The sequence below is a fragment of the Oncorhynchus nerka genome, linkage group LG25, assembly GCF_034236695.1.
Source record: "Oncorhynchus nerka isolate Pitt River linkage group LG25, Oner_Uvic_2.0, whole genome shotgun sequence".
Classification (NCBI taxonomy): Eukaryota; Metazoa; Chordata; class Actinopteri; order Salmoniformes; family Salmonidae; genus Oncorhynchus; species Oncorhynchus nerka.
The window spans coordinates 24,272,264-24,344,352 of NC_088420.1; the positions used below are offsets into that span (position 1 = coordinate 24,272,264).

The 72,089-nt window shown below is 44.1% G+C and overlaps 1 protein-coding gene and 2 long non-coding RNA genes across 3 annotated transcripts in view; 2 read left to right on the forward strand and 1 right to left on the reverse strand.

The window, feature by feature from the left end:
• The first annotated feature begins 6,959 nt into the window (after positions 1-6,959).
• On the forward strand, positions 6,960-12,393 carry LOC135564513 (uncharacterized). Its single transcript, XR_010461096.1, has 3 exons — positions 6,960-8,155; positions 8,322-8,362; positions 11,631-12,393. It is a non-coding gene; the product is annotated as an uncharacterized LOC135564513 (long non-coding RNA).
• Positions 12,394-15,009: 2,616 nt separating this feature from the next.
• On the forward strand, positions 15,010-33,624 carry LOC135564596 (uncharacterized). The gene is made up of 2 exons (XR_010461152.1): positions 15,010-15,244; positions 33,198-33,624. It is a non-coding gene; the product is annotated as an uncharacterized LOC135564596 (long non-coding RNA).
• A 16,496-nt stretch (positions 33,625-50,120) lies between these two features.
• Positions 50,121-72,089, reverse strand: part of LOC115109259 (midnolin) — a 31,862-nt gene continuing 9,893 nt past the window's right edge. Inside the window, 6 exon segments of the mRNA XM_065009684.1 lie at positions 50,121-53,680; positions 62,702-62,755; positions 62,758-63,030; positions 63,243-63,375; positions 64,550-64,746; positions 64,749-65,070. Coding sequence (XP_064865756.1) covers positions 53,418-53,680; positions 62,702-62,755; positions 62,758-63,030; positions 63,243-63,375; positions 64,550-64,746; positions 64,749-65,070 — 1,242 coding nt within the window. The 3' untranslated portion in view covers positions 50,121-53,417.

Here is a 72,089-nt window from a genome sequence, read left to right on the forward strand (position 1 = left end):
CCGCTAATTTGATCTGAAACTTTGAGAAATGGAAGAAAAAAATGTGCGAAAGAGCAAAGGGAGGTGAAGGCAGTTGCTAGCTGAGCACTCATACATTGGAGAAAAACCGCCACCTGACTCCTCTGGAGAAGAAATGGAGGATTCTCCCGAGGACATTCGGTTGATTCTGAAAATCCAGTCAATGGTCCTGCACCCAAAAAGACACAGAAAGAATTGTCTTTGCGCGAACTACAGGTCAACATAATTGATGCTGTCTCTGCAAAGATAAACGAAAGAGCCGATGGTCTGGAGAAAATTATACGCAAAAACACATAAAAAATAGTTGACCTCTCTGAATCATGCATACAAGAGTATCAAAGAGCTTAAACTTGCAAACACTGCTACTTCTGAGAAATGCACTGTACAGGAGAAAACCATCGCAGACATGCAAGAACGCTTATCGGAAGCAGAGCGATACTGGAGAAGGTGGGGGCTACGGCTTTACGATGTCCCCGAGGACCAGGGTGAGAATGTGAAGCGCTTAGTGAGAGACATCTGTAACCATGTGGCACCGGACTTCCCCGATGGATATATGGATATGGCTGTGGATGTCGCTCAGCGTAGGGGAAGAAACAAGATACCATCGTCAGCCGCTCGATCATCATCCAGTTTGCTTTTCGCACAGCGAGAGATGCATTTTGGAAGAAAGCAAAGGAACGCACCTTTCTGAAAGAGAGAAAATGTAGATGCAGTGAGGACTTGACTGCAGCAGATAAGGCAGCAAAGGCAAAATTGTGGCCTCTTGTACAACAGGTCCGAAATCAAGGAAAGGGTGGATACTACATGGGAATCAGAGCCTTTTTCGTGCAAACTGAGCGTTCTAGTTTTGAATTATGGTGTTACTGTTTACAAGTTAAGACTTCTCGTAATACATATATGAAGCAACCTTTTATAGTAAGGGTAGAGTTGAGATTTGCATAGGATTTTTCTTTCTATTCTATAGATATGGACTTGAAGTTTATGTTAATCAATGCCAGGGGGATACGAAACCTGTTGAAGAGAAAAGCTTTTGTTTTGTTTTGTAAGGACTGCAACGCAGATCTTGTATTCGTTCAAGAAACACATACATGCAAAGAGGACTATAATTATTGGAAAAATCAGTGGGGCACTGTTATTCTTTTGGCCCACGGGACTAATCATTCAGCTGGGGTTGCAATTTTGGCACACAATTTCAAAGGAAAATTTTTGTTTACTCAAATGGCTAGTAGCGGTCATCAACCACATGGACAGATTATTTGTGTTGTGTAATGTACAGTATATGGATACTCTTCTAGTCCTCCAAATAACTTACTTCCAGAGGAAATTGAAGAAATTCTTAAAAGTCTTCTGAGAAAATATCCATCCAGTCAGATTATAGTTGGTGGAGATATTAATATGGTTTATTCTAATGAGACTGATAGACTGCCCCATAGGCCTAACATTGGTGTGAACAAGTTGGTGAATTTCTGCCAAAGCCTGGACTTAATTGACGTATGGAGAGTTAAAAACCCTGGAGATAAATAATACACATGGAGTAATAGAGATCGTTCTTTACAATCAAGAATTGATTTGTGGGTGATAACCTCTAGTTTTGAGCCCAACACTGTAGAGGTAAAAATACTGCCTGCAGTCCTGATGGATCATAAAGTCATATGTGCAGTAATAATGGTAAGAAATACTCTGGTGGTTATTGGAAATTAAATAACTCATTGTTATTGCATGATGATTTAAAAAATGTGATTTAGAATCAAATTTCTGTTTACTGGAGTTAAGCTACATCTAATGCAGAATATGGGAAATATTGGGAACTGCTGAAATTTAAAATCTGCTCAGCCTGTATTACTTATGGAAAACGGCTTGCTTTAAGAAGGACATGTGAGGTAGCTGAACTCTCTAAGACAATTGCGGATATCACAGAGATTGAGCATCTTGATCTTAAAACCTCTTAGGGAAGCTGCGAATTTTCGCAGATTTTTGTTAAAAATCGCGCAACATTTCAGCGCCCTGCTATTCATGCCAGGAATATAGTATATGCATATGATTAGTATGTGTGGATAGAAAACACTCAGACGTTTCTAAAACTGGTTAAATCACGGCTGTGACTATAACAGAATGTGCGTTTCATCGAAAAGTGCAGGAAAATCTGATCACTGAAAATGGAAATAAATATCCATGCGCCACTTCCAGGAATTGTTAAAGGTGAACCGGATTAAATGAGGCCAGGGTTGCAGTACCTACAGCTTCCACACGATGTCTAGAGTCTTGTCATTTGCTTCGGCTTTGTTCCTTGGTCAAACCGACACAAGGGAACCGATTCCCTCCGGTCTCCGACCGGATGTTTTGGTTGAGATTTCTCCGGACATTATTTCCAGACGGACACCTATAGAATTTACATCGCCTCCTGATGAATTTTATCGCTTATTAACGTGTACTAATACCTAAAGTTGCATTACAAAAGTATTTCGAAGTGTTTTGTGAAAGTTTATCGTCGACTTTTTTAATTTAAAAAAATGACGTTACGTTAGAAAACGATGTTTTTTTCCGTTGTTCACACAGTATTCATAGATCGATATCTAGGCTATATATGGACCGATTTAATCGAAAAAAGACCCAAAATGATGTTTATGGGACATCTAGGAGTGCCTAGAAAGAAGCTCGTCAAAGGTAATGAATGTTTTATATTTTATTTCTGCGTTTTGAGTAGCCCCCGGCTATCGCAAAATCTGTCGTTAGGTGACGTTGCTGTATTCTGGGGGATACATGCTATCAGATAATAGCTTCTCATGCTTTTGCCGAAAAGCATTTTACAAATCTGACTTGGTGGATAGATTCACAACGAGTGTAGCTTTAATTCAGTACATTGTATGTCCATTTTAACCTCTTAAGTCGACCCTCTACTTTTTTGAACATTCTGTTAAAAATCGCGCAACATTTCAGCGCCCTGCTACTCATGCCAGGAATATAGTATATGCATTTGCTTAGTCTGTGTGGATAGAAAACACTCAGACGTTTAAAAAACTGGTTAAATCACTGCTGTGGCTTTACCAGAACGGCATTTACATCGAAAAGCACAGGAAAAACTGATCACTGAAAATGGGAAAATATATCCATGCGCTACTTGAACCCATTGATAAACGTGAACCACAATTAATTGACTGAGGTTGCAGTACCTACAGCTTCCACACGGTGTCTAGAGTCTTGTCATTTCCCTTCGAGTTTTTTCTTGGTCAAACACATACAGGACACCGTATCTCCTCCGGTCTAGGACCGGATATTTTCGTTGAGTTTCTAGCCGGACATTTTTCCAGACGGACAGCTAATGATCTTTACATCGCCTCCTGATGAATTTTATCGCTTATTAACGTTTACTCATACCTAAAGTTGCATTACAAACGTATTTCGAAGTGTTTTGTGAAAGTTTATCGTCGACTTTTTGAATTTAAAAAAATGACGTTACGTTTTGAAACAATGTTTTTTCGTTTATCACACAGTCTACATATAACGATATCTAGGCTTTATATGGACCGATTTAATCGAAATAAAGACCCAAATAGTGTTTATGGGACATCTAGGAGTGCCAACAAAGAAGATGGTGAAAGGTAATGAATGTTTTCTATTTTATTGTGCGGTTTGTGTAACGCCGAAATGCTAATTATTTTGTTTACGTCCCCTGTGGGTCTTTTGGGGTGTTGCATGCTATCAGATAATAGCTTCTCATGCTTTCGCCGAAAAGCATTTTAAAAATCTGACTTGTTGCCTGGATTCACAACGAGTGTAGCTTTAATTCGATACCCTGCATGTGTATTTTAATGAACTTTTGAGTTTTAACTAATACTATTAGCATTTAGCGTAGCGCATTTGCATTTCCAGAGCTCTAGTTGGGACGCAAGCATCCCGAGTAGAAGCAACAGGTTAATGAAAGTTTGAGTTTTATCAACCACTATAGGTGGCGCTCTTGAACATTTCCGCTGATTGATGTTCCCACCACGGGACCACAGCCCTAACAAGGGCTAAACTGAGAAAGCTAAACTGAATGATTGACAGAATCAACTAGATACATTTTATGAGGAAAAGGCTAGAGGAGCTTTCATAAGATCCAGAAAACAATGGCTTGAAAAAGGCGAAAAGAACAGTAGATACTTTTTTAATTTGGGAAAGAGGAGAGGGGAACTCAACACACTTCGGAAATATAAGATTAATGGGGTTACCACTGAGGATAGAGTTGTTATCAGACTTTACCACTAAGTTTTATGAGAATCTTTACTCATTAGATAACAATTTGAGTGATTATAAGGAGCTCCTTGATTCTATAAAGAATGTTAATTCGGTTAGTGAAGAATTAAATCGGTCTTGTTGTCACGATTTATCCATCATGGGCATCCAGTACGGGGTTGCTCAGTTAAAAAATAACAAATGTCCAGGTTGTGATGGACTCACCTCTGAATTTTACAAAACCTTCTTTGAAGAAATAGCACCATTTTTACTTGAAACCTTTAAGGAGGATATAAAGAAGGAAAAACTACCTGCCTCTCTGAAGCAAGAGGGTTATTACTCTTATATCTAAACCACACAAGGATCTCTTAAATATTGATAATTGGTGTCCAATCACACTCCTAAATAATGACTACAAAATAAAAGCCTCAATCTTTGCAAAAAGGTTAAAGTCTTGCTTGAATGATTTGATTGATGAATGTCAATCAGGGTTTATGAAAGGGCGCCATATATCTAATAATCTGAGGTTAGACTTGGTTGAGTATTGTGATCTATTGGATGACTTCCCTGTTATCCTATTTTTGGATTTTCAGAAAGCATTTGGAAGTCACAATTTTATCTTTGATTATCTTAAGCATTTGAAATTTGGTAGCTTTTTTGGCGATGCTATTAGAACTCTGTATAATGGTGGCAATAGCTGTATCAAACTCTTCATGGAACATCCTCAAGGTTTAACATTTACAAAGGAATACGACAAGGTTGTCCAATTTCACCTTTTTTATTTTTGTTAGTATCTCAAATTTTATGCTCATTATTCATAAAAGTCCATTTGAAGGCATGGCGGATAACTGGCGGATGACACCTCACTTTTTTTTTTAAATGTGTCACAAGCTAGATTAGCATTGGATATCGTGAAGCAGTTCTCCAAAATCTCAGGTTTGGCATTAAATCTTTCCAAATGTGAGATGTTTGTTTTGAAAGGAGCTGTCAATCCAGCAGATTGTAACATCTCTGAAAAAGATACTGTAACGTACGTCGGTGGAAAGATCACCAAAAATCTTAAGGCTGTGAATGATCTTAATTTGAACCCTGTAACTGAATCTGTCAAAAAACAATTCTCCTCATGGTTAGGGAGGGATTTAAGTCTTCAAGGAAGGGTGCTTTTATCCAAAGCTGAGGGGCTATCTCGTGCATCCTATTTTATTCATCTATTGACATTCCCAAATCCACTTGCTGTTCCTTAGATAGGCTTTTGCACAACTTCATATGGAAAAACAAGCCACATAAGATAAAAAGAGATGTTATCACCAATAGGGTTTGTGATGGAGGTCTAAATGTCTTAGACTTCACTCTCTTCAATCAAATATCAAAGGTCAACTGGATTAAAAGGTACATAAAAAAATCATCATAGTTTCTGGAATATTATACCTCATTTTATTTTTCAGTTTGGAGGGCTTAATTTTTACTACAATGTCCATATATTGTGGTTAAACTTCCTGTGAAACTGGCGGCTTTTCACAAGCAGGCTTTAATGTGCTAGGCTTTGTTGTATAAACACAACTTTTCACCTCATAAATGTTTTATATGGAACAATGGGTCGATATTACATAGAAACAAGATGATATTTAACCATAAATGGTTCTCGAAAAACATTGTCCTTGTCAGCCAATTAGTCCATATTAGTGGGAATCTATTTATACGGAGAGAATTTATGGAAAGATACAACTTTGAGGTTTCAAGCATGGAATATGACACTGTTATTAAAGCTATACCTAGTGGGATAAAAACTTTACTTCAGAATAATGCATATTTTGGAATATGTCCGATTGTAAGCGATATCCAGGTGAATGGCATTGGTCGACCTGATACGAAATTCAACAATCGTTTATCAAGGGATATTTTCTACAGGAAGTCTATTCCCTCTGTGATATTTTGTTGGGCTTCATCATTTGATGTAAACTGGCACCGTGCTTGGCTCACTCCACACAAATTTATGGTGACCAATAAAGTAAAGGAGATCTCCTTTAAGATTATCCATAGATTCTATCCGTGTAATAGCTTGATTTCTAAATATATACCTGATGTTACCAGTGAATGCAGTTTTTGTGAACTAGAAACTGAATCTATTGAACACTTATTCTGTCGTTGTTTATATAGTGAAATGTTCTGGACTGATGTAAAACTATATCTTGGCCTCAAATTGCATACAACCATTGAAATTTCTTTGACATATTATTTTACTACACTGATTCCACAATTGAACGTGAGTATGTCATAAATCTCTTTATTTCATTAGGAACATTTGTTATACACAAATCAAAATTTATGAAGAAAAAGCCCATTTTCTTCATTTTTTTATCTGATTTGGAAAACTATTTTAAACGTATACAAAACAAAATGTCAAAAAAATGTGTTCGCTATATGCTATATTTAAAAAATATATATATATAATTTCTTTGTGGAATCCCTCTGGCTGTTATGTTTATGTTCTGCATGTTACTGTTAATAAAAAATAAAAAATATATATTTTAAAAAAGTGAGTCATTGCTGAATCAGGAGAACAACTGTGATCTGATCGACTTCAATATACGTGACTACTATTTGTGCTTGGCAGCCTACGCACCCAGAGACTTTGTGAGGGGTGACTACCAAATACAGGATCGAGAGAGGAGATGAGAGGAGAGGGAGTGGGAGGGAGGTAGGGCACAGGAAATGGACAGAGAGAGAAAGAGAGCTAGAGAGAGCGAAAGAGGGGAAGGAAACAAAGAGATGACTACAACAACAATCACTTCCTCTAATTGTGTGTCTCCCCCTTGGCTGTCCGCTGAGAACTGTGGCATTTCACTTCTGTCTTTATCAGTCAAAAAAAGAGAGGCTAACTAATTTAGGTCTAACGCCCCACTCGTTAGCGATGAGGGGTCAGAGAACATCCTGCTTTCTCAGAACCAGTAGTTACGCCACTATACCCCTCCTTCCTGCCTAACGGGAAGGAAGGATTATTTATGAAAAATGGAGAAGTACTGTATGTCAACACGCATCTTACTCCGCCCACACAAACTGTGACAGGGCTGAAACCCACAGCCGATTCTGCTTGAATGATCCCATCAAACCAACCATGGGCAGGCTCCCTACCAGCAGGCCAGCCTCCCTACCAGCAGGCCTGCCTCCAGCCACTGCCAGCAGGCAGCCAGCCTGGTATGTCAGGTATATGGGGAGGAGAGATGGGGGGGCCATTCTAGAGCTACAAGCAAGTCAAGACGACGCAAAATTGGTTCACATTTCAAGAATCCATGGTGCAATTGCATTGTACACTCTATACAATGACATGGTCACACTGTGATCTACAAATGGTCATACTATCAACAAACTATCTGTTGTTAGGCATCTGCTTGCTAAGATCACGTTTAGGTTTAGAATAAGGTTTAGGGTAAGGGTTAAGGTTAAGGTTCGGATTAGGGCTAGGGCTAGGGCTAGTGTCTACTTCGTTGAAATGTTTTTTGACAGTTATTATATCTACGAAACATCTACCGTACTTGGGACTACCCAATAGAAGTACTACCTGACAGGATATTATTCACTCACAGTCCAAATTAATGTTAGAGTTTTAACTCAGTGAGTCAGTTTGGACAAATGTTAACTTTGGTTCAGTTCTGCAACATTAGGTAAACATTGTTGCAGGGTCACGGAATGACCAAAGTATTTTCAGATTAATTATATAAAATATTAAGCTCTCAGATAGGGTCTGTGAAGTTTCTGTAACGTGCCGTTTGCTCCTCACCCAGTTCCCCTTTGCGAGTCTCAGAAAAGGGAACTTGGCCAACAAGCACTCATGCATTCTCAAACTAAAACAAATGAGCCTGCATAAGAAATTTGAGGAAGCACACAAATGATTGCATCTATGAACTCCAAACAAACCAAATTGCAGGTGTGTTATGAATTTAAGAATGCTATTGAAATGTCATTTGGAGACAAAAGTTTGTTTTGGAAGCTGTCAAACAAATCTCCCAATCAGTATTTCACTTTTTGTAATTTTCCATCCTGGACTTTCCATTCAATTGTGTTTGTTGTTCTCGTTCCTATACTTCCCCCAGAAAACTCTTCCTCACTTTAAGATGCCTGTGGAATTTACAGGGTAAGTTCAATATATGTGTGGTATATTGATTTATTCAAAATCAATAACTTTATATAAATATTATTCAATGACCCCATGCATCATGAATACGTTGTAGAGTATTTTGCACAATGCAGATGAGTCAATACCATGTGAAATCGATCTCGTTTTGAGAACATTTAGTATTGATATCTATTACGCAGGTTCTCCATTTTCAAGTGGGACAGGAGGACAAGGGTTTAAAAAGCCACAGAGGCATGTGCCCAGCAAACTATCACACACTCACTAGAAGCACTCTACTGAGATGGGTGTGCAATCCCTCGCCACTTCACTACCCCTCCACACACACGCACACACACACACATGTTTTCTTCTGGATCAAATGGAGGCGTGACTATGGGTATGGCCAATGGTGCAGTTGACGACTGAACACTTGAGGCCTTCATGTTGACCGCAGTAACAAAAATGAACTGTTTTAAAGCTAGTTTCCTGCTACACATGTTGCCATGTGGTGGAGATAAAGTGTTTAAGTTTAAAAGCTAATTTCCTGCAATTCTACACATTTTGCCATGGCTTATTCCATCTGAGTGACTTAAACATTATAACAATATCAATGGGGGCCACATTCAATGACAGAAATACTCCGGAATGCATCATTTAAAAATATATATATATATATATATATATTCTCCATGACTGTCTAGCTTTTATTTTGGTGATTGTTAGTTCTCAAAGTTTATATTATAAAAAAGTATATAGGTCCATTATCTTTTCTACACACTTTATATCTGGTTTTAATCATTTACAATTACACTGAAAATGTTTTACCATCCCGAAAATATTATTTTTCAAAATCATATATATATTTTTTTACTGTATGGACTTTTCTGTGCAGAAAAAAAACCCTGACACACACACACGCACACACACACTATGGGCGCCAAGTTCATTAGTTAGAAGTGCTCACAATTTACAGAAGCTCCAGCTCCCAGCTTTCAGCATAGGCTTTTTCCATTTGTGGTGGCATGTTTGGGTGAGCTGAGCCCCTTGTTAATGTAAAAAATGTACCCTACCTTTATCCTGATGGAATCTTAATTGTGCTTCTCTGGGCCGCCTGAAAGCCATTCATCAGCGTCACACTCGCCCAGGGACGCAGGCCACTAGGGGAGAGTTAGAATAGTAGAAGTTGGACATTTGGTTGCGTCGGCAAATGTTCTACTGTTATGTCAGTCAGTGACAGTCACTCAATTGGCCATGTCAGCTAACACTTTTTGGATTGGGAAGTTAGCTGGCAAGTCTTTTAGTAATCATTGCCGAATACCGAGTAGTCAAGCAGGGCAAGCGCCCAGTAGCCCTGACCTCCAGGGGGCACCCATTGATTTTGTTAGTCACTCTCACTCAGATATCATGGTACAAGTTATGGAAAATGTATAGAATTACAGAAAATTAGCTTTAAACTGAAATAAATTTCTCTCCACCAAATGGCAACATGTGTAGAATTGCTTGAAATTCTCCCAAATCTCGCTTATTGCCCCTAAAAGGCTGGAGCCGGCCCTGCAGGTGTACACGAACACATTTCTCCCCAAAATAATTGAGTGTTTGTTGTTTCCATTGGATTCTCCTGGTCATCTATTGTCTTTTGATATTGATCTTGATTTCAATGGATCGAACAGAGAACACAACAGTGAACGATATCATTACAAAGGTCCTGGGCTACGTTAGTCAAGGAAGATTTGAAGGTTTACTGGTGAATCCAATTCATTCACTCTAGTGCAGCGTATTCAATGTAGCCTGATATTGATGCAAAGACGAGGGCTGCATGCACATATGGGCTGTGGAGACTTTTAGAGGGTAGTGGCTGTGTGTGTCTGGCAGGGGAGGGACTATGTTTCATGTTTGCCATATCAGCCAACCACTGAGGACAACACCACAGTGGCACTGTAAAGAACCTTGCATCTGAATCATGTGACTCAGTGTAATTGCTAGCCTGCCTTTCAGCTTCGAAATGAAAGTAAGATTTGGCCATTTTTCAACACAGAGGGCTAAAACGAGACTGCAATCCACCACTTCCCTTTGTGAGAAATCTCCCCATACAGCGTACACCCACTTCTGTTTTACCAGAAGTCAATAAGCAAAAGCAGCACTCACTAAGTAAGGTGCTATAAGCCTGTCCTGCTCCTGTACATGTAAATATACTGATCCTTACACAGCCAGGTTCACTACAGTTTCTGTCATGTCAATGTAGAATCACTGACTGATTCTTATTCTGTTGTCTGACTATTTTTGTCATATCGTGTAACCTCCAGCTTCACTTATTCAGATTTCCGAGAAAATATACATTCTGCTTTTGCTTATTGGGAGAAAAATAGACAACCATTGTATTTGTGACAACCATTTGTGACAACCATTTTTCTTTTGGACGTTGTTCACTTTCTGTTCCGACTTCACTTCTGCCAGCCATCTGTAAACTCAGGGGGAAATTACCAATGTTCCCTCTAAACTGCGCTCGTCCCGCGGGTGCGCAGTAGACTGCTGTGCTGAATAAATATCAGCCCACAGAGAGAAACACTACAATGAGTTTCACTCAACTTTCTTGAGCAGTGGTCACCAACTGGTCAATCGCGATCGACTGGTCGATCTCCAAGGCATTGCTTGTCGATCACCCAACTTTTCTGTAAAAAACCCAACAATAAAACCTGTTGGCAGTAGGTGTACCCGATCGATTCAGCTGCCCTGCATGCCGGGTAGGCGAACTGTTGCCATTTTGAACCATTTCATGTGTCTATTGCACTGACACACACGACTCAGCCCATACTCTACACAGACGTATGCGACATAAACAAACAGAGTTGCAGTAGACCTATATGCAAACAGAGCTTTGTGATATATGGATCTGTGCCATTTACTTTGAACTGGTCTGTGCTTGGCACCCCCCTTGGGTTGTGCCGTGGCGGAGATCTTTGTGGGCTATACTCAGCCTTGTCTCAGGATGGTAAGTTGGTGGTTGAAGATATCCCTCTAGTGGTGTAGGGGCTGTGCTTTGGCAAAGTGGGTGGGATTAAATCCTTCCTGTTTGGCCCTGTCCGGGGGTATCATCGGATGGGGCCACAGTGTCTCCTGACCCCTCCTGTCTCAGCCTCCAGTATTTATGCTGCAGTAGTTTATGTGTCGGGGGGCTAGGGTCAGTTTGTTATATCTGGAGTACTTCTCCTGTCTTATCCGGTGTCTTGTGTGAATTTAAGTATGCTCTCTCTAATTCTCTCCTTCTCTCTTTCTTTCTCTCTCGGAGGACCTGAGCCCTAGGACCATGCCTCAGGACTACCTGGCATGATGACTCCTTGCTGTCCACAGTCCACCTGGCCGTGCTGCTGCTCCAGTTTCAACTGTTCCACCTGACGCTATGGAATCCTGACCTGTTCACCGGACGTGCTACCTGTACCAGACCTATTATTTGACCATGCTGGTCATTTATGAACATTTGAACATCTTGACCATGTTCTGTTATAATCTCCACCCGGCACAGCCAGAAGAGGACTGGCCACCCCTCATAACCTGGTTCCTCTCTAGGTTTCTTCCTAGGTTTTGGCCTTTCTACTAAGTTTTTCCTAGCCAACAGGCTTCAACACCTGCATTGCTTGCTGTTTGGGGTTTTAGGCTGGGTTTCTGTACAGTACTTTGAGATATCAGCTGATTTGATTTGTTTACAGCATGAGTAGAGGCACTTGTTTTGAGATCAAAGCAAGAGATGCATGTAGCCAGGTGTACACATTGTGTTCATAACCATTGGTTGTTAGTGAGTTATTAGCCCAGATATAGATCATTAGTAGTCAGCAATAGGGAATTGATTGCTTTCTACAAGAGCACAATACTTGGACATTTCTAGACATCTTTGAAAGCGAATCAGGTAAAGAGCTTTTTTTGTCTTGAAGGGGCAGTGTTGTATTTTGAGACAAGCTTGATTAAGCTAAGTGGCCAATAGGCAGAGGGTAGCATAATTTGTCTGATTCCCTGTAATAATGGTATGGGAATAAAAATGCTTTTTATTTTGTAAAGTGGTTTCTTGCATCAAACAACACAACAACATTTGCAGTCAACTCCTTGTCTGAAGGACAAGTGAATAAATGTCAAGCCCTGCATGTTTTTTTCAAAAGTCTCATGGAATGTAGGTCTACATTGAACACCACACATTGGTTGCTATCGTAGACTGATACAGGAAGTGAAAGGTTGAGGTGAGTGTCTGTGCATGCATGCGTGCCTGTGTGTGGGGAAAACAGGTGACATGGCAGGAGTCCTGATGAGGTCCAGGGGAAAGTCAGCCAGATCAGATTACACACCACATGGGTTCCCATTGATCCAATCAGCCATCCACAACCTCTCTGATATACTGTTGTTTCGCAATTTAACATTTATCTAAACCAGAGCTCTCCAACCCTTTTCCTGGAGAGCTACGTTCCTGTAGGTTTTCACTCAATTTTAATTTAGCACACCTGATTCTAATAATTATCTGGTTGATTAACTAAATCAGGTTAGTTACAACTGGGGTTGGAGTGAAAACCTACAGTACGGTAACTCTCCATGAACAGGGTCGGAGAGCCCTGATCTAACCTCATGCTTAGAGGCCTGCAATCTGTCTGTGTCAGAGTTCCATAATGAGCTGTATGAGAAGGGTTCATCACTACTTGCCAGCAGGCCTGCATGCCTCTCCCCTCCACCTGCTCTGACCTCTACTCAGACTACCTGCAGCCATGTGCGCTGTCACCAAGCCCTCTCTATCTATCTATCTATCTATCTATCTATCTATCTATCTATCTATCTATCTATCTATCTATCTATCTATCTATCTATCTATCTATCTATCTATCTATCTATCTATCTATCTATCTATCTATCTATCTATCTATCTATCTATCTATCCCTCTCCTGATTACCACTCCCTTACCCCTCTCCTCCCCTCTTCATCCACTCCTCCCCGCTGTGCACACCTGCTTTGGGAGCCTCTTGCCCAGGCAGGGTTGAGGAACAGACACTCTCTCTGTTTTCTTCCAGATAATCATCACATTGCTCACATGCTTACTCTTCTCTGGCTGCCTGGCCTGCCTCCAAGCTTACCTCAGCCAAGACCCATTCTGCATCTGCCCCGCCATACACGGGCCCCACTAATAGCCTCTGAGAGCACACAATACAGCCTCTCTTTCTGTCTTCACCTCTACTCCACCTCTCTTTCTCAATGTTTCCACCTCCTCCCCACTCCAACCCCACCCCTGCATCTCCTACCGCAGGTGTCCCCAGGCTAAGGGAATAGCAGGGTTCATTACGCTGTTGAGGTACAGTAAACCCCCCTCCACCACTTATATACTGTAGCTATTTAAAGAAAAGAATGCAAAGAGATTAAGAGATGCAGTCCTTCCCCAACACGCATGGCAGATCATCCACCATGTCTCATACCCACTGTACATTTGGAGGGTATATCATCAATAGTATTGTCACTATCTGACCTTATTCTCAAAAACTAGCCCTATGGGCTCCAAAACAGCCATTGTGACTGTGTAAGCAAACTCCAGTGGAACAGGGGGGCCCAGTGTATATGAAATAGGAGAAATTGATAATTTATTAATTAACGCTATCAGGTTGCCCAGTTCATGTTTTACAAAAAGCCAGGCAGAGGCAGATTAGTTATCAGTGCCAGCTGTCCAGTCTAGACTGGCCACCTTCTCTCTCTCTCTCTCTCTCTCTCTCTCTCTCTCTCTATCTCTCTCTCTCTCTCCCTTCTTTCCTCCCTCACTCCTTCCTTGAGTTTTACTGTGGCCAGAGTCTCTGTGCAGATGGCTAGGGCCCTGATCAATCAAGGAGGATCAATAGCTCCAGACTGGTGTGGGGTGAAAGTTGTGTGCTGACTGACATGTGAATGGTTGTCTGGGTGCAGAGGGGAGGGGACTAGGGAGTGGAAAGGGGAAGGGCCCGTGTCGTGTAGTGTCACAGACTGTATTCTCTCAACAGGGGGCATGAGTGAGATGGATGGAGAAACAGTGGAGCCAGTCGACACTACTACCTACCTACCTGACTGTCACTCCTCTCTGTTCACGATTCATTATGTCAACAGCCAGTTTGGTAAATGTCACCGTGCTGGAGGGGGAAAGCACAGAAAAAAAACTATTTTAACTGTTGTGCTTTCTTAGCGTCTGACACTGTGCACTAAACTTTCTAAACATGTAGGGAGGGAGTATTCTTATGTTTGGCACTTAGCCAAATATTCCTTTTGCTGTTATCCTAGATTACATCATGTGCTGATCTAAATGACCTGATTTATGGTTAAGTGGTATCCGACCCTTATTTGTTATCAAGCACTTCGACACTTGAAGTCAACATTGAATCTGGTATTTCCCTCCCCAAAAACAAAGTTCAAACGAAGCACAACAGAAGACCCTGGCACATTGAAACAAACCAGATATGACTAAACAGCTTAAATCAGCATAGAATCCCATCCATCTAGCTGAGAGGCGTGAGGCCTCTGTGAGGTGATGGTGGTGTACAGGGTCACTGCACTGTACTCTGCTTTACTGTTTCTGCTTGTCTTCCGGACAGTTGCTGGCTCTGGTCTATGTATGATTCAGTCCAGATTCTGCCGTGTGTGGTGTGTGTGCCTCATACTAAGCCCTGTGACACTAGACACAGACAGTCACCAACAAGAAGGAAGGAAGTACAACTCAGAGTCCAATCAGCCAACTGGCCGACCAGCAGCTGGCATCGCACTAGTGAAGAGTTCAAGGGGTTCGTTCTGCTTTCACAGGCCACCTTCTGTAAAAGAGGAAATGGTTCAGAAATGGGGAGTCAACAAAAATAAACTTCAGGTTAAACTGTTAACTTATGAAATAAGGACCTAAAAACTAAGGACAGAAAAATCCAGTAAGTCAAATCTCCAAGCTACATATCAGACACATTTCACATTCACACACCTACTACAGACCTACTTCTGTGTATATTGGGTTTGAGCTGAGGGTTGAGTGTTTGTGCGGCAGTCAGTCAGAAGTCATGGCGGTGTTTCCTGTTGTAGGGCGAGGAGGTGCCTCATGGTTGCATGCAGAGACAGGAAGTGGAGGCTAAATAGAGGGAATCCCATCCCTGCCGTTACCTCACACCAGCGCTAAAATTTCACAATAGCTTCCACTGTGGGATCCCGTCCCCTGGCCTCTCGTAATGACAAAGGAAGTTTGTGTGTCTGTCTATCCAGCCAGCTCAGCCAATGAGACAGAGAGGAGGATTTAAACCTTCTTTTGTATTCAGATGTTGAAATTCAAACAAACCATATGTACATGCTATGTATTTGTTTCCAGACTAAATGTAGACCTAAAGGGGGTAAAGAGCTATGGCGTCAATGTTGCAATGCAAGTTTGATTGAATTAAGCCCCAAGTTTTTCCTGATGCCATCATATGAAACTTTCAATCACAACAAAGAAAACACAGCGAAGAGATACATTTCATTTGAACTCTACAGGTTCAGGGTTATTATTTGTGGGCCCTTTGTTGTGGTTCGTAAAAAATGGACAGTGTGCAGAACGATGACAGATACAAGACTAAGAGAAAGTATGTGAACATATCATTATGATGCAATGGAGTGTAACCATGGAATGTTCTGGGGAATTAGCCTAGTTTGGGAAATGTCATAGTCATTGCTCATCTCTGCACAGAGCACTGGCTTCCCTTAGATGGTGACCTTACTTGTCTTATATTTGCCTTCCATGTGAGACCTTGGGTTCACACATTTATAATTCAAAATGATTTCCTGAGGATAAATATTTCTCTGAACTGCCATCATGTACGACGGTAGCATCATTTGTATTGACAGCGTTGTAAAACCGCAGATCTGCTTAATGGTGAAGTGATATGCTGCTCCTGAATATTTGAAGTCAATTTTATAGGAAAGTCATAAAAGATTTTCAAATCTCAATTTATCCTGTCAAACAAATATTGATTTAACCTGTGAATTTACTGAACCTTTCCTCCAGTTCCTGGAGGGCTAAAGGAAAAATGGTTGGACCATAAATAGCATGTCGAACTCACAATTACATTTTTTTCACTTTTTATATTCCAATAGGTCTTAACTATCTCATTTGAATTTACTTGCGAGTATGATGGAGTGCCTCAGGGAGAAATATTGATTCCACAGATTGAGAACCTGCTGCCTGGATAAATGATAGCCCAATACCAGCAGTTGACGCTATTGAGTCGTTTAATCCTACCATCCAAAGGGAATGCATGCAGCCGGCTATACACTTGTATCTCCCGTGGACCAGTTTATACATTCTCAGGCTGCAAAGGTGACAATTTCCTCCTTCACTGGATTTAATGGTGAGAATGCAGGTAAAAAAAGATGCATTCTTTCTAAATGAAATACTATTTTCCACCACCATGCTAGAGTAGCAAATTCTAGTCCTGGATGTTGCGTATCGCGTTCAGCCAATCAGGTTGCAGAAATCTTTTGTTTTGAAACTATCAGACCAGGGATGAAAAAACAGACTGCTGCAACCTGATTGGCTGAATGCGATACACAACATCCAGGACTAGCATGAGCTACTCTAGCGTGGTAGCGGAAAATTACTCAAGTAAAAGTGAAAGTCACCCAGTAAAATACTACTTGAGTAAAAGTCTAAAAGTATTTGGTTTTATGTATACTTAAGTATCAAAAGTAAATGTCATTTGCAAAAATATACTTACAGTACCAGTCAAAAGTTTGGACACATATTCATTCAAGGGTTTTTCTTTCTTTTTACTATTTTATACATTGTAGAATAAAAGTGAAGATATAAAAACTATGAAATAACACCAAAAAAAGGGTTAAACAAATCTAAATATATTTTATATTTGAAATTCTTCAAAGTAGCCACCCTTTGCCTTGATGACAGCTTTTCACACTCTTGGCATTCCCATAACGAGTTTCATGAGGTAGTCACCTGGAATACATTTAATTTATCAGATGTGCCTGGTTAAAAGTTCATTTGAGTAATTTATTTTCTTCTTAATGCATTTGAGCCAATCAGTTGTGTTGTGAAAAGGTAGGGGTGGTATACAGAATATAGCCCTATTTGGTAAAAGGCCAAGTCCATATTATGGCAAGAACATCTCAAATAAGCAGAGAAATGACAGTTCATAATTTCTTTATGACATGAGGGTCAGTCAATTTGGAAAATGTCAAGAACTTTGAAAGTTTCTTCAAGTGCAGTCGCAAAAACCATCAAGCGCCATGATGAAACTGGCTCTCATGAGGACCACAACAGGAATGGAAGACCCAGAGTTACCTCTGCTGCAGAGGATAGGTTCATTAGAGTTACCAGCCTTAGAAATTGCAGCCCAAATAAATGATTCACAGAGTTCAAGTAACAGACACATCTCAACATCAACTGTTCAGAGGATACTGCATGAATCAGGCCTTCATGGTCGAATTGCTGCAAAGAAACCCCTACTAAAGGACACCAATAATAAGAAGAGACTTGCTTGGGCCTAGAAACACAAGCAATGGACATTAGATCGGTGGAAATCTGTCCTTCGGTCTGTTGAGTCCAAATTTGATTCGATTTTTTGGTTCCAACCGCTGTGTCTTTGTGAGACGCAGAGTAGGTGAATGGATGATCTCCGCATGTGTAGTTCCCAACGTGAAGAATGGAGGAGAAGGTGTGGAGGTGCTTTGATGGTGACAATGTCAATGTTTTATTTAGAATTCAAGGCACATTTAACCAGCATGGCTACCACAGCATTTTTTATTTATTTATTTTTTATTTCACCTTTATTTAACCAGGTAGGCTAGTTGAGAACAAGTTCTCATTTGCAACTGCGACCTGGCCAAGATAAAGCATAGCAGTGTGAACAGACAACACAGAGTTACACATGGAGTAAGCAATTAACAAGTCAATAACACAGTAGAAAAAAAAATGGGCAGTCTATATACAATGTGTGCAAAAGGCATGAGGTAGGCGAATAATACAATTTTGCAGATTAACACTGGGGTGATAAATGATCAGATGGTCATGTACAGGTAGAGATATTGGTGTGCAAAAGAGCAGAAAGGTAAATAAATAAATAAAATAAAAAAACAGTATAAAAACAGTATGGGGATGAGGTAGGTGAAAATGGGTGGGCTATTTACCAATAGACTATGTACAGCTGCAGCGATCGGTTAGCTGCTCGGATAGCTGATGTTTGAATGGACAGAACGGATACTAAACAATACCCAGCTGTCCGTTTGAATGTGGATTAATATTGTTGTTTACTAGTGGAATGCCACTCTATGGCATTCCGCAGTGATACGTCATCCCATCTGGTTTGCGCTTTGTGGGACTATCATTACACCACTGGATATGAGTGTATAACCGGCTGCATACATTCCCTTTGGACGTTAAGATGAAACAACTTAATATCGCCATCTGCCGGCTTTTGGTCTAGCTAAATGGCATACTGGAACATCAAATGGTAATGTCGACAAAAACACACAAATGTGTCTTTCTCACCCAAAGACAAAACACACAAATGAACGGTACAGATTAAAAATAAGGTTGGATACAGAGGGAAAGGTCAGTCGTTTATGCATTAAATCAAATCTAATCTCTTAGTGTATGACCAGTGAATAATCATTAACTGCAACCACTAGTAAATCTGCAAACAGAAGTCACCGGTTGTCATTTCAGACTGACATATTGACAGTAAGGGGACAATTAAAATAGTCTTATTCATCAGCTTCTGACAAGCAGGGCCTGACCCAGGCATAAGCAGTCGCTTAGGGCGCCAGGTCGCTAGGGTGCCCCCGACAACTATTGAGAGTAAAAATAGAGGAATACACCTGGTGCAATTTTCAAATTAGATTTTTAAACTGCAGAAATGTCTTTCCACTCTATGGCAAAATGGGTAGAATTGTAGGATAATAGTTCCATGGCAAAATGTGTAGGAAGTGCAGAAAATGTGCTTTCAAACTGCAGTATTTCTCTATGCCCAATGGAAAAATATGTAGAATTGCAGGAAATTAACTTCTTGCCGTCAAATCTCGCTTAGGGCCCCCAAAAGGCTTGGGTCGGCCCTGCTGACAAGCAAGAGATCCAATCCAGACCACTCATTATATGTTCCAGATCGTGCCTGTTCAAACAACAATATTAATCCACATTCAAACGGACAGCTGGGTATTGTTTAGTATCCGTTCTGTCCATTTACCTGTCATCATCAACAACCGTACCATAATAATGTAGCAGAAGGAACATCACTGAGCCAATCTGATCAAGAGCTAAGATGGAGACTGAGACACTGATGATCAGGCCAGTCACACTGGAAGGTCAAGGATCGTCCTTCCCGTGTGTGGGCCAATGCACACAGATCAATACATAATATCGTACAAATTGAATTTGACCTGGATCAACCCAGACGGCTTGTGCGGCTGGCTGTGATCTGTGGACAGGTGCACAGTAAATCCTAATGATCAGCATGGGGAGGGGGAGTGAGGCGCGGTTGGGGGTGTAGTATCAGTTCATCACTACTGAGAACGTTTCTCCCAAATTCCAAATAAAAATATTGTCATTTAGAGCATTTATTTGCAGAAAATGACAACTGGTAAAAATAACAAAAAAAGATGCAGTGTTGTCAGACCTCGAATAATGCAAAGAAAATAAGTTCATATTCATTTTAACTAACTCCCATCTCCAAGGGGACCAGCAAATGGGGAGGAGTCTACAATAAATCAATTAGAAAGCACAAAAGGAGGGAGATTCAGTGCAAACCATAGAAATTCATGCAAATTAGAAGTAAGCACGTATGATATGGTAAATAAAAGATCGACAAATTCCAAATGATCATTTAACACACAAAAAGGGCTGGTTTCCATTTGGGGGGAAAACAAGGTAGGGCAACATGTGACACGTGTATGTTTGTGTTACTTTTACCCCCATCTCTACAGGAAATAGCTGACAGGTTCAGTTGTAATCTTGTCCCCCAGACCATGGTATGGCATTTTTGTATGTAAATAGAGCAGTAATTCCACATAAATTAATAGAAATGAAAAGGCTGGTTGTTTTTATCCAAGTAAAGACAAAGGAGATGATTGTGGACTCCAGGAAAAGGAGAACTAGCACGCACCCATTCTCATCTACGTGGCTGGAAAGGAGCAGGTTGAGAGCTTCAAGTTCCTTGGCGTCCACATCACCAACAATCTTACATAGTCCAAGCACATCAAGACAGTCGTGAAGAGGGCACGACAGAACCTATTCCCCCTCAGTAGACTGAAAACATTTGGCATGGGTCCTCAGATCTTCAAAAGGTTCTACAGCTGCACCATCGAGAGCATCCTGACGGGTTGCATCACAGGCTGGTATGGCAACTGCTCAGCCTCCTACCGCAAGGCACTACAGAGGGTAGTGCGTATGGCTCAGTACATCACCGGGGCCAAGCTTCCTGCCATCCAGGACCTCTATACAAGGCATTGTCAGAGAAAGGCCCTAAAAATGGTCAAAGACTCCAGCTACCCTAGTCATAGACTGTTCTCCCTGCTACCTCACGGCAAGCAGTACCGGAGCGCCAAGTCTAGGTCCAAGAGGCTTCTAAACAGCTTCTACCCCCAAGCCATAAGTCTCCTGAACTGCTGATCAAATGGCTACCCAGACTATTTGCCCCCCCCCCCCCTCGACACCGGTGCCCCCACACATTGACACATTGACTCTGTACCGGTACCCCTTGTATATAGCCCCACTATTGTTATTTACTGCTGTTCCTTAATTATTTGTTTTTCTTATCTCTTACTTTTTTGGGGGTATTTTCTTAAAACTGCATTGTTGGTTAAGGGCTTGTAAGTAAGCATTTCGCTGTCAGGTCTACACCTGTTGTATTCGGTGCATGTGACAAATACATTTGGATTTGATTTGATTTAAATATGTATCTGAACAAAGCTTTACTTCTGTTTTTTCTTAGCAAGATTTGTTTTGTCTTTGCTGTGTGTAACAATCTCGTTCAGGAGAGATAATATAGATGTGTTTGTCTTTGCTGTGTGTAACAATCTCGTTCAGGAGAGATAATATAGATGTGTTTGTCTTTGCTGTGTGAAACAATCTTGTTCAGTAGAGATAATATAGATTTGTTTGTCTTTGCTGTATGTAACAATCTCGTTCAGGAGAGAAAATATATACAACAGTTTGGGTGCTTTTTATCCCTTCCTAATTTAATTTATATCTGATGTAACATAACATATATGTGTCATAATTTATGCTAGTTCTCTATTCCTCAACAGACCATTTGTAAGACAATGGTCACAAACTGTGTCAGGATGTTAAAATAACTCAGTGAAGGTTAACGTTTATGTCAAGATTTCACCTCATCCATTTCCACTACAGCTATGACAGGGGGCCACGCGGTTATTTAAAGTTCTGCTGAAAGTTGTTTACCAGAAAAGTCAGCAGTAATCATACAGAGAATGAACCGAGTCTCCTTACCAGGAACAAAAACACACAGTTAATTTGGCCAACGACAGATGACTACATCTGCGTCTGTTAAAGCAGTAAGCAAATATATTTGTGTATCTGACAGCCTTCACAGGGTCAAATTGAAAAACAATCTGTGGAAAAAGCTCTCATTCAATTCCACCCGGCAACACAGCTCTTGTGACAAGGCTATTGTGTTGGTGTCGTTTACATGGCCCGTTTCTGCATATACTATGGGAGGCTAAGGGCACATTTATTTGAGTCCATCTAATTGACGTTTGCGGATCGATGAAACAGAAAGCTTCTCTGCAAAGCCAGCCAATACAGACCTATTCCCCTGAGTGTCCTGGGTCCCCCCCAACATGCGTACGAGGCCAGGCACATCATTAGTCACAACTATTGGTCCAGTCACAACATTCTGCACCTGCCCCACCACACAATCCCCATTGATCAGCAGGGGCACCGTATCCCTCCTCCATGAGGCTCCATATTGTTGGAGGGACAGCTCACCGGCGTTAGTGGATGTGTCACTGGTGGCAATGCCTTGTCTATTGTCGACCAATTCCATGGGTATAACTCAGCTACGATAGAATGAAATAACCTTGTCAGGGTTTCCTATGATAAGTCATAAGTCCATTTGGCAGTTCCAGCTCTGAAGCATAAGACCATGCTGAACAGAATACACAGATGTTTTCCATGTTACTTCCGGTGCCGACAGAGATGGCCGCCTCGCTTCACGTTTCTAGGAAACTATGCAGTATATAGTTTTTTTACGTGTTATTTCTTACATTGGTACCCCAGGTAATCTTACGTTTTATTACATACAGTCGGGAGAATCTACTGGATAGAAGAGCAACGTCAACTCACCATCATTACGACCAGGAATAGGACTTTCCCAAAGCGGATCCTCTGTTTTGCCCACCACCCAGGACAATGGATCAGATCCCAGCCGGTGAACCAAAACAACGATGCTGTAAAATGGGCAGACGAAGCGGTCTTCTGATCAGGCTCCGGAGACGGGCACATCGCGCACCGCTCCCGAGCATACTACTCACCAATGTCCAGTCTCTTGACAACAAGGTTGTGGAAATCCGAGCAAGGGTAGCATTCCAGAGAGACATAATAGACTGTAACGTTCTTTGCTTCACGGAAACATGGCTCACTCGAGACACGCTATCGGAGTAGATACAGCCAGCTGGTTTCTTCACGCATCGTGCCGACAGAAACAAGCATCTTTCTGGTAAGAAGAGGGTCGGGGAGGTATGCCTTATGATTACGAGACGTGGTGGGCTCATAACAACGTACAGGAACTCAAGTCCTTCTGTTCACCTGATTTAGAATTCCTCACAATCAAATGTCGTCCGCATTATCTACCAAGAGAATTGTCTTCGATTATAATCACAGCCGCATATATTCCCCCCCAAGCAGACATAATGATGGCCCTGAACAAACTTTATTTGACTCTATGTAAACTGGAAACCACATTTCCTGAGGCTGCATTCATTGTAGCTGGGGATTTTAACAAGGCTAATCTGAAAACAATACTCCCTAATTTCTATCAGCATATCGATTGTGCTACCAGGGCTGGTAAAACCCTGGATCATTGTTATTCTAACTTCCACGACGCATATAAGGCCCTCCCCCGCACTCCTTTCGGAAAATCTGACCACGACTCCATTTTGTTGCTCCCTGCCTATAGACAGAGACTAAAACAGGAAGTTCCCGTGCTCAGGTTTGTTCAACGATGGTCTGACAAATCTGATTCCACGCTTCCAGATTGCTTCGATGAAGTGGATTGGGATATGTTCCGCATTGCGTCAAACAACAACATTGACGAATACGCTGATTCGGTGAGCGAGTTTATTAGCAAGTGCATAGGCAATGTCGTAGCCACAGCAACTATTACAATATTCCCAAACCAGAAACCGTTTATTGATGGCAGTATTCACGCGAAACTGAAAGCGCGAACCACTGCTTTTAACCAGGGCAAGGTGACCGGAAACATGACCGAATATAAAACAGTGTAGCTATTCCCTCGGCAAGGCAATCAAACAAGCTAAGCGTCAGTATAGAGAAGAAGTAGAGTTGCAATTCAACGGCTCAGACACAAGACGTATGTGGCAGGGTCTACAGTCAATCACGGATTACAAAAAGAAAACCAGCCCCGTCGTGGACCAACATGTCTTACTCCCAGACAGACTAAACAACTTCTTTGCTCGCTTTGAGGACAATACAGTGCCACTGACACGGCCCGCTACCAAAACCTGCGGACTCTCCTTCACTGCAGCCGACGTGAGTAAAACATTTCAGCGTGTTAACCCTCGCAGGGCTGCAGGCCCAGACGGCATCCCCAGCCGCATCCTCAGAGCATGCGCAGACCAGCTGGCTGGTGTGTTTACGGACATATTCAATCAATCCTTATCCCAGTCTGCAGTTCCCACATGCTTCAAGTGGGCCACCATTGTTCCTGTACCACCCCGTAGCACTCACTTCCGTCATCATGAAGTGCTTTGAGAGACTAGTCAAGGACCATATCACCTCCACCCTACCTGACACCCAAGACCCACTCTAATTTGCTTACCGCCCCAATAGGTCCACAGACGACGCAATCGCAACCACACTGCACACTGCCCTAACCCATCTGGACAAGAGGAATAGCCTATGTGAGAATGCTGTTCATTGACTACAGCTCAGCATTTAACACCATAGTACCCTCCAAACTCGTCATCAAGCTCGTCATCAAGCCCTGGGTCTCGACCCCGCCCTGTGCAACTGGATACTGGACTTCCTGACGGGCCACCCCCAGGTGGTGAGGGTAGGTAACAACATCTCCACCCCGCTGATCCTCAACACTGGGGCCCCACAAGGGTGCGTTCTGAGCACTCTCCTGTACTCCCTGTTCACCCACGACTGCGTTGCCATGCACGCCTCCAACTCAATCATCAAGTTTGCAGACGACACTACAGTGGTAGGCTTGATTAACAAAAACGACGAGACGGCCTACTACAGGGAGGCTGTGAGGACCCTCAGAGTGTGGTGTCAGGAAAATAACCTCTCACTCAACGTCAACAAAACAAAGGAGATGATCGTGGACTTCAGGAAACAGCAGAGGGAGCACCCCCCTATCCACATCGACAGGACAGTAGTGGAGAGGGTAGTAAGTTTTAAGTTCCTCGGCATACACATCACGGACAAACTGAATTGGTCCACCCACACAGGCAGCGTGGTGAAGAAGGAGCAGCAGAGCTTGTCACCAAAAGCACTCACAAACTTTTACAGATGCATAATTGAGAGCATCCTGTCTGGCTGTATCACCGACTGGTATGGCAACTGCTCCACCCACATAAGGCTCTCCAGAGAGTAGTGAGGTCTGCACAACGCATCACCGGGGGCACGATCTGCCCTCCAGGACACCTACACCACCCGATGTCACAGGAAGGCCATAAAGATCATCAAGGACAACAACCACCCGAGCCACTGCCTGTTCACCCCGCTATCATCCAGAAGGCGAGGTCAGTATAGGTGCGTCAAAGCAGGGACCGAGAGACTGAAAAACAGCTTCTATCCCAAGGCCATCAGACTGTTGAACAGCCACCACTAACATTGAGTGGCTGCTGCCAACATACTGACTCAACTCCAGCCACTTTAATAATGGAAAAATGTATTTAAAACAATTTATCACTAGCCACTTTAAACAATGCCACTTAATATAATGTTTACATACCCTACATTACTCATCTCATATGTATATACTGTACTCTATACCATCTACTGCATCTTGTCTATGCCGTTCTGTACCATCACTCATTCATATATTTTATGTACATATTCTTCATTCCTTTACACTTGTGTGTATATGGTAGATGTTGTGACATTTTTAGGTTAGATTACTCGTTGGTTATTACTGCATTGTCGGTTCTAGAAGCACAAGCATTTCGCTACACTCGCATTAACATCTGCTAACCATGTGTATGTGGCAAATAACATTTGATTTGATTTGAAGATTGGTCTTCTGAGTGGATTTATGTTCTTGGTTGGATCATAACTGACAGTCAGTGTAACACTCTGGTACTGTTGACGTACATCACTTCCTGGTGCTCCCAGAGTGTCTGGTTCTTCAGTGGTGGGGATGTTCTGAGAGTGGAAGACATGTTCAGAGAGGAGTGAAACCCAGGCCACCCCAGCATCCAGAACACCTCTGGCTGTTTCAGGAGAAAGAGGGTCTGGGTGGGGAGGAGAACAAATCTGTCTGGATGATTATAGAAGGCAAACAAGCAGACGTGCAGGGGGTGAGTAGGTGAGGGGCAGGGTGTATGTGCTCGTGAGTTCTGGGGGGTGAGGGATTCCTGGAGAGATTTAGGTGGCATTTCAGAGGAGGCTCAGCAGTGGTGGCTCAGGGTTAAGTCAACCCCCTCCCACCCCCCCTCCTCCTCTGCATCCCAGACCCCTCCAGTCCTCCCTCTGCACCCCCCCCCCCACCTCCACTGCATGCCTAATTCACAATCAGTTCCTCCACTCTACCCATACCAGTGACACACCCCACCCTTCGCCTAACACACAATCTAAGTAGAGTCTCTCTCATGGATTCAGCCTTGAGGGCCAAACAAAGTCTGAGCCCCATCTCCAAGCCTCCATGCTAATAGACCAGTAGCCTCATCAGCATTAGGGCATAATTACCATCAGTGAAGCCATAATTAGTGAGGAATTTTTGTAGCGTTGGTGTGAATGTTGCTGGTTTAATGAGCCAGTGGGGAAAGAGGTCAGGCGAGGAGAGCAGATACAATAGGGAGCATCAGCCTGAGAGCAGGCTCAACCACTCAGGGTCATATAGCATACAGCCGCTCTAAAAGGGGGGGGTTAGATCAGCTTTAATATTGCAGATAGATTGTGGCTTCCATCAATGTAATATATTTATTGGTACAAATATAGATATACACTACCGTTCAAAAGTTTGGGGTCACTTAGAAGCGACCTTGTTTTTGAAAGAAGGCCAGCATCCCGGAGTCGCCTCTTCGCTGTTGATGTTGAGACTGGTGTTTTGCGGGTACTATTTAATGAAGCTGCCAGTTGAGGACATGTGAGGCGTCTGTTTCTCAAACTAGACACTCTAATGTACTTGTCCTCTTGCTCAGTTGTGCACCGGGGCCTCCCACTCTTCTTTCTATTCTGGTTAGAGCAAGTTTGCGCCGTTCTGTGAAGGGAGTGGTACACAGCGTTGTACCAGATCTTCACTTTCTTAGCAATTTCTCGCATGGAATAGAATTAATTTCTCAGAACAAGAATAGACTGACATGTTTCAGAAGAAAGTTCTTTGTTTCTGGCCATTTTGAGCCTGTAATCGAACCTACAAATGTTGATGCTCCAGATACTCAACTAGTCTAAAGAAGGCCAGTTTTATTGCTTCTTTAATCAGAACAACAGTTTATTGCTCCTCTTATTCTCTGTCCCCAATGCACTAGATGACCAGTTCTTATAGCCTTTAGCCATACCCTTATCCTACTCCTGCTCTGTTCCTCTGGTGATGTAGAGGTTAACCCAGGCCCTGTAGCCCCCAGGTCCACTCCTATTCACTAGGCGCTATCATTTGTTGACTTCTGTAACCGTAAAAGTCTTGTTTTCATACATGTTAACATCAGAAGCCTCCTCCCTAAGTTTGTTTTATTCACTGCTTTAGCACACTCCACCAACCCTGATGTCCTAGCCATGTCTGAATCCTGGTTTAGGAAGACCAACAAAAATTCTGAAATTTCCATCCCCAACTACAAAATTTTCCGCCAAGATAGAACTGCCAAAGGGGGTGGAGTTGCAATCTGCTGCAGAGATAGCCTGCAGAGTTCTGTCATGCTATCCAGGTCTGTGCCCAAACAGTTCGAGCTTCAACTTTTAAAAATCCACCTTTCCAGAAATACGTCTCTCACTGTTGCCCCTTGTTATAGACCCCCTCAGCCCCCAGCTGTGCCCTGGACACCATATGAATTAATTGCCCCCCATTTATCTTCAGAGATTGCACTGTTAGGTGACCTAAATTGGGACATGCTTAACACCCCGGCAATCCTACAATCTAAACGAGATGACCTCAATCTCACACAAATTATCAAGGAACCTACCTGGTACAACCTTAAATCCGTAAACATGGGCACCCTCATAGATATCATGCTGCCCAACCTGCCCTCTAAATACACCTCTGCTGTCTTCAACCGGGATCTCAGTGATCACTGCCTCATTGCTTGCGTCCGTAAAGGTTCCGCAGTCAAACGACCACCCCTCATCACTGTCAAACGTTCCCTATAACACCTCAGCGAGCAGATCTTTCTAATCGACCTGGCCCGGGTATCCTGGAAGGATATTGATCTAATTCCATCAGTAGAGGATGCCTGATTATTCTTTAAAAGTGTTTCCCTCACCATCTTAAATAAGCATGCCCCGTTCAAAAAACATAGAACTAAGAACAGATATAGCCCTTGGTTAACTCCAGACTTGACTGCCCTCGACCAGTGCAAAAACATCCTGTGGTGTACTGCATTAGCATCGTATATCCCCTGCAATATGCAACCTTTCAGGGAAGTTAGGAACCAATATACACAGGCAGTTAGGAAAGCAAAGGCTAGCTTTTTCAAACAGAAATGTGCATCCTGTAGCACAATCTCCAAAAGGTTCTGGGACACTGTAAAGTCCATGGAGAATAAGAACACCTCCTCCCAGCTGCCCACTGAAGCTAGGATATACTGTCACCACCAATAAATCTATGATAATCACTAATTTCAAGAAGTATTTTTCAACGGCTGACCATGCTTTCCACCTGGCTACCCGTACCCCGGTCAACAGCTCTGCACCCCCCACAGCAACTTGCCCAAGCCTCCCGCATTTCTCCTTCACCCAAATCCAGATAGCTGATGTTCTGAAAGAGCTGCAAAATCTGGACCCCTACAAATCAGCTGAGCTAGACAATCTGGTCTCTCTCTTTCTAAATGTATCCGCTGCAAATGTTGCAATCCCTATTACTTGACTGTTCAACCTCTCCTCTTTTCGTCTGACATCCTTAAATATTGGAAAGCTGCCGCGGTCATCCCCCCCTTCAAATGGGGAGACACTCTAGACCCAAACTGTTACAGACCTATATTTATCCTACCCTACCTTTCTAAAGTCTTCGAAAGCCAAGTTAACAAACAGATCACCGAACATTCCGAATCCCACCGTACCTTCTCCGCTATGCGATCTGGTTTCTGAGCTGGTCATGGGTGCACCTCAGCCAGGCTCAAGGTCCTAAACAATATCATAACCGCCATCGATAAAAGACAATACTGTGCAGCCATCTTCATTGACCTGGTCAAGGCTTTCGTCTCAATCACAGCATTTTTATCGGCAGACTCGACAGCCTTGGTTTCTCAAATGACTGACTTGCCTGGTTCACCAACTACTTCTCAGATAGAGATCAGAGTGTCAAATCAGAATTCAATGTGTCAAACCAGTGTGTCTGGCCCTCTGGCAATCTCTATGGGGGTGCCACAGGGTTCAAATCTTGGGCCGACAACTACAAATACATAGGTGTCTGGTTAGACTGTAAACTCTCCTTCCAGACTCACATTAAGCATCTCCAATTCAAAATGAAATCTAGAATAGGTTTCTTATTTCTTACCATCCTACCGAGCCTTGACTTCGGCGATGTCATTTACAAAATAGCCTCCAACACTACTCGGAAAATTGGAAGTAGTCTATCACAGTGCCATCCATTTTTGTCACCAACGTCCCATATACTACCCACCACTGCGACCTGTATGCTCTCGTTGGCTGGCCCTCGCTACATATTCGTTGCCAAACCCACTGGCTCCAGGTCATCTATAAGTCTTTGCCAGTCTAAGCCCCACCTTATCTCAGCTCACTGGTCACCATAGTACTACCCACCCGTAGCACGCGCTCCAGCAGGTATTTTGCCACTATGGCCTTTTTATTGCCTTACCTCCCTAATCTTACTACATTTGCACACACTGTATATAGATATTTCTATTTTGTTATTGACTGTACATTTGTTTATCCCATGTGTAACTCTGTCTTGTTTGTGTCGCACTGCTTTGCTTTATCTTGGCCAGGTCGCAGTTGTAAATAAGAACTTGTTCTCAACTAGCCTACCTGGTTAAATTAAGGTAAAATTAAATAAATTAAATAAATAAAAAACAGGGAGACATAGTGGATTGGTAACATGCATGCAAGCAGTTGCTCCCGATGCCACTTGGTTACACTGCAGCTTCCACGAAGATGCTGTTGCTGCCAAGGGAATGCCAAGGGAATGCCTGACAGCTTGAAATAAGTTTTGGTCACTACAGTGAAAATGGTTAAAGCAAGGCCCCTGAACTTGCATGTATTTTCTGCACTATGCAATAATATGGGCAGCGACCATGCAACGCTTTTACAAAATACAGAAGTGCGCTGGTTATCAAGGGGCAAAGTATTTACACGTTTTTTAAAATTGAAAGATGAGCTTAAAGTTTTCTTTACTGACCACAATTTTCACTTGTCTGACCGCTTGCATGATGACGAGTTTCTCACACGACTGGCCTATCTGGGTGATGTTTTTTCTCACCTGAATTATCTAAATCTAGGATTACAGGGACTCTCCGCAACTATATTTAATGTGCGGGACAAAATTGAAGCTATGATTAAGAAGTTGGAGCTCTTCTCTGTCTGCATTAACATGAACAACACACAGGTCGTTTCATCATTGTATGATTTTTTGTGTGTGCAAATGAACTCAAGCTTACGGACAATGTCAAATGTGATATAGCGAAGCACCTGAGTGAGTAGGTTGCGCAATTACGCAGTTACTTTCCCAAAACGGATGACACAAATAACTGGATTCGTTATCCCTTTCATGTCCTGCCACCAGTCCTCTTACCGATATCTGAACAAGAGTGCCTCTTCGAAATTGCAACATGCGGTTCTGTGAAAATGTTATTTAATCAGTAGCCACTGCCAGATTTCTGGATTGGGCTGCGCTCAGAATATCCTGCCTTGGCAAATCGTGCTGTTAACACACTGATGCCCTTTGCAACCACGTACCTTTGTGAGAGTGGATTCTCACACCTCACTAGCATGAAAACTAAACACAGGCACAGACTGTGTGTGGAAAACGATTTAAGACAGAGACTCTCTCCTATCCAACCCAACATTGCAGAGTAATGTGCATCCTTTCAAGCACACCCTTCTCATTAACCTGTGGTGAGTTAGTCACAATTTTCGATGAACAAATAAGGTTTTATATGTAAGATGGTTAAATAAAGAGAAACATTATTGATTATTATTATATTATTATTTGTGCCCTGGTCCTATAAGAGCTCTTTGTCACTTCCCATGAGCCTGGTTGTGACAAAAACTCACTCATTCTTATGTTTAATAAATGTATTGTATAGTGTGTGTGTGTGTGTGTGTGGCAGGCTTACAATGATGGCAAAAAAACAACATTTGAGAGTGTGCTGACCCTGGTGCTAGAGGGGGTACGCAGCTGGAGGTTGAATGTTTGAAGGGGTACGGGACTATAACGTTTTGGAACCACTCACTTAGAGGAACCAAAACAATATGCATCCATGCCAAGTGCATTCTACCCAGGCAGGTCTGGACATGTATTCACATGTCCGAGTCAGGATAGGAATGCTGATATAGAATCAGTTTAGACTTTTAGATCATAACGAATAAGATTACATAGCCGGGGGAACCTGATCTCTAAGACGGCTAAATGACTTCTTCTGCTTAGTCAGTAACTACTGTTTGAAGCCAATGAAAACAGCAGAGTTGTATCTGCTACATACTATGAGATAAGTAGGCCAGGGGAACAGTCTAACTAGCTCCGTTTCCATCCAACTGGTGACAGATTTTCGTGTGAATATTCTAAAATCTGTATAAGGAAAATATGTTCATTTTCCCACCAGTGGTGTGTTTCCAACAAACTGACTTGTTGTGGATAAAAATCAGTGTATGATGAGGTAGTGAACACAAAATGTCGTTTTCCACTTAAAATTTCATGTCAAATCAAAATCAAATCAAATTCTAGCCCTTGCTAGAAGCATGTGTTTCAGACATAAGGAAGTGGATGGCTGCAAACTTTCTACGTTTAAACTCGGACAAAACAGAGATGCTTGTTCTAGGTCCCAAGAAACAAAGAGATCTTCTGTTGAATCTGACAATTAATCTTAATGGTTGTACAGTCGTCTCAAATAAAACTGTGAAGGACCTCGGCGTTACTCTGGACCCTGATCTCTCTTTTGAAGAACATATCAAGACCATTTCAAGGACAGCTTTTTTCCATCTACGTAACATTGCAAAAATCAGAAACTTTCTGTCCAAAAATGATGCAGAAAAATTAATCCATGCTTTTGTCACTTCTAGGTTAGACTACTGCAATGCTCTACTTTCCGGCTACCCGGATAAAGCACTAAATAAACTTCAGTTAGTGCTAAATACGGCTGCTAGAATCCTGACTAGAACCAAATAATTTGATCATATTACTCCAGTGCTAGCCTCTCTACACTGGCTTCCTGTCAAAGCAAGGGCTGATTTCAAGGTTTTACAGCTAACCTACAAAGCATTACATGGGCTTGCTCCTACCTATCTCTCTGATTTGGTCCTGACGTACATACCTACACGTACGCTACGGTCACAAGACGCAGGCCTCCTAATTGTCCCTAGAATTTCTAAGCAAACAGCTGGAGGCAGTGCTTTCTCCTATAGAGCTCCATTTTTATGGAACGGTCTGCCTACCCATGTCAGAGATCGGTCTCAACCTTTAAGTCTTTACTGAAGACACATCTCTTCAGTGGGTCATATGATTGAGTGTAGTCTGGCCCAAGAGTGGGAAGGTGAACGGAATGGCTCTGGAGCAACGAACCGCCCTTGCTGTCTCTGCCTGGCCGGTTCCGCTCCTTCCACTGGGATTCTCTGCCTCTAACCCTATTACAGGGGCTGAGTCACTGGCTTACTGGGTCTCTCTCATGCCGTCCCTGGAAGGGGTGCGTCACCTGAGTGGGTTGATTCACTGATGTGGTCATCCTGTCTGGGTTGGCGCCCCCCCTTGGGTTGTGCCATGGCGGAGATCTTTGTGGGCTATACTCAGCCTTGTCTCAGGATGGTAAGTTGGTGGTTGAAGATATCCCTCTAGTGGTGTGGGGGCTGTGCTTTGGCAAAGTGGGTGGGGTTATATCCTTCCTGTTTGGCCCTGTCCGGGGTGTCCTCGGATGGGGCCACAGTGTCTCCTGACCCCTCCTGTCTCAGCCTCCAGTATTTATGCTGCAGTAGTTTATGTGTCGGGGGGCTAGGGTCAGTTTGTTATATCTGGAGTACTTCTCCTGTCCTATTCGGTGTCCTGTGTGAATCTAAGTGTGCGTTCTCTAATTCTCTCCTTCTCTCTTTCTTTCTCTCTCTCGGAGGACCTGAGCCCTAGGACCATGCCCCAGGACCACCTGACATGATGACTCCTTGCTGTCCCCAGTCCACCTGACGGTGCTGCTGCTCCAGTTTCAACTGTTCTGCCTTATTATTATTCGACCATGCTCGTCATTTATGAACATTTGAACATCTTCGCCATGTTCTGTTATAATCTCCACCCGGCACAGCCAGAAGAGAACTGGCCACCCCACATAGCCTGGTTCCTCTCTAGGTTTCTTCCTAGGTTTTGGCCTTTCTAGGGAGTTTTTCCTAGCCACCGTGCTTCTACACCTGCATTGCTTGCTGTTTGGGGTTTTAGGCTGGGTTTCTGTACAGCACTTTGAGATAGCAGCTGATGTACGAAGGTCTATATAAATACATTTGATTTGATTTGAAGATTTCATGTACCAAATAAAAATCGAAAGTTCAGTGTGTTTCCATCGCATATTCAACTCTACCCTTAATTTGGTCACAAAACTGTTACGTTAAATAGCAAATGTGTCACTCTGGTCATGGCATGTGCACTCTACCCAACAGCTCACAGATACAGTGCGGGTAGGCTGTGCAGGTAGGCTAATCTACAGTTGAAGTCGTAAATTTACATACACCTTAGCCAAATACATTTAAACTCAGTTTTTCACAATCCCTGAGATTTAATCCTAGTAAAAAAATCCACGTCTTAGGTCAGTTAGAATCACCACTTTATTTTAAGAATGTGAAATGTCAGAATAACAGTAGAGAGAATGATTTATTCAGCTTTTATTTCTTTCATCACATTCCCAGTGGGTCAGAAGTTTACATACACTCAATTAGTATTTGGTAGCATTGCCTTTAAATTGTTTAACTTGGGTCAAAGTGTTTCAGGTAGCCTTCCACAAGCTTCCCATAATAAGTTAGGTGACTTTTGGGCCCATTCCTCCGGACAGAGCTGGTGTAATTGAGTCAGGTTTGTAGGCCTCTTTGCTCGCACATGCTTTTTCAGTTCTGCCCACAAAATGTATATAGGATTGAGGTCAGGGCTTTGTGATGGCCACTCCAGTACCTTGACTTTGTTGTCCCTAAGCCATTTTGCCACAACTTTGGAAGAATGCTTGGGGTCATTGTCAATTTGGAAGACCTATTTGTGATGTCTTGAGATGTTGCTTCAATATATCCACATAACTTTCCATGCTCATGATGCCATCTATTTTGTGAAGTGCACCAGTACCTCCTGCAGCAAAGCACCCCCACAGCATGATGCTGTCACCCCCGTGCTTCGCGGTTGAGATGGTGTTCTTCGGCTTGCAAGCCTCCCCCTTTTTTCTCCAAACATAATGATTGTCATTATGGCCCAACAGTTCTATTTTTGTTTCATCAGACCAGAGGACATTTCTCCAAAAAGTACAATCTTTGTCCCCATGTGCAGTTGAAAACTGTAGTCTGGCTTTTTAATGGCGGTTTTGGAGAAGTGTCTTCCTTGCTGAGCGCCTTTCAGGTTATGTCGATATAGGACTCGTTTTACTGTGGATATAGATACTTTTGTACCTGTTTCCTCCGGCATCTTCACAAGGTCCTTTGCTGTTGTTCTGCGATTGATTTGCACTTTTCGCACCAAAGTGCATTCATCTCTAGGAGACAGAACGCGTCTTCTTCCTGAGCAGTATGACGGATGCGTGGTCCCATGGTGTTTATACTTGCATACTATGGTTTGTACAGAGGAATGTGGTACCTTCAGGCATTTGGAAATTGCTCCCAAGGATGAACCAGACTTGTGGAGGTTTACTATTTTGTTCTGAGGTGTTGGCTGATTTCTTTAGATTTTCCCATGATGTCAAGCAAAGAGGCACTAAGTTTGAATGTAGGCCTTGAAATACATCCACAGGTACAATTCCAATTTACTTAAATTATGTCAATTAGCCTATCAGAAGCTTCTAAAGCCATGACATGATTTTCTGGAATTTTCCAAGCTGTTTAAAGGAACAATCAACTTAGGGTATGTAAACTTCTGACCCACTGGAATTGTGATACAGTGAAATAATCTTTCTGTAAAAAATTGTTGGAAAAATTACTTATGTCAAGCACAAAGTAGATGTCCTAACTGACTTGCCAAAACTATAGTTTGTTAATAATTAACAAGAAATTTGTGGAGTGGTTGAAAAACGAGTTTAAATGACTCCAACCTAAGTGTATGTAAACTTCCGACTTCAACTGTACATTATGAGATTATTATAGATAAGAGCAAGAATATTTTTATTTGTCAAACGGCAGTCAAGCATCGATCATCACGTCACCAGAATAAGACCCTCAATGTTTATTGGAAAGGAGCATCAAGATCACTGTGTACTTTCAACACCCTGCGAAGTTCACCATCATTTATTTAATCTGTAGCCTAATAAACACTGCAATAATCTACAGTACATGGTTTCCCGAGTCGTGGTGTGAGGATCACGCACCATATCATCGTGTGACCCCAAGTTTACTTCAGTATGATGGTTATTATATCAATACTTGCACGTAAAGGCATTTCCACCTCCATTTCTCGCATTATACATTTGTCAAACAAACAAATTATCTGTCTGCATTTATAAAATTGTACCAAAACTTCCTGTTTCCATCACAGCTGTCGTGATTTTTTTGTAATACAGTATGATTTTACTCGCATAAAACTGTGGATGGAAACATGGTTATTAACTGATATCCAGCAACACTGACACCAAGCCAGTGAACTTCTCAGATTGAGATGCATCATTTTGATAATGGCTGGCTGGATATGTGTTTTCAATACAGATCACAAAACCAAAAATGTGGGTGACAAGGTCATAAGGTCACTTGAACAATACATTTAAACAATGACATCAGAAAATCACAATGCATTGCTATTATTGCTCTCTTATCGTGCTGTTACACAAGAACATGTTTTTAGTATTTGTCACACTTGAGCAATTATTTAGACTGCACTACTTAAACACTGTCCTTGATTGGATACAGTACATAGTGAACATATGGCCTTTGCCAAGAGAGACATTTTCTTAAAAGGACAATGCTGTCAAAACATTTGGCATTGCTCTCATAATTTTCTATAAGCATTTGAAAGTTCATCCGAGACTTTGTTTGTTTTATGTCTCCCGCAGCTGCTCCCTCTTCGTCTCTATGTACTAGAAATGACGTCAAGATAGCGATAAAGGTGAGCCTTCCTCGGTGCTTATGGTTTCAGTTTGTTACCATGGAAGCACTCTCTACTTCCTGCCAGAGTAGGGCTTCCTGTGTTCATTCATTTTTTTGTGCGTGTGCTCCAGAGGAGTTACTAAGAGGTGTTTACAATACCATATAAGGGGTTTTATGAACAAGGAGCTCAGGGCTTTTCCTAAATAAAATAAACATGGTTAAGGATGTGGCTGTGATTATCATCAGCATGTCTGTCGTCCTGATGACGAGTTAAGTGAATTCCTTTCATACACGTGAGAATATACAAACGTGTGTGAGTGTACACACACACACACACACACACACACACACACACACACACACACACACACACACACACACACACGTACACACACACACACACACGCACACACACACACACACACACACACACACACACACATACATGCACACACACACGCACACACACACACACACACACACACACACACACACACACACACACACACACACATACATGCACACACACACGCACACACGCTTCTGTCCCTTTCCAAAACTCTTTTCTTACATTCCAATCTCCACCCATTTGCACCCAACAAATTATCCCTACTTAAAACAGGCAAATGTTTAAACAGCTTGACATGTTATTTCAAGAGACCGTGAAATTGTAGCTACAAAACCAAAAAGTGGTCTATCTTGGTCAAAATCTGCTCTTTCATGTGATTGAAAGTGCTCTTTGGCATTGCCATTACATATATAAACACTGGTCGCAAACGATAAACCATGTTTTAGGTGTGTTTTCAAGGGTGTGAGATTCTCTGTGCCTGTCTGTGATGTTCACCAGAGATCTGTGTCATAGGTACTTAGGACCATCTGTCCTCCCAGCCACCTCCTCTTCCTCTGATAATATAAAACTGCTGAGCAGACAACCATTATGTCATTAAGACAGGCCGTTCTCTCTCTCTCTCTCTCTCTCTCTCTCTCTCTCTTGCTCTCTCTCGTACTTCAACGCCTAGACAGAGATCTTTGAGCAGGGTGCAGCGGTTTGGCCATGAGTGGGTTTATCATATTTTCCACTGAGGCCAGCCTAGAGAATGTGAAAGCAGTGCATACACAGCAAAGAGCTCGCAGCGAGGCTACTTCGAGCTAGACACCCTGGTATAAAGAGTCATTGCTGCATCTAGGAATGCAGCAGCGGTGACATTCTATTCTTGCAGCTGTATGCTCTTTTATTATGCTATCTCACATATTTTGGGTTGTTTGCAGAATCCCTGCCCTGCTGTCAGAGAAGGAGGGGCAGACCGGAGGACCTTCCTTCCTCTGTCTGGGCCTCGGCTGCAGTGTGGAGCTGGAGTCAGGCCAGCTCCCTTATATCCAGCCCTGTGCTGCGCTATGTATCAATGACCTCAGCTGTTTCTCCCCACTGTAATGACATTCCATAACTCATAGTGCCACATTTACTGATGAGGGTGGTAAATGTGGCACTATTCTGGGAAAGAAAAATGCAAATGAATTCGGCCTACAGTACTGTACTCAGACTGCTGAATAGCACCTGTTGGAAGGCAACCAAAACACCGCCTGCCTCGCCCTGCCCTTTCAGAAGAGCAGTCCACTATATAAAACACATGATTTGTACAGCAGGCCTGGTCAGCTCGGAGCAGCAGTACACATTACAATTAAGTTAGACAGCTTCCTAATTAGGCAAGGAGCCAGAGTGTCTAACAGAGGTTTAGCCTACGCTGAACACGATGTGGTGGGAGTGTTAAGGGCTGGTGTGTAGGTCAGGTTAGGGCCCGTGTCACAGCCAGTAAATGGGAGATGAGCAACAGGCGAGCAGCCACTGATCATTCATTTGTAAAGGCACCCTGTGACTGGCTGTGGCTTTGTAGGCGAGAGGTGGTAGCAGTTTGGCGGGCGGAGTATAGAGGAGGGCGGATGGGAGCAGGGCCTGTCAGGTGAAATAAGCTCAGCTCACCTCACCATCTTTCTCACCACAGCTGCTAAAGGTCACCAAAGCAACTACATGCCAAGCCAAGCCCTGCTCTTTACTAGAAAGAAACGCCTCTAAATAAAAAGTGTTCAGCACAGTCGCAGAAGAGGCCACCAGCTAATTCTACTGTGAGCAACCACAATATCTTTAGCAGGTGTGGACGTGGAGGACCTCACACAAACCAGAATGTCAAGCCTGAATGTTAACCCAAATTACCATGAGAAGCTCACCTTCACCTTGTGGTACTTTTGAACTTTGCATAAAGGAACAGTAGGCTCCACAGTATACTATCCTACAGTATACTATGACTAACCTGCCTGCCTTATCTCAGCTCACTGGTCACCATAGCAACACCCACCCGTAGCACCTGCTCCAGCAGGTATATTTCACTGGTCATCCCAGAAGCCAACACTTCCTTTTGGCCGCCTTTCCTTCCACTTCCTTTGGCCGCCTTTCCTTCCAGCCACAGGGCTGGCTTGTTTTCGAGTTGCTGTGCGTTTTGTTGGCAACCTATTTTGCTACCTGACAACTTTACGGTTTTCACTTTTTAATTACCGTTCATATATTTATTTATTTTTTCCTCAACTTTTTCACTCCGGACGCTTTATCTGGACACGATTCGTCAGGACCTCCAACAGCCGAAGCTAAGTAGTAACATTAACATGATGCCTTCTAATTGCAGCCGCTGTACTGCAAGCCCGGCTTCAGACGCAATCGTTAGGCAAGGGTAATTTCAGTGTAGGAAAGGATGAAACAGCGTCTGTGCCACCAGTAAGTACAGATAGTAGTATAAATCCCCTGGCACAGTCCCCGCAGCCGGACAACTTTCTCACGGTTTCTGGAAGGAAATGCTGTAGGAACGCTCAACCGGTGTCGCTCATTCAGCCGACAGAAACTTTCAACCGGTTTTCCCCATTAAGCAGGTGTCAGAGGCCGAGTCTTCTCTGGTCTCTACTCCTCCCGTTACGGGGTCTGAGACGCCGAAGCTTCCCACCATTAGCTCTGACAAATTGAAAACTCTAGTCATTGGCGACTCCATTACCCGTAGTATTAGACTTAAAGCGAATCATCCAGCGATCATACACTGTTTACCCGGGGGCAGGGCTACCGACGTTAAGGCTAATCTGAAGATGGTGCTGGCTAAAGCTAAAACTGGCGAGTGTAGAGAGTATAGAGATATTGTTATCCACGTCGGCACCAACGATGTTCGGATGAAACAGTCAGAGATCATCAAGCGCAACATAGCTTCTGCGTGCATATCAGCTAGAAAGATGTGTCGGCATCGAGTAATTGTCTCTGGCCCCCTCCCAGTTAGGGGGAGTGATGAGCTCTACAGCAGAGTTTCACAACTCAATCGCTGGTTGAAAACTGTTTTCTGCCCCTCCCAAAAGATAGAATTTGTAGATAATTGGCCCTCTTTCTGGGACTCACCCACAAACAGGACCAAGCCTGACCTGCTGAGGAGTGACGGACTCCACCCTAGCTGGAGGGGTGCTCTCATCTTATCTACCAACATAGACAGGGCTCTAACTCCTCTAGCTCCACAATGAAATAGGGTGCAGGCCAGGCAGCAGGCTGTTAGCCAGCCTGCCAGCATAGTGGAGTCTGCCACTAGCACAGTCAGTGTAGTCAGCTCAGCTATCACCATTGAGACCGTGTCTGTGCCTCGACCTAGGTTGGGCAAAACTAAACATGGCGGTGTTCGCCTTAGCAATCTCACTAGGATAAAGACCACCTCCATTCCTGTCATTACTGAAAGAGATCATGATACCTCACATCTCAAAATAGGGCTACTTAATGTTAGATCCCTTACTTCAAAGGCAATTATAGTCAATGAACTAATCACTGATCATAATCTTGATGTGATTGGCCTGACTGAAACATGGCTTAAGCCTGATGAATTTACTGTTTTAAATGAGGCCTCACCTCCTGGCTACACTAGTGACCATATCCCCCGTGCATCCCGCAAAGGCGGAGGTGTTGCTAACATTTACGATAGCAAACTTCAATTTACAAAAAAAAAATGACGTTTTCGTCTTTTGAGCTTCTAGTCATGAAATCTATGCAGCCTACTCAATCACTTTTTATAGCTACTGAAACTGCGTTTCTCACTGAGTTCCCTGAATTCCTATCGGACCTTGTAGTCATAGCAGATAATATTCTAATCTTTGGTGACTTTAATATTCACATGGAAAAGTCCACAGACCCACTCCAAAAGGCTTTCGGAGCCATCATCGACTCAGTGGGTTTTGTCCAACATGTCTCTGGACCCACTCACTGTCACAGTCATACGCTGGACCTATTTTTGTCCCATGGAATAAATGTTGTGGATCTTAATGTTTTTCCTCATAATCCTGGACTATCGGACCACCATTTTATTACGTTTGCAATTGCAACAAATAATCTGCTCAGACCCCAACCAAGGAACATCAAAAGTCGTGCTATAAATTCACAGACAACACAAAGATTCCTTGATGCCCTTCCAGACTCCCTCTGCCTACCCAAGGACGCCAGAGGACAAAAATCAGTTAACCACCTAACTGAGGATCTCAATTTAACCTTGCGCAATACCCTAGATGCAGTTGCACCCCTAAAAACTAAAAAAATGTCTCATAAGAAACTAGCTCCCTGGTACACAGAAAATACCCGATCTCTGAAGCAAGCTTCCAGAAAATTGGAACGGAAATGGCGCCACACCAAACTGGAAGTCTTCCGACTAGCTTGGAAGGACGGTACCGTGCAGTACCGAAGAGCCCTTACTGCTGCTCGATCATCCTATTTTTCTAACTTAATTGAGGAAAATAAGAACAATCCGAAATTCCTTTTTGATACTGTCGCAAAGCTAACTAAAAAGCAGCATTCCCCAAGAGAGGATGACTTTCACTTTAGCAGTGATAAATTCATGAACTTCTTTGAGGAAAAGATTATGATTATTAGAAAGCAAATTACGGACTCCTCTTTAAACCTGCGTATTCCTCCAAACCTCAGTTGTCCTGAGTCTGCACAACTCTGCCAGGACCTAGGATCAAGAGAGACGCTCAAGTGTTTTAGTACTATATCTCTTGACACAATGATGAAAATAATCATGGCCTCTAAACCTTCAAGCTGCACACTGGACCCTATTCCAACTAAACTACTGAAAGAGCTGCTTCCTCCTAGGAGCTGGCCCTCCTATGTTGAACATAATAAACGGCTCTCTATCCACTGGATGTGTACCAAACTCACTAAAAGTGGCAGTAATAAAGCCTCTCTTGAAAAAGCCAAACCTTGACCCAGAAAATATAAAAAACTATCGGCCTATATCGAATCTTCCATTCCTCTCAAAATTTTTAGAGAGGGCTGTTGCGCAGCAACTCACTGCCTTCCTGAAGACAAACAATGTATACGAAATGCTTCAGTCTGGTTTTAGACCCCATCATAGCACTGAGACGGCACTTGTGAAGGTGGTAAATGACATTTTAATGGCATCGGACCGAGGCTCTGCATCTGTCCTCGTGCTCCTAGACCTTAGTGCTGCTTTTGATACCATCGATCACCACATTCTTTTGGAGAGATTGGAACCCAAATTGGTCTACACGGACATGTTCTGGCCTGGTTTAGATCTTATCTGTCGGAAAGATATCAGTTTGTCTCTGTGAATGGTTTGTCCCCTGACAAATCAACTGTACATTTCGGTGTTCCTCAAGGTTCCGTTTTAGGACCACTATTGTTTTCACTATATATTTTACCTCTTGGGGATGTTATTCGAAAACATAATGTAAACTTTCACTGCTATGCGGATGACACACAGCTGTACATTTCAATGAAACATGGTGAAGCCCCAAAATTGCCCTCGCTAGAAGCATGTGTTTCAGACATAAGGAAGTGGGTGGCTGCAAACTTTCTACTATTAAACTCGGACAAAACAGAGATGCTTGTTCTAGGTCCCAAGAAACAAAGAGATCTTCTGTTGAATCTGACAATTAATCTTAATGGTTGTACAGTCGTCTTAAATAAAACTGTGAAGGACCTCGGTGTTACTCTGGACCCTGATCTCTCTTTTGAAGAACATATCAAGACCATTTCGAGGACAGCTTTTTTCCATCTACGTAACATTGCAAAAATCAGAAACTTTCTGTCCAAAAATGATGCAGAAAAATTAATCCATGCTTTTGTCACTTCTAGGTTAGACTACTGCAATGCTCTATTTTCCGGCTACCCGGATAAAGCACTAAATAAACTTCAGTTAGTGCTAAATACGGCTGCTAGAATCCTGACTAGAACCAAAAAAATTGATCATATTACTCCAGTGCTAGCCTCTCTACACTGGCTTCCTTTCAAAGCAAGGGCTGATTTCAAGGTTTTACTGCTAACCTACAAAGCATTACATGGGCTTGCTCCTACCTATCTCTCTGATTTGGTCCTGCCGTACATACCTACACGTACGCTACGGTCACAAGACGCAGGCCTCCTAATTGTCCCTAGAATTTCTAAGCAAACAGCTGGAGGCAGGGCTTTCTCCTAGAGAGCTCAATTTTTATGGAACGGTCTGCCTACCCATGTCAGAGACGCAAACTCGGTCTCAACCTTTAAGTCTTTACTGAAGATATGAGTCCATATGATTGAGTGTAGTCTGGCCCAGGAGTGGGAAGGTGAACGGAAAGGCTCTGGAGCAACGAACCGCCCTTGCTGTCTCTGCCTGGCCGGTTCCCCTCTTTCCACTGGGATTCTCTGCCTCTAACCCTATTACAGGGGCTGAGTCACCGGCTTACTGGGGCTCTCTCATGCCGTCCCTGGAGGGTGCGTCACCTGAGTGGGTTGATTCACTGTTGTGGCCATCATGTCTGGGTTGGCGCCCCCCCCCCCCCCCCCCCCCCTTGGGTTGTGCCGTGGCGGAGATCCTTGTGGGCTATACTGGCTATACTCAGCCTTGTCTCAGGATGGTAAGTTGGTGGTTGAAGATATCCCTCTAGTGGTGTGGGGGCTGTGCTTTGGCAAAGTGGGTGGGGTTATATCCTTCCTGTTTGGCCCTGTCCGGGGGTGTCCTCGGATGGGGCCACAGTGTCTCCTGACCCCTCCTGTCTCAGCCTCCAGTATTTATGCTGCAGTAGTTTATGTGTCGGGGGGCTGGGGTCAGTTTGTTATATCTGGAGTACTTCTCCTGTCCTATTCGGTGTCCTGTGTGAACCTAAGTGTGCGTTCTCTAATTCTCTCCTTCTCTCTTTCTTTCTCTCTCTCGGAGGACCTGAGCCCTTGGACCATGCCCCAGGACTACCTGACATGAGGACTCCTTGCTGTCCCCAGTCCACCTGGCCATGCTGCTGCTCCAGTTTCAACTTCCACCTGACTGTGCTGCTGCTCCAGTTTCAACTGTTCTGCCTTATTATTATTCGACCATGCTGGTCATTTATGAACAGTTGAACATCTTGGCCATGTTCTGTTATAATCTCCACCCGGCACAGCCAGAAGAGGACTGGCCACCCCACATAGCCTGGTTCCTCTCTAGGTTTCTTCCTAGGTTTTGGCCTTTCTAGGGAGTTTTTCCTAGCCACCGTGCTTCTACACCTGCATTGCTTGCTGTTTGGGGTTTTAGGCTGGGTTTCTGTACAGCACTTTGAGATATCAGCTGATGTACGAAGGGCTATATAAGTACATTTGATTTGATTTTGATTTGATTTGAGTTGTCTGCTGCCAATGACTGGAGCGAATTGCAAAAATCACTGAAGCTGGAGACTTATATCTCCCTCTCTAACTTTAAGCATCAGCTGTCAGAGCAGCTTTCCGATCACTGTACCTGTACACAGCCAATCTGTAAATAGCCCACCCAACTACCTCATCCCCATATTGTTATTTATCTTCTTGCTCTTTTGCACTGCAGTATCTCTACTTGCACATCATCATCTTCACATCTATCACTTAATGCTCAATTGTAATTATTTAATTTTTATTGCTTTACCTCCCTAGTCTTCTACATTTGCACACACTGTACATCGTTTTTTCTATTGTGTTATTGACTGTACGTTTGTTTATGTATAACTCTGTGTTGTTGTTTTTGTCACACTGCTTTGCTTTATCTTGGCCAGGTCGCAGTTATAAATGAGAACTTATTCTCAACTGGCCTACCTGGTTAAATAAAGGTGAAATAAATAAATAAATACTGCTCCTATACCCTTTTTAAAAGTAAACATGACTCAATCTGATGTGGGTCCTTCTCAGAAACATTTGAACTTTCCTTCATCTTTCTATCCCTAGAAATGAGACATAGTGATATATCTGTAAAATGTTATTCTCCCACACTTATCACCACTGACAGTTGACAGTTGAATAGTGGCTGCCACATGGTTGTGTTGGTCTACATCCTGTTTACGCTAGGTCTATTTTAACCTTGACCCCTTTGCTTTAAGGTCAGCTCTGAGAGGTCAATACTCATTGATATGAATGGACAGCTGCCCCCACTGTTCAACTGACCCTCCATGTGCTGTTCAGTGCAGCTCATTACGGAGGACTGCAGGAAGAGCCTGAACAGATATCAAAGGTCCCCTCAGCTCACAGCTGCATAAATATCTACCAGGTATTATTTCAAACAGATCACCATTCTTCTCTTTTGAGTGGGCAGGGACAAACAAGAACGGGACAAAAGGCAACGGAATCCCAACAGCAGAAGCCACGAGAACTATATCCTTACACGAGAACTATATCCGTACACGAGAACTATATCCGTACACAATAATTATATCCGTACACGAGAACTATATCCGTACACGAGAACTATATCCGTACACGAGAACTATATCCGTACTCGAGAACTATATCCGTACACGAGAACTATATCCGTACACGAGAACTATATCCGTACACGAGAACTATATTCCAACACGAGAACTATATTCCAACACGAGAACTATATTCCAACACGAGAACTATATTCCAACACGAGAACCTGAGAGAATTTTAGTTCCGTTCTAATGTTTGTTTGTGCTTCATTACCCAGACGCAGGTTTCAGCCAGGATTTCATCACAAGAGGTTGTTCTCATTGTAGACATAATTCTTATGCAACACGGTATTCACAGAGATGAGTAACCATCAGACACAAAGGAAGACTTCATAAACAGTTGAGTTGAATCAATTTAGTTTGTTGTCATCAAAATGTATCCAATCACCTCGAACAAAGTAAGCCTAGATTTGTAAACAGAAACACAACACAACACAATATAAAGGATGTAACATAATGCCCTTTCATCAATTTAGTTGTTTAGTGAGATGTCAAGGTTTTTCCATTGGTGCACTCTTCTCTGTCACACGTGAGGTATACAACTGAGGCTGACTGGTCTGACCACAGTTAAAAGTTTGAAAACCGACCAACAGTACTGAACTGCATCCAGGGACTCCTGTATCCCAGAGCCACAGGAATTTCAGTTTGTGGTGGCAGCTGTGGTCTCAGGGAACACACACGGTCTCTGTCTTTCCCTCCTGCTCAGTTTCACTCTCGACTCAAACACACACACACACACACACACACACACACACACACAGTAACATCAGGCCTGCCGTCAGCAGACTCAAAGTGTGGAGGCAGAGAAGTTCACCAAGTCAGCGTAAAAACAGAGGGCCTCTTCTGGGAAATTCATCAACCCATGGTTGTAACATTACTGTAAACATCCAGTATGTGTGAACGTCAGAGTTCTCTCTATCTCTGCTCTTGCTCTCTCTTTGTTCATTTAGTACAACACACAGGAGGGTAATAGATGTCTACAGTGGCAGGTGAATATGTCACAGGTGTGACTCATTTGCATGTTTAACCTAACAAGATTTTCTATTGGTTAATTGCCTGGTCATGTGACTTGTATTTAATTCCCCTGTTGCGTGTTACTTGGTGCTGCCCATAACATGTTAATGCAATCTGGAGGCATGCTGGAGGCTAGGTTTTTCCAGAGCATGGGATGTCTTGTTTTGGTAAAAGCACATGGCTAATGGATTTTGTTTGCGCTGGCCATGTTCTGTTATAGTCTCCACCCGGCACAGCCAGAAGAGGACTGGCCACCCCTCATAGCCTGGTTCCTCTCTAGGTTTCTTCCTAGGTTTTGGCCTTTCTAGGGAGTTTTTCATAGCCAACGTGCTTCAACACCTGCATTGTTTGGGGTTTTAGGCTGGGTTTCTGTATAGCACTTTGAGATATCAGCTGATGTACGAATAAATTTGATTTGGTGATTTGATTTGAAGTGAGATCTTTAATAAAATGGACGCCTGCCTCCTGGGCTGCATTGCTTCCTGTGACCCTTTGGAAACAAATCAAAAGAATGGAATGGAGAAACTGAAATGTGTTGAAATGGAACATGCCTTAAAAAAACATGCCTTACATTTTTTTTTTAACTGTCTTCTGTGTTCTGCCTCTGCTTCCTGATACCTGCTCAATCCCAGAACTTTCACCTTTCAACCTCGTAACAAATACACAAACTGTAAAGACATCAAATGTACAGGGGGTGCAATTGGGTTTGTGATATTTTCAGGAAATGTATGTCAGCATCTTTTTTTCTCAGTTGTGTTTTTGTTTGTTTACAGCTGTCACGTTCTGACCTTAGTTCCTTTGTGATTTCTTTTTTTCAGTATGGTCAGGGCTTGAGTTTGGTGGGCAGTCTATGTTCTTTTTTCTATGATTTGGGATTTCTGTGTTTGGCCCGGTATGGACCTCAATCAGAGGCAGCTGTCAATCGTTGTTCCTGATTGAGAACCATACTTAGGTAGCCTGTTTTCACCCTTGAATTGTGGGTGATTATTTTTCTGTTTTGTGTGTTTTGCACCTGACGGAGCTGTTTTGGTTGTGTTTTTGTTTCTTTGTTTGATAGTGTTCAGTTTAAATAAATAACATGAGCAAGTACCACGCTGCGCTTTGGTCCTCACCTTCTTCCACCGACGACCGTTACAGAATCACCCACCAAGAAAGGACCAAGCAGCGTGGTGAAGAGAGGCAGTGATACCTGGAGAACTGGACTTGGGAGGAGATATTAGACAGCAAGGGGCCCTGGGCACAGGCTGGGGAATATCGCCGCCCCAAGGCAGAGCTGGAGGCAGCGAAAGCCGAGAGGCGGCATTATGAGGAGCTAGCATGGCAGAGCAACAGGGACGAGAGGCAGCCCCAAAAATGTATTGGGAGGGGGCACACGGAGAGTGTGGCTAAGTCAGGTAGGAGACCCGAGCCAACTCCCTGTGCTTACTGTGGAGAGAGGTGGACCGGGCAGGCACCGCGTTATGCCGTGAGGCGCACGGTGTCCCCGGTGAGCAGGCATAGCCCGGTGCGTTACATCGCAGCGCCTCGTATCGGCCGGGCTAAAGTGGGCATCAAGCCAGGTGCCATGAAGCCGGCTCAGCGCATCTGGTCTCCAGTGCGTCTCCTTGGGCCTGGGTACATGGCACCAGCCCTACGCACGGTGTCCCCGGTTCGCCAGCACAGCCCAGTGCGGTCTGTTCCACCTCGCCGCACTGGCCTGGCGACAGGGAGTATCCAGCCAGGTAGGGTTGTGCAGGCTCGGTGCTCGAGACCTCCAGCTGCCGGAGTCGCCCGTCTGTCCTGAGCTGCCGGAGTCGCCCGTCTGTCCTGAGCTGCCGGAGTCGCCCGTCTGTCCTGAGCTGCCGGAGTCGCCCGTTTGTCCTGAGCTGCCGGAGTCGCCCGTCTGTCCTGAGCTGCCGGAGTCGCCCGTCTGTCCTGAGCTGCCGGATAAGGACTATGGTGGAGTGGGGTCCACGTCCCGCGCCTGAGCCGCCACCGCGGACAGACGCCCCACACAGACCCTCCCCATAGGTTCAGGTTTTGCGGCCGGAGTCCGCACCTTTGGGGGGGGGGGGTCCTGTCACGTTCTGACCTTAGTTCCTTTGTGATGTCTTTGTTTTAGTATGGTCAGGGCGTGAGTTGGGTGGGCAGTCTATGTTCTTTTTTCTATGATTTGCGATTTTTGTGTTTGGCCTGGTATGGTTCTCAATCAGAGGCAGCTGTCAATCGTTTTTCCCTGATTGAGGACCATACTTATGTAGCCTGTTTTCACCCTTGAGTTGTGAGTGATTGTTTTTCTGTTTAGTGAGTTTTGCACCTGATGGAGCTGTTTCGGTTGTGCTTTTTTGTTTCTTTGTTTGAAAGTGTTCAGTTTAAATAAATAACATGAACAAGTACCACGCTGCGCTTTGGTCCTCACCTTCTTCCACCGACGACCGTTACAACAGCTATGGGTTTCTCCTAACTGATCAAAGCAAGAGCAGACAGACAGTTATGGCAAACCTAATTTCTTACACACCTGCACCAAGGAATGTCTGCCTCCTAGACGTTTGATGCCACCAATTCTACTCTACCCGATTACATTATCATCCATACATTCTATTGTTTTCTGAGGGGTGACCAAATCAATAACTCCGGTGTACCCCAGGGTTCAACACTGGGTCTCTTTACATTTCTCCCCCACATGGACTCACATACTGTATATCATCGGAATAGTTACTGAGTTCGAGTCCTATTCTCAGCTAAAAGGGTCAATTGAGAGTTTAGTACTGAAAACTGATCCCGAATCAAATGGGAGGACGCTGATCAATGTCTAATCTTTCATCAATATTCTGCCTTACGGGCTTCCTTATTAAAGTGGTATATCGAGGATTTATTCACTGCTGTACGCCGTGTACCTGGTGGGTAGAGAAGGGCAGCAAGTGGGAGGGTTTGATTATCTGCATCTATCATCATGGAGAAAAGGGGTGAGGGATAGATCTCTACAGTCCTTTGCTATTATCTTCACCATCAACATGGAGGTGTAACCAAGGCTATGCATCTGCTGGCTGGAGGTTGGCACAGTTGCTATTTATTGCATTCTAATCAGATAGCAAAAGCATCAGGCTCTGATAAAACGTCAGAGATAAAAGAACAACCAGATATTTGGTCAAAGTAGATTAGTAGTAATTGATAAAGGACTCCGAACTTCATAGTACTACACAGGACTTTAGCACTTAATGATACAATTAAACAAATGGCTTCTTCCTCTTAAGTGTTACTCTACTGTACCCCCACCCACAGGTATTAGCTCCAAAAAATGATTGTCCATAATTTAGCAGACCTCGTTACAAGATCACTATATCAACACACATTACCAATTCCAAAACAGCCATTTCCAAAATGTCCCAGCGTTGCTGCTTTCCCCCTGTAAATAACATCCATCCAGGGACTGTGTTGCAGCATTAGCCTGACATATTCTGAGCAGCAATGCCTTGACATACAGTAGCTTTGTCCTTTCAAGTGCACGTCTTTCAGGCATTTCCGCTTCACCAAGTCATGCTGTTCTGTTCTGAGCAGCCTTCCTTCCCCAATCTGAGTGTGTGCTTCAGAACCTGACGATGTAACTGCAGGCGTCAGAGAGCTTGCTGTACATGTTCCACTTGCTTACTGCTCTTATCTCTCTCCAATCTGTCACTCCTTTTCTCTTCTCTACTCCCTCTCATCCTCAGCCTGACTGACAGATAGGGAGATCTCATCTGTCTGTTCTTTCAGCCCTGGGAGCTTCTCTCTCTCTCCTCTACGTCTCTTCTATCGTTCTCCCTAATGGTAAAATGAGCCAGCAGATATACTAACTAACATATTGCCATTCTATATGATGGGTGAATTGATACTTTATTAATGTACTTTCTAGCTTTTCTGCTTTTTAATAATGTAACTGCTATCTGATTACCTTAAGAAACAGACTCTCGTACAAAATACAACTCTTATTTGGTACATTTCACTCAATACTCAAAACGGAATATTCTTCAATAAGGATTTGAACACCCACACGGACGACTGGGTCTACTCATTTTGTATTTTTATTTATTACCTAAAAAAGAAAAATGTTCTATCACAAGTCACACTGAAATGTATTGCTTAAGAAAAAAATATATTGATATATTTTTTGTTTTTTTTGGGAAACATGATTTCCGTTATATTCCATCAAATAGGACATAGGAATTAGTCATTGCTATGTCCCAACCACCTTGTCCCACTTATACAAATGCACAAAGAAATACATCATTCACAGTTACCGTTTTGGTTTCATAAATTAATACAGTCACACATGTGCTACACCGGTCTATAGCTAGAACATTGTAAATTGTATTCTTGACTCGTCATTATTTTCAATGGTTGGCTACAAGAAATAACAGGCAACTTAAATGACGTGATCAGAACTCCACCAACAAACTGTTTTTTAAATGCCCTCCCCATCCCCTCTTTTGTCCCATCTCATCCCATGTCATCTTTTAATATTTTTTAAATATTTTTTTTTTTTATTTATTTCACACATAAGTGAGGCACACACAGAGTATATTTCATACATGTATACAAAATTCTATTAAATTTAGGGGGGAGTAATTTGTCCTTTGAAATGTCTTATCAAAGGAGACAAGAAGTGCATGTCATGTCATCTCACGTCCTCAGAGGACACCTGCCAAGTCAGTCAGGCCACTTTGTTGCCATAGTTGCACATTGCAGTCAAAACTTCCACGTCAGGTACTTTGTTTTGTCAATGTGTTGATTTTCAGCTTGTTGGTGGGCAGGACAGAGGGGAGGATTTGGACAAAGTAGACCAACAAACATGGCAACACAATGGAGAGAAAATGGGAAAACCGATTGAGGAACAAACACATCAATATTAATTCACTTAACGTGCTTACCCCTAAAAACTACAGCTCTCGTGTGGTTACAGATTCTTATATGAATTCATTCATTAATCAAAGGAAATCATTTGTTCATCGTATATTTGACACACTCTGCAAGGGCAACGTTTAAGGCACAGAAGCCTTGACATAAGACTCCACCCTTTAAAAGCACAAACAAGAGATGCCCGAATCCTCAGTGACAATAGCGTTGTGACAAAATACAGGTAAAGAAAGAAACCGTGTCCCCCCAGTCCACACCTGTCTTGTTTAGTGAAAGATAAGGCCACTTAAAAAAAGAAGAGGTTCACCAAACAAGGTAATCTCTCACTGCAAACTCTTTGAGTGCAATCATGGTAGGGTGGTCAGACATGGTGTGTTTCTCCATACAGGTTTGGGTTCGGGGATCTGTATGCTGGTCCAAAGGGTCTCCCTGTTAGTCCCAAACATGCACTGTGTTGAACACTATGTTATTAAGTAGGCTGAGGGGGGTTATAGTTGGCTGCTGCCAGGGTACTGGTCTCTGTGTTGAGGAGATTGGTGTTGGTTGAACTAGCGTTCAGGGAGGAAAGTCAGTTGCTCTTTGCTAATGATCATCACGGTCCAGGGAATGTTCAGTCCAGGGTAAGATATGAGTCCAGTCTTCTGTTTTGGTTTGCTTTGAGAATACTTGGAGCAGGACACTGCTGTTGTTTTTCAGAACATAAAAACCTAACCAACAAAAGCAGCTGATCATTATTCATGCATGTTTTACCTCCTCTTCAAAGCACCCATTTCTCCTCTATTTGTTTTCTTCCAACAACAACAACAAACATTTCAGGATAATTCACACTTTTTGCATGCAAAGAAAAGTTACTCTTTTCCCTGTCTATCAAAGTCACATGTAGCAGCAAATCTCTTAGAAAGTCTGTCAAAGGCCTAATCTGATATGTGAGGGAATCCACTGGTGGAGGCACTAGTTGATGAAAGTGGAGACAGGTTCCCTGCTTGGGATTTCTTAGCTTTCTTCCACCTCTCCTTTCCAATAGTAGAAAGTAGCTTGACGTAATCACATTTTTCTAACAAGGGCATTGGTTAAAGTGTGATGTAGGTTCAAAAAGGAATATATGGGACATGTGTCTACATCATCTCAATGGTAAGGAATGGAGAGAATCGTCTGTACCGAACCTCCATGGTTTGAGTGACAAAAGGGATGAATCAGCCATCGTAATGAATATACACAAATGCCACACACACACAACACACATTTGTGATCCCCACCTATAAGTGAAATAGGTCTGTAAGACACAAGTTGGATTCAATAGGATTTTTTCTCCATTATTTGTTTGTGGCAATATGACCCTAATGAGTGAATGAGCTGATGAATGATTGGATGAATACGTTGGTTAGTTATCAATTTAATGAATGGCTTGACCCAAGCAAAACTGGACTAATGTTTCTTTTAAACAGCAGATGAAAAGTTACATAAACAGATTTCTTTCCAAATACATTTTTAAATCATGATTTAAAAATCCTCTAAAGCACTCCATTAATATTATCTTTGTTTATTAATGAATAAATTCCTATTAATATCCTACTGTATGTCACTGAGGTTGCCGTTCATGTAAGTCTGAACTTTAGTCAAATGCCCATTTCCCATGAGTCATTGCTCCTCGCATCCTACTTCCTGCACACTCTGACCTGCTGTTCCAAAATCATGAAAAATTGGCAAATCAACGACTACTTTTGAAACTGTCGATGAAAACCTGAATGCTTTGTGAACAATGCTACATAGTTCTTTAGAAAACAAACAAACAAACAATACATTTCAAATTAAAATAAAAAGATAACCCTATAAGAAAAAAGTGAACTCTTGTCGGTGAAGTGGAGACCTAGAATGCCCATTAGAGTAGGCCAGGGATGGCTCTGGGGCCAGCGGTTATCTGTCTGTCCTGTGTAGTTACACCACGGCCCCAGCCACCATCACTCCAGCTCACAAGTCCAGTGTGGATCTCTCTCCAGAGTTCTGCTTGAAAAAAATCTATGGAAAAAAAAAACACACCAAAACACCACCACCATCCAAGTCTGCTATGCTCAGTTCTGTTTTTTTTTCTCTTCTCATAGGCAGTACGTATTTGCAGTCTATATGCATAACTGTAGTCTCGTAAGTCCAGACATATCCGTTCCCAGTCTAAATGTCAAACACCTGTTTCTGTTGTTTATTTCTAATGGTAGGAGGCTGTGGGGGACATGACAAGATGAAAGTCAGCAGTGATCCTTTTGGTGTGACAGTTGGTTGTCCCACCGAGAGAAGACCATGACCAGCTTTCTTCCCTCTCTCTTTTTTTTTCATGCTCCACACTCGGCTCCAGCCTGTTTTCCACACCTCCGAAACCATCCCCAACTTCCTCTCGCTTAATCCCAGAGTCTGGCTCTCCATTATCCAGCCAATCGGTATCCTCGTCTTTATCATTACGCCATGACGAACTCGGACTTCATGTCGGCCTTGACGTCGGGCTTCCACACAGAGTCGTCGAAGTCGAGGTCCATGGATCCCTCGCTGGACACACTGCTGTTGCTGTTGCTGCGTCCCGCCTTGCGGTTGGGAAGCCAGTGGTAGGGCGCTCTGGAGTCCCGCCTTGCCTTCCTGCGCAGGCGCTTCTGCTGCATCAGGAGCTGCAGACGCTCCACCTTGCAGCGAGTCGCACGGTTCTCTGTCTGACGCACACGGTCACCTGGAGGAGGGAGGAAAGGAAAGCAGAAGGTCAATGAACAGACCAAAAAAGCTTTTTTCAAACAGTCATACTGTTCCATTACCCTGCTTTGCAAGATGTATAAAGTACAGCAAATAAATAAAGCATTGGTAGGAGAGGTTGTATATGTGATGGAGGGGAGAGGGAACAGAGAGCTCTGTTCAGTGTGCATCCAGTGTTATCTAAGGCCAGGCAGAGGAGAACTCAGACTGGAGTGATGACTATGCTGCGACTCAGACAGAGAGAGACAAAAATACATGCTGCTATGGTCATTCTTAAGAGCCTCTCACACACACACACACACACACACACACACACACACACACACACACACACACACACACACACACACACACACACACACACACACACACACACACACACACACACACAGTGGTTAGTGTCTGGATTGTGTAGTGAAATGCCCCACTGTGTTCTATTAGCCCTGTGTCCTTCTTCACAACCCCCTTTAACCCTGTTTGGGAGAAAATGACTGGGACAGAAGTCTCCTTGAAATCTCACAATCACAGAGAGAACACACTCACTCATTCTTGCACAGACACACACACACACACACACACACACTACACACCCTCTAATTTCTGCCTATCATATGCAGACACATAACTACAACTGGCAATCCAAATGAGTGCCATCGTAAGAGCTGTGTGACTAAGTCCATTTCTAGCTGTTGATGTGCTTATATGAGAGGCTGATCTCCAAGGAGAGGCCTTTGGTTCCATTGTGAATGGCTGCCCACACCACACAACCCAACCTTCATTTCATTTAGAAATATATTCAGGAGCTGGGGAGGAAGGCAAGCACAATCTATTAGCTAGCTCCATTAGTATCTGTCTCGGAATGAAAGAATGGCCTAGAATGTCAATAACCCAAAGCCCTCTCTCTCGAAAACACACAAACACGGACAAACACATAAAGCACACACACACACACACACACACACACACACACACACACACACACACACACACACACACACACACACACACACACACACACACACACACACACACACACACACACGTGTGTACACACTAACACACAAACACACACAGCAGCCGCAGCAGCAGTAGCTTTTAACATGGATCGATGGCAAATGAAAAAGACCTATTGATTAAACCTTAGCTCTAGTGCAGCCATCCATCTCCAGCCGAGGACACTGCTATTGGCTTTCAATAGAAAATGCAAGCGAATGGAAATTGTAAGCGAAGAGAGCTTGGCTTCTTCTTTATGGCTGCAGCATCCTACTCCCAGCTCATTGATCCATCACCCTCCCACTGCCTCCCCTTACCCCTCTACCTCCAGCCCACCACCCCCCTTCATGGGCCAGTCTCCCCAGAGAGGGCTAGGTGGGGTGGAAGCGTGGAGGGGAGGGGCGCGGGCAGTGGAATTCCGCCCCACGGGTGATGGGGAATGGGGGAGGCGAGGGTAAGGGATCAGATGTAGCTGGCAGTTTTTCACAATCAATTGTGCCCTCTCTCCTCCTCCTCCTCTTCCCCCATCGGAATGAATTCCTGACTCTGTGTGGGCTTAATTTACCTCTTCCCTTCATTTGCTTATCGGATTGAGCAGAGCGATTCTCTGGCTATAAATATTCACTACTCCTGGCAATGCATGCTAACTAACTCTCAGCCCTGCTGGTGCTTCAGAAAGAATAGAGCTGAATGGAGGAGCACTGAATTAAATAGTACAAGGTCTATTTTGCACAAGTTATTCTACGTTTTCCTCACTAGATAAGACTGTGTGTCTACATGAGGTCCTATGCCACAGGACTATATTTCTTGCCTGGTTTATATTATAGGGGGTAACTAGTGGGTTATTGTGTGTTAGGGGCATTGTTCAGCTGCCTGCATGTGAAGGCTATACATTCTGCCAGGGGCTTTGTTCTCCCTGCGCTCCTCCTCTCCCCCCTCCTCTCCTTCCCTCTCCTCGGCTAAGTCCCTTCAATTACACAGAAAAGAAACCCCACCACATGCCCTCTACTTTCTCTCTCTTTTGCACTCTCTCTCAGAGAGAAAAGGGATTTCTCTCCTCTCCAGCTGCCCTTTATTTATCTCTCTCCCTCCTTCTCTCTCCCTCGCTCTCTATTCTAAAGCCACAGACAAACGTGGGGTTGTCTCCTGCACCTCAAAGCTGGTCAGGCGTGGGTCACATAGCTCAAGCCCTGCTTAATGAGGAGTGACTGGCGCCTGGGGCGCGGACTCCTTATAGAACACACACAGGAGGGAGGGAGGGAGGGGGAGGGAGGGAGGGAGGGAGGGAGGGGGAGGGAGGGAGGGAGAATGATAGAGGTGGATGGGGGCAGGGAGAAAGAACACAAAGGCATAACGCAATCACTAGCAGGGTGAAACCCTCCACATCTTCCTTATTGTTGGTTTCTCTATGGCCTGACAAACACAGCTCTCTGACGCACTCAGCACCGAGGAGGAGGAAGTAATAACACATATTTTCTTGGAAGCCACCACAGGCAAATATTAGGCAAGGGACCGGTCAGGAGCAGAGAGAACAAGGAACACACAACAGAGGGCATTCCCTCCCTCTTTTTCTTCCTCCTTCCCTCTCTTTCTCTCTGGTTATGAAACCTTCCTGCACCCTGTGCTGCTCCTCCATCAGCACTGTATCGTCTCTACCCGTCCCCCCTTGGAGCGAAGCTGTGTGTGTGTGTGTGTCCTCAGTACACACTTTCACAGGCCCAGTAAAAGCCTACAGTGACTAAAGGCATTGACAGGATTGCACCACAGTCACAGAGCTGTAGCTGACTGAGCTATGAGGACAAAACCCTCTCCAGCGCCCCCCTGCTGTCCAGCTGCTCAGGGCAGGCCACAGAGGACCACGTACAACATGGTGCAGGGACAGAGGAGCACAGCAGAACAAACCACATGGGAGGGGTGTGGGTGGTAGTAGGGGTGGTATGGAGTGGGGAGGAGGTAGAGACTAACCCAAAAGCCCCTGTGGAATCCCAGAACTCCACCCAGCCAAAAAACACTCTGCACCCTCTACTGTTTCCGAGAATGACTACATACACTTCATAAACACACAGGCTACTTTACACACAGCACTGCATGCAGGTTGGGGGTGGGGTATCCCAGCTGGGCTGTGGCAGTAGCAACTGACCACCATGTTGCAAGGCAGAGAGAGACCGAGACAGAGAGAGACCGAGACAGAGAGACAGAGAGAGACCGAAACAGAGACAGAGAGACAGAGAGAAGAAAAGACAGGCTATGTGCACACTGCCCACAAAATGGAGGTGGAAACTGAGCTGCACTCCCTAACCTCCTGCCAAATGTATGACCATATTAGAGACATATTTCCCTCAGATTACACAGATCCATAAATAATTAGAAAACAACCCCAATTTTGATCAACTCCCATATCTATTGAGTGAAATACCAGGGTGTGCCATCACAGCAGCAAGATTTGTGACCTGTTGCCACAAGAAAAGGGCAACTAGTGAAGAACAAACACCATTGTAAATACAACCCATATTTATTTACATTTATTTTCCTTTTTGTATTTTAACATTGTTACAACACTGTATATAGACATAATATGACATTTGAAATGTCTTTATTATTTTGGAACTTGTGAGTGTAATGTTTACTGTACATTTGTATTGTTTATTTTATTGTTTGTTTAGTATCTACTTCACTTTCTTTGGCAATGTTAAAATATGTTTCCCACACCAATAAAGCCCTTGAATTGTGTGAGAGAGAGAGAGAGACAGAAAAGAGACAGAGAGAGAGAAAAGAGAGAGAGAGAGAAAAGAGAGAGAGAGAAAAGAGAGAGAGAGAAACAGAAAGAGAGAGAGAGAAAGAGAGATAGAGAGAAAAGAGAGAAAAGAGAGAAAAGAGAGAGAGAAAAGAGAGAGAGAAGAGAAAAGAGAGAAAGAGAGAAAGAAAAGAGAGAGAGAGAAAGAAGAGAAAAGAGAGAAAAGAGAGAAAGAAAGAGAGAGAAAGAGAGACAGAAAAGAGACAGAGAGACAGAAAAGAGACAGAGAGAGAAAAGAGAGAGAGAGAAAAGAGAGAGAGAGAGAAAAGAGAGAGAAACAGAAAGAGAGAGAGAGAAAGAGAGACAGAGAGAGAGAAAGAGAAGAGAGAAAAGAGAGAAAAGAGAGAGAGAGAGATAAAAGAGAGAGAGAGAGAGAGAGAAAAGAGAGAGAGAGAGAAAAGAGAGAAAGAGAGAAAGAGAGAAAGAGAGAAAAGAGAGAGAGAGAGAAAAGAGAGAGAGAGAAAAAGAGAGAGAGAGAAGAGAGAGACTGAAAAGAGAGAGACTGAAAAGAGAGAGAAAAGAGAGAGAGAGAAGAGAAAAGAGAGAAAGAAAGAGAAAGAGAGAAAGAGAGAAAAGAGAGAGAGAGAAAAGAGAGAGAGAGAGAAAAGAGAGAGAGAGAGAGAAAAGAGAGAGAAAAGAGAGAGAGAGAAAAGAGAGAGAGAGAGAGAAAAGAGAGAGAGAGAGAGAAAAGAGAGAGAGGAGAGAGAGAGACTGAAAAGAGAGAGACTGAAAAGAGAGAGAGAAAAGAGAGAGAGAGAAAGAAAGAGAGAAAGAGAGAGAGAGAGAGAGAGAGAGAGAGAGAGAGAGAGAGACTGAAGAGAGAGACTGAAAAGAGACAGAGAGAAAAGAGAGAGAGAGAAACAGAAAAGAGAGAGGCTGATCTATGAACAATCAATTTGTCAGTCAGTCTCCTGGCCTTCTAGAGCCTGGGCCAAGTAGGAGGGCTACAGTAGGACAAATACAGAGGAGATTAAAGGAGCTTCTCCTCCTATCGTTTCCTTATAGATTCCGCTTCATTAACAGTTGTCCAAGTGTTGTTGATTGTTTGTTTGCCTTCATAATTCTTGTGATCTCATGGAAGGAGAGTGTTGTTTACCGAGCATCAGGGCCCAGTTTTTCAAAAGCTATCTATCTGGATTTTGCCTAACCAATAGGATTACATGCATATAAATATAATTAATAGAATGGGAAAATCATTGAATGGGGACACCTGTTCTATTCATTTTATTTCTGATAGCTGAAAACCGAAAAGATCTCTTTTAAAAAACTGGGCCACAGGGGATCAGGTAGAGGGTGTGAAGGCTCAAACTGCAGCAAAAATAGCCTGGGTTTAAATACGGGAAGAACCTTGCTTTTTACAGTCTTGTAGTAAATCCCACCAAGATCTACAGGAACTGAATGGGACCGGATCCTTGCATCCTCCATTTGTATCCAGTGGTGGAGCCCCACCTATTCTAGAGTCACTAGAACTGAAAACGTACTACATTCACACAATTCCCATTTATTCCCCAATAATAACCTGACACTCTTAGGCCTACTACTCTGAGGAAAGCCAAAGTCATTTTCCAAAACATGACAGAGCCAACCCTCTGCGGCTTTGCCTTTCCCCTTGTGCTCCTCTACTCTCCTAGTCATCCATACATCACTGCAGCTACAGGCCCATCCTCCAACACAGACACATGTCATTCCTGGTTGGCTTGGGCCCTGAGTACAGCCCAGAGGGTGAACACAGGCCTGGAGTACACATAGCCCTGCTTTTGTCCTGCCATCCATCCTAGCCATCCGGAGCGCAAACAAGAAGACAGAGAGACAGAGAGGAAGAGGTAGAGGAAACCCAGAGGAAAAGGGCCAAACTGAGGGAGTCAGACCAGTCAAAAGGAGCGAACGTCCCTGTTTTGACAGGTGTTGAAAGGGCATCGACAGCCCTGCAGGGGCACAAGCTCTTAAATGACTTTTAGAAGCAATTAACATTCACTTCTTTTTTCTCCCTCTCTCGTCGTTAGACAATGAAAGGGCACCTGACGTGGTTGGTTAGCTGGCACTGTTATAGGTCGAGGCTGATAGGTCAGGGATGGGGTTAGACGGCTCGGTTACTGTTGCTCATCAACGTGTGTGTGTTTCACTGGCCGGGTAGCTGCTTACATGCTCGCTGACAGCCTGGCGATGCTGGTCAATGAATTATGCATAGTGCCCTGGTGCCCTAGCTTGGCGGGTCAACCATGCAGAAGCACAACAGACAGAGTGAGCAGGGTGAGGGATCAGGGCACCTGGTCAGGTCGACACTGATACCCACACACACACGTCAGAAACAAGGAGAGGAGACAAACATAGTCCAGAGTTGAAGAGAGGACTGAGACAGAGGTTAAATAATAGGGGAGAACCTGGCAAAGAGCTTCCACAGTAGAACAGAGCTAGCGGTTCAGAATTAGCCATGTTGACAATGCTAACGCGAGGCAGTGGCAGACTACAGAGCGTTAACATTTCAACATAGATTTGTCTTCCAGTAGAATGCACCGACTGCAAAGGCCATTCACTCTCTCTCTCTCTCTCTCTCTCTCTCTCTCTCTCTCTCTCTCTCTCTCTCTCTCTCTCTCTCTCTCTCTCTCTCTCTCTCTCTCTCTCTCTCTCTCTCTCTCTCTCTCTCTCTCTCTCTCTCTCTCTCTCTCTCTCTCTCTCTCTCTCTCTCTCTCTCTCTCTCTCTCTCTCTCTCTCTCTCTCTCTCTCTCTCTCTCTCTCTCTCTCTCTCTCTCTCTCTCTCTCTCTCTCTCTCTACCCTGCCTCCCTCAGCCAGAGCTAGACTAATCTGACCTGACAGATAGTGAGGAGATGGGAGGGGAGGAGAGGAGAGTTACCCCCTGCCTTCCTTTTTTTCACAACTTATTTTGTTCCCTTTTTCCCCTATCTGTTGAACCAAGCAGCTGCAGAGGGGTGGGTCTTAAAACCAGGTCTAATCATGAGGCATGGAGGGCTACCTCACTCCATCTTTTCCTCCCTATTTTTCTCTTTCCTTCTCTCCTTCTCTCTCCCTTCTTCTCTGCCCTACAATGGCTGAGCCTGGTTCCCTGCATGGAGCCTGGGTCACAGCAGACAGACAAAGGACTGGGCCGGGCAGCAGGCTAGGGGTCCCACTGAGCACAGGAATTCAGCTAACAATTAGCCTAACACCCCCTTGTAAAGTCCTCCCCTCAGAACCTAGCCACAGGCCCTGCCTCTGGCCCTCGGCCTAACAAAGACCTGCATGCAGCAGTCACCACCACCAAAATCTGCCATGCTGCCACCCCACAACCAAAACCAGACTTTTCTAGCTAATTAGCTAGACTAGCTTTTCCAGCTATCTCCGGATCGACCGAAGCTCTTTATTCAAAGCCCTCTTCTATCCCCCCGTCTCTGCACATTAACTTGCAGTGGAAAGGGTAAAGGCTCTCTGGAGATAGCAGAGCTATGTGACATTTTCAAGAGGCTGTCTCAACCTGAGGTAACGTAACACAGACATTAAACGTCTGAGAAGGTACTAAGCAGTAAGCACAGGTTATTCCTGTCGTCCAATGGAAGCAGGCTTCTACGAAGAGTTAAGCTGTGAAGTCTTTCACCAGGTGTCGGCTGATAAGACCGTCGTCTCAGGGTTTTACCGGAGCACTTAGTCATCTGCCTTCGAAAATGTTCCTCACCAAGAATTCCGAAGTCACGAAGCTAAAAAGACAGACAGCTTCTGTCCGTACAGAAAAGCCCCAGCTCATTAATTGATAAGCAAGTGGATTCAGCCGGTCGCCAGTCTTACTCCAAAGGCATTTATTTAGCCCTTTGTTTTTTTCAGTGAAAGTACAAATGAATCTGTGGGCAGTTAGCAGAGGCCGGATATAAACAACAATCTTATGAAAGGAGGTTTAATGTGTGTTGTATTTTCTTCCTCCCACTGCCCTACAAACACAATGTGCATTCTTTTAGCACTCCATTTTTTTTAGCATAAATCTATCTATTTAAAGTCCGAGTGAACACAAGCCGCCATTGATGGTGTCCTGGGCTGGACGAGACCAGAGAGAGATGTATTTTACAGATGAGGCTAGTTTTGGACAGCGACTGAGGAAGCAGTGGGACGGCCAATTCACGGGAGAGACGAGGGGGAGAGTGGGACAAAGAAAGAGAGAAAAAGCATGGGATGACGGCTGAGTGGAGGAGTGGGAGAGGGGTAGTGGTGAGGGAAGGGGTCTTCCTGGGTTAAGAAAATAAGCATGTATTATTCAACTGTGCAGAACTCACTGGGTACCGCAGAGTTCCCTGGATGTTCGGTGAACTTTCGGTCCGTGCTTCGATTAAGTGATCCATTCTATCGCAATGCCAAGTTACAATACAAGTGCTGATGTCAGTCCTTGTCTACCATGGAATTCATGTTTTTCTTTCAAACAAAGAGACCACATAAAACTTTAAATCAGAGTCATTCAGAGATCCTCCTCCACTATCCATCTCTATTCAACATGCAACAAGAGCAGACTCATGGAAGAACAGTTCAATTTCCTCTGGTACAGTTTAAACAAACAGAGCGTGGACAATGCGCTTCAGCACTAAGACTAACTGACACATGCCTGTGAATGTTATCAGTAGATCTGGATCTGTCCTAGCCTCTGTGTGGAGGGCAGTAATCCCCAGTCCGGCCCTCCGAGGGGTAAACCTATCCCCTCTGCCCAGAGACAAAGACAAGTCTTCTGCTGCGGCTGGGTCTGCCTGACAACTGAGCCTGATGGAACAGCCCTACAGGACCATCTCCTCCCCCCCGTACTCCTCTCCTCCCTCTTCCAACCCCCGCAACAACCTCTCTGCCAACCTCTGTATTCCCTTTCTTTCTCTTTCCTTTTCAGCAAGGTTCTGAAAAGTCATTCTGAGAGTTGAAAGAAAAAGCTTGTTTATCATAATTGTGTTGATCAGAACTGGCATCTGATCCAAGTGTCTTATCGAGTCCAGCAAAACATGTGGGTATAATAAGTTGAACAGCATTTGAACAGAAACACAACTGCAGAAGCAAAGCCGTTGATGAATCCTCTTATGGGCTCTACAACAGACCAGCGGCTCATCTAAATTCCTTAACAAGCTCTTGACTAGAGTCCTTTCAATCACTCTCATCCACAACAACAACATCTGTTGCTCTGCTGCAACGGGGCTCAAAGACAGTGAAGGGCCTTTTGTGTGTGTGTGTGTGTGTGTGATGTTATCAATGCTCACCAGGGGGCTTGCACATGCGGATCTGGCTCTGGCACTGCACCAGCGGGTGGAGGGGGATGAGATGGGGTTTCTGGCGGGCACCGAGGTAGCTTTGGCAGAGATGCCCGCGATGCCAGCGGTGGTGGCTGGGGGCGAAGGAGGGGGTGAGGGAGGCGTGGAGGCGGGGGAGGGCGAGCCACACTGCGTCTGGTAGCGGAGCTGGGTGAGGGAGGGAGGCACGCCCTGGTAGTGGCGCGTGGCACTCAGGAGGTCGTTGAGGATCTGCAGGATGGTGCCGATGTCTCGCCTGGGCCGCCCAGTGCTGTCCTGACAGTTAGGATGCAAAGTGCCTGAGGGAGGGTAGGAGACAGAGACAGAGAGAAAAGAGAGAGAGAGAGATGGAGAGAGTGTTACAAACCACTACAACTCTCCTCAGCTCCAATCTAACCACAGATAACACCCCCACCCAGTAGGACACAGCAGTAATCTGAGCCGCTGACAGAGTGCTATGCCATAGACTTAGAGTTAAAGCCTTAGTGTAATGGTATTGGCCCTCACTCACCTGAAAAAGTCCCTGAGAAGACCCCAGGAGCGTGGTTGACAAAGCTTTCGATGATGGCACCTGGTTTACGGGAGGAGGAGGAGGAGTGCACTGAAGCACTAGTGCCGTTGCTGGGGCTCTTAGCACAGTTAGCCTGTAGAGGAGAGGAAAGGAGACATCAGTCTAACGTTAGAGATAAACCTTCAACAAACCAACACTCTCCCTGCAGTGAGTGATAAGAAATATACTGCCACTGGACAGCAAGTTTTAGTAGTTGCATTATGACCATGAGATGCATGTATGTAATACATGGTCATGTAAGACACACATAGAACATGCTACTGAAATAGAACAGTTTACAAAAGCCATGAAGTGGCAGTGACTTGAAGCTGGTGTTGTAACATATATGTTATAATTAAGCAATAATGCCAGAGGAGGTGCGGTATATATATATATATATGTATGTATATTTTCTTTTTGGGGGGGCAATATACCAGGGCTAAGGGCCGTTCTTATGCACGACACAACGTCACAAACCCCTGAGGTGCCTTATTGCTATTATAAACTGGTTACCAATGTAATTAAAGTAGTGCAACTAAACATTTTGTCATACCCATGGTATATGGTCTGATATACCATGCAATTCAGCCAATCAGAATTCAGGCCTCAAACCACCCAGTTTATAACAGCGAGTGATGTTGTAAGTAAACCCTAATGTAAACCATGTCGTTCCTCGTATAGGGACACATAAGACTCAGAAGAAACTGAGTCCAGGGAGCTCCTTTTACTGTCCCTGACAACAGACCTATCCGTTACCTGCCCTGCTCGGCTTTGTGAACTGAAAGTGAAAACCTACAGGAGGAAGAGGGGGAGCGAAAAGGGGAGAGGTAGGGGGACATTTCAGAGTGGAGAAGTTTTTTTCATTGTTCTATGTGGCCTCTAAACTACACCAACCCATATCTGGTTTGTTTCTGAAAACTCATAGAGTTGACTTTAGGCGAAGAGAGAGAGAAGACAATAACAACCAAGTTGGTGGAAATCAACTGTCATTAAAAGAGTGACAGATAGCTCCTACCTCCAGGCTGCAGTGAGAGAGGCTTGCTGACCAGCAAGACGGCTAATGATCAACAAGACAACAACCTACACAGACTAACTCATTAACTCCTCTCCCTCTTTCTTCCCTCTCTTTCTTTCATCTCTCCTGGTCTCTGGCGAGGTAATAATGGTGTGTGCTGTGTCCTGGCCCGCCTTTGTGTAAGTGTGGTATGCACTGAGTAATACAGTGTTATAAAGCAGTAGGTAGGTTGATTGATTGGTGGAGGTCTTACCTCAGGACAGGGGGCTGCAGTGGGGGTGCTCTGGGGTTCGGAAGCGGGGCTGGGTCGACCCGGAGAGGGATGGTGGGAGCGACTAAACAGACTGCCGGGCAGCTGGGAGGGACGAGGAGCAGGAGGAGGGGTGCTGCAGTGACTTGAGGGGGCGGAAGAGGCAGACTGGTACATGGGAGGAGAGGGCTGTTGTGAGGGGGCAGGGGGAAGGCCGCTGTGCTGGTAGAGGGGAAGGGCACTGGGTGGGCCTGGGACTGGTTAGGATGGGGGCGAGAGTGGAGGTGAGAGTGGTGGTGGTGGGGGGTGGGGGCTCGAGGGTGATGCCCGCTGCTGAACCCTCCAGAAGCACCTGTGGACTGTCCCATGGTGCCCTCTGTACCCCCGCGGGCGATGAGCTGCCTGTGCTGTAAGTGCTGCCCTCCAGACTGCTGGGCAGCCAACTGCAGCTGGACAAACATCATGTGATCACCTACTCGCAGCGCCAGGGTCAGAGGAGAGCGGCCGGACAGGAAGTCACTGACCTAGAGACAGGAAGAGGAGAGAGTTAAGCTACCTAGTTCATGGACTATAGACTACAAAAACTCAGTATATATTGAATGCTTACGCAACATACATTAAATGCATACTAACTACATGTTTAATATACCAGAAATAGGTAGGTCTATACACATCAAGAGAAGGTCTGTTAGCTCTACATCATTGTTTTCCAGGCTTGGGGCTTTGTTAATGAGTTTAACAAAAGCACATGTATGGATGTGAAAGCAGAAAGACAGAAGAGTGCATTGAGCTGCATTGAATTTCCCCAGCAGAGAGGCTGGTATGCCACACTATCCCACCCTGTAATCAATCACTGCCCTGGACACTGAAACACAGGGTTATTAACATTTGCTGGGGGGTGAAAGTTGCTATTGGAACACACACACATCTAAACACACACAATCAAGCACGCACACTGGTGCACACATATATACCATGCCCACCCACTCCTGTTTCAAATGCCCCTATAGTCCAGAGTCTGAACTTCGTTCCCAGGCATACAAAGGCCACCCTTCTGTTTGGCCCCCGGCCTGAAAAATCAGAACTTCGATACAGGATGCAGCGTAGACCCACTCGCCCCACAGCCTCACGCACTCATAATACCCGATTGTTTGGTGGTCTGCGGCAGGTCTTGAAGGGCTGCCCATTTTAGGAGTACGAGAATGGGCCCCGGAGCCAAGAATGGAGGCCCTGACCCACTCACTCCAGGCCACACCACAGAGAGCGTTGTCACGACTTGGCCGTAGGAAACATAAGCGCCACACTGCTCCTACAATCTCCCTGTTGTCTCACCCTTCCAGGGACCTTGTTACTGCTCTGGTGAAGGGAGAGCATTGACGGGTCAGAGAGTTCATCTCCCCCAGGACACTGAGGTAATGACGTCTCAGGCTCTCCCCACATAGGAACAGGAGTACAAGAGGCTCTCAGCACTAACACAATGTGACGCTTATTTTCTGTAAGACTTCAACTTCAAGAGGGTGGGAGGAGAGAGAGAGAGACAGAGAGGGGGGAGAGAGCGAGAGAGGAAAGACAGAGAGGGAGGAGAGTGTGTGAGAGAGAGAGAGAGAGTGGGGAGAGAGTGAGAGAGAGAGAAAGACAGAGAGGGAGGAGAGAGCGAGAGAGAGAGCGAGAGCGAGAGAGAGAGAGAGAAAGACGAGAAAGAGAGAGATAGATGACAAAGTTGAGAGAGAGAGAGAGAGAGAGAGAGAGAGCACATAGAACAGAGCGAGCGAGAGCGAGAGCGAGAGAGAAAAAGACGAGAAAGAGAGAGAAAGATGACAAAGTTGAGAGAGAGAGCACATAGAACAGAGAGAGCGCTCCCTCCAGACCCATATGCCTTTGGAGGGTGCTTGTGTGTGTTGACCTGTTGTTAACCCTCTGAATCACCAGGCTCTGCCGTCCATCATTTTCCTCTTTCTTCAGCTTGTTTATTTTTCTATCGACCGCCGGCTTTCTGCAGCCACGGTGACCTTTGCACATTGCTTATTGACACACTTCGGAGGAGAGGAGCAAATGAGGGGGAGGGGGAGAGAGGACGTCACCCAACACAACACCTCTGTCTCCCCAGCATCTCACAATGAGCCAACACATAGGAATATAAATTGTAGATTGTTCACTAGTCCTAATCACATGTCATGTTAATATAGTGGGTGTTTCTCAATATGCATACTACCGTGCTCCACACTCTCATGCTCCGAGTGCATTCTCCGAGGCCATTCTCTTCAAGTACATTGTGAGGAGTGTGGAGAACGCATAAAACATTACATTTGAGAAGCACTTGCACTCACCCTGACGTATTACCTCACACTGCATCTCCCCATTCACTGAACCTTCTTCCAGCCAGGACAATTTCAAAAATAGCGACAAATCAAGATATACACAAAGCAAATATTTTACTTTATAACTAGCTATATGTGAATCGTAATAATGTAGCCAACCAGATAGTTTAACAGGCAAAAATGACCTAAAACAAACGTTAAGCATGGCAGATGCCAATTCTTTGTGGGTAATTAGCTAGCTAACAACTCTTTGTGGCTATCTGGCTAGCTAACAGTAGAAGCTAGCCAGATAGCCCTAATGACTTACAATGGGCTTGTGATCTACGCACACTACAGTGAGAATTGTAAGCAGGTAAACATGCCAAAATGAACACAGCATGTATTTATTGACGTATCAACATACAGTGGGGCAAAAAAGTATTTAGTCAGCCACCAATGGTGCAAGTTCTCCCACTTAAAAAGATGTGAGAGGCCTGAAATTTCTTCATAGGTACACTTCAACTATGACAGACAAAATGAGAATAAAAAAATCCAGAAAATCACATTGTAGGATTTTTAATGAATTTATTTGCAAATTATGGTGGAAAATAAGTATTTGGTCACCTACAAACAAGCAAGATTTCTGGCTCTCACAGACTTGTAACTTCTTCTTTAAGAGGCTCCTCTGTCCTCCACTTGTTACCTGTATTAATGGCACCTGTTTGAACTTGTTATCAGTATAAAAGACACCTGTCCACAACCTCAAACAGCCACACTCCAAACTCCACTATGGCCAAGACCAAAGAGCTGTCAAAGGACACCAGAAACAAAATTGTAGACCTGCACCAGGCTGGGAAGACTGAATCTGCAATAGGTAAGCAGCTTGGTTTGAAGAAATCAACTGTGGGAGCAATTATTAGGAAATGGAAGACATACAAGCCCATGGATAATCTCCCTCGATCTGGGGCTCCACGCAAGATCTCACCCCGTGGGGTCAAAATTATCACAAGAACGGTGAGCAAAAATCCCAGAACCACACGGGGGGACCTAGTGAATGACCTGCAGAGAGCTGGGACCAAAGTAACAAAGCCTACCATCAGTAACACACTATGCCGCCAGGGACTCAAATCCTGCAGTGCCAGACGTGTCCCCCTGCTTAAGCCAGTACATGCCCAGGCCTGTCTGAAGTTTGCTAGAGAGCATTTGGATGATCCAGAAGAAGATTGGGAGAATGTCATATGGTCAGATGAAACCAAAATAGAACTTTTTGGTAAAAACTCAACTCGTCGTGTTTGGAGGACAAAGAATGCTGAGTTGCATCCAAAGAACACCATACCTACTGTGAATCATGAGGGTGGAAACATCATGCTTTGGGGCTGTTTTTCTGCAAAGGGACCAGGACGACTGATGCGTGTAAAGGAAAGAATGAATGGGGCCATGTATCGTGAGATTTTGAGTGAAAACCTCCTTCCATCAGCAAGGGCATTGAAGATCAAACGTGGCTGGGTTTTTCAGCATGACAATGATCCCAAACACACCGCCCGGGCAACGAAGGAGTGGCTTCGTAAGAAGCATTTCAAGGTCATGGAGTGGTCTAGCCAGTCTCCAGATCTCAACCCCATAGAAAATCTTTGGAGGGAGTTGAAAGTCTGTGTTGCCCAGCAACAGCCCCAAAACATCACTGCTCTAGAGGAGATCTGCATGGAGGAATGGGCCAAAATACCAGCAACAGTGTGTGAAAACCTTGTGAAGACTTACAGAAAACGTTTGACCTCTGTCATTGCCAACAAAGGGTATATAACAAAGTATTGAGATAAACTTTTGTTATTGACCAAATACTTATTTTCCACCATAATTTGCAAATAAATTCATTAAAAATTCTACAATTTCCTCTCATTTTGTCTGTCATAGTTGAAGTGTACCTTTATGAAAATTACAGGCCTCTCTCGTCTTTTTAAGTCGGAGAACTTGCACAATTGGTGGCTGACTAAATACTTTTTTGCCACACTGTAAATTATGTAGTCAGGCAACATATGAGACGTGAATAGGCTAAATTTGATTCCGAAGTTGGAGTGTATTTTCTCTCGCTTCAGCTAAAATAATGGCCGCCACGGATAGCAAGAAATGTTGCATCAATGCATGCTTCAAAATATGTACAAACGGAGTACGCATTCGAGAGGTGCCCCCCATGCTCCATTTCGCATACTTTGATTTGGACTCATACTCCCACCCTCTCGGGCTCCAATTTGCGTGCTCAGAGCATGGTAGTACGCATTTTGAAAAACACCCAGGGACTGACTATGATGGTGATGATGACTAATGAAACATAATGGTGCTGTTCTTAGTAAGGGCGGGAATGGGAAAGCAGAGGACAAGCACGAGGTGAGATGGCTCTAGTAAACTCCTCACACAAAGGTCACCTGTGAGTCAACCAAGGGGGACAGGGAGAAAAGAGAGAGGGAGGCAGGCGAGGAGAGGGGGATGGAACAGAAGGAGGGGGTAGTTGATTGTATCCCTGACTGACAGCTGTCAGGAGAATGAGTAGGCAGTTTGCAAAACCCATCACACACACACACACACACCCCTTGAGGGAGTCACAGCGCTGTGTTTGATCTGGGTGGAGAAGAGAGAGGGGGATGACACATCAGCGTGGCTTTGCTGAGAGAGAGGAGAGAGAATAAGCGAGACAGAGAGGAAGAGCAAGGCATTCCATCTCCCTTTAAAGACTAATGTGGATTATTCAACTAACACCAAGTTGTGATTCATGATGCGTTTATACTGAGCTCCCAACTCCACATGGCAAACCTCAACTTAGTCCGTCATATATGCAAGCTCCACCTCTTGTTTTCTCTCTCTTTACATTTTACATCCCTCACTTCCTTGGTACATTTGTCACTCATGGCCCTGGCATCTCAGTCGTTGACTCATAAAGCCAAGTCTGATTCTGAAGTTTTCACCCAAACCCCACGAACGAGTGTGTCACACACACACACACACACACACACACACACACACACACACACACACACACACACACACACACACACACACACACACACACACACACACACACACACACACACACACACACACACACACACACCACAATGTTCCCATTAGGTAATAACTGAAAAGGCCACGAGCCCACATAAACAAAAGCATCAAGCGACTTAAGCAATGTCTCCATAACTCTCAGCCTGCCCTTTAAACCGCTCACTCTCAGGTCTTTGTGGTCCATGCCTTATTTTCCCACCAGAAATAAATGAGTAACCCAAATAAGACCCTGGGCTCGGAATTCCAGCCTGGTTCTGATCAGTCATTCCGCAACCGCATCTCAGATTGAAAGGGGAAGACAGGACGGGAAACAGGACAGGTTGCAGCTCTGAGCCCCGGGGTTGAGCCGGGGGTGGAGCCAGAGGCTGTGGACTGGAACACCTGAAATAGATCAGTCTTCGGAGAGATGGGAGGTAACGCTAACAGTTAACAGCCAGTGGGTACATGTTGCAGGAGAGTTGGTTCAAACGATCATGTAAAAACTTCCATGTCTCAGATAGCGTATCACTACCAAGAAAACCTGTCCGTACACGCCTTTCTGCTCTCCTGAGACAAGTCAGTATTACATTGATGTCAGGAACAAAAACATATAGGACTTCTAGAACAAAGCAGACAAAGAGCCTCTCTCAGAGTCTTTGAGCCTTTAACCTCCTTGGTGTCTTTACAAATTCCTAAGCCCTAGGAAGACAGTCGCTCCTGTCAGTCAGGACAGCTCCAGTAGAAGAGAATGACAGTGAGCTAGGGCCCCAGTTTTGTTATGTTTAGACAGAAAGGAATGGCCTCCTCATTGTTCCTATTGTCCTGACGCAGTGAGAATGGTATGCAGAGCGAAGAGCGAGGACAAACCAGTTGTCCATTTGTCTGACAAAAAGTGTACTCTGATCGGTACATTTCATAGACAGTGCTGTGATAAGTCAATGATAGCCTATCAGCTAATTGGGTGTTTGAGAAGGAACAATAGCACTATATGAACAACACCCAGTTCTCTGTTCAGTTCAACCTGACCTCCCACCATCTTGCTCGATCTGCCATTTTGTTTTGTTGTTGGGAGAGTAGCAACTGGGTGGCATTTTGTGTAGCTGTATTAGCAGGCTTTGGTTGCTACGCAGAGAAGGGAGAATATGATAAGCAGAGACCGGGGAGGAGGGATGGATGGGGGGGATGAGGGAGAAAGAGAGGATGTAGAAGGGGGGTGGGGGTGTCAGAGAGGTGATGATGAAATATTCAGAGAGTGTACTTCTGGATGCTTTTCTCTTTTCTTCCTCTACCTCTGGGGCTGACCGGTTTAGTTATTGGGGTCCCTGTGGTTCAAGGAACTCATTTGCAGGAGTTTGTCCTTTGCACACTAAGTGTACTGAGAGACAGGCAGAGAGAAGTGTGTGTGTGTGTATGGGGGGGAGACAGGACTGAGCTGACATTCATGAACAACTGAGCAGACTTTGCATCAGAGACCAGAGAGGACAGGGATCTGTGGGAGGGTTCAAGCGAAGGAATCACCCTTCTCCTTCAGCTGCATTACGGCTGAGAAGCTCCTGGTCAACCTATCAAACAGCAATGTGAAGGAGGGAAGGGGAGAGGTGAAATTCAGAAGCCAGTTTATTAACTCACCTATCGACCAAGATGTGTTGATCAAACTGGGAAACAATTGATACACTGTTTGTGCAGATTAGCGCTGGGTTAAGAAGTAATAACATGATTCTCAAAAGATAAGAAAAAAAATCTATGGCACCTGCACCATGCCCCAAATCCTAAAAGCAAGCCCCATCTTCAAAAGACCCCATCATTGGAGAGATAGCCGTCTGTAATAGTGCCTGATAGGAAACAGAAAGACAGCTGGCCATCAGTGAATTTGATGAGCTGGGTGAAAAAAAAGAGACAGAATGGCATAATGATCAGGTTCCTGGGTCCAGCCCTCCACCCCCACTCCATCCCTATAGCCCTCTACATTACCTCTGTTTCCAGTCAACCACAATGGCTTTGAAGGTTCTAAGGCAACAGACGCAAAGCAATCCACTTAAAAACTGAGTCTATTCGCTCGCCTTGCTGTATCACAGCACCTGCTGCTATTGCGAATGCGCCCGTCTCTCATACACACTCTCTCCATTCTCTGGGCAGTCAAAGATGGTGCAACACCAATGCACAAGGCCTATGATTCCAACTGATGAATACATTCCGACCTAGTCTCTGTGATA